A 70,826-nucleotide genomic window follows, 5' to 3' on the forward strand; every position below is an offset into this window, starting at 1 on the left:
GGAGATAGGAAAGATGAGAAGTTGATGATGTGGGTTTTAGAGCTGTGGGGACGGAGCAGGACTGAAGGAAAACTAGCACTCCTTCCTTAATTTCATCACCAGCAGCTTTTGTTCACTTTGATCTCTCTGGGGCCACAGGTGGATGCTAGAATAGGCTGTGAAGGTTATAGCATCGGGCCTCTGAGCCACTCCCTTGAGCTCCAACCTCTAAAAGTGGGTTTCCTCTCATTGTGTGATGCTTGGCTCATAACCAGGCTGGAAGCAGCTTGAGTGTATCAGATATTTCTACCTTTGCTTCTCTAAATAATGCATGCATGCAACAGACTCCACTAAGCTGAAAAGATCTGAACTTACATTTGAGCTATTGTTTATCTCAAGACAGTTTGTAGCTTAAGTAAATAGCCTACTGGAAGCACACACACGTAACAGAAGAATGGAGATGGCAGAAGGAAAAGTCAGTGATCTTTCCTCTGAACAACAGAGGAAAATATTCTTTAAAAGAGCAGAAGTTCCAGGAAACCGTTAGACAATATAAAAAAACAAAACAAAACACAAAATATATGTTTTCTTGGAATTTCAGGAGAGAGAGAGAAAGAGAATGATGCAGAAGAAATATTCAAAGAAACAGTGACTGAATTTTCTCTCATTTTGGTGAGAGATACATATTTTTAGACTCAAGAAGCTTAGTAACCCCAAAGCAGAGTTGAAAGTAAAAAATAAAAAAAGCACACATTGACATATCTTAGTCAAACTTCAAAAAAAAAAAAGCAAGATAAAGAAAATATCTTGAAAGTAGTCAGAGGGGCTGGGGATGTGGCTCAAGCGGTAGCGCGCTCGCCTGGCATGCGTGCGGCCCGGGTTCGATCCCCAGCACCACATACAAAACAAAGATGTTGTGTCTGCCGAAAAACTAAAAAATAAATATTAAAAATTGAAAGTAGTCAGAGAAAAAGGACACATAACATAACATAGAAGAATATTTTCAATGTCATTGTCTTGTCATCAACAGCTAGGCAGACTAGGAGATAGTGGAATAACATCATTAAAGGGCTGAAAGAAAAAAAGTCGGCCAAGTTTTTTTTCGAGTGAAGATATTTTTCTAATATGAAGATGAAATAAATCTACAGATTTTGTCAGCAGCAGACCTGCACTGTGAAGAGTGCTGAATAAAGTTCTTCAGGCTGAAGGGAAATGAGGCTAGATGGAAGAGCAGAGCCATAGGCTGGAATAAAGAAGTAAATTTGTAGGTGAATGTAAAATACATTTTCCTTATCAAGGTCTTTAAAATACATAAAAAGCCTTAAGGCAAAAATTATCACACTGTATTGTAAGGTTTATAAATGTATAGATGTGCCCGGAGTTGTGGCTCACACCTGTAATCCCCGCAGTTTGAGAGGCTGAGACAGGAGGATGGAAAATTCAAAGCCAGCCTCAGCAACTTAGCGAGGCCCTCAACAATTCAGTGAGACCCTGTCTCTAAATAAAATACAAAAGAGGGCTGAGGATGTAGCTCAGTGGTTTGGTGCCCCTAGGTTCAATCCCTGGTACCAAAATAAATAAATAAATAATAAAAAACAAAATATATCGTGCAGAGGGGAGTGAGAGGATGGTTGGAGCTCTGGGGATGGGAAGGACAGTAGAATGAGACAGACATCATTACCCTATATACATGTATGATTACACTACTGGTGTGACTTTACACCACATACAGCCAAAGGAATGAGAAGTTGTGCTCCATTTGTGTACAATGTGTCAAAAGGCATTCTACTGTCATGTATAACTAATTATAACAAATTAAAAACAAAACAAAAGAAAAAAATAGAAGGAAGACTAGTAGAATAGAGGAAAGGGATTAGGGGGAAGGAGGGCAGGGAAAGTGGGGGTACTGGGGAATGAAATTGATTAAACTATACTGTTTTATTCTGTGCACGTATGAATATATTATAACAAATCCTACTTTTATGTAATTATAATGCACCAATAAAAAAAAGAAAAATAAACTAAAAAATAAAAATTAAAGGGCTGGGAATATAGCTCAGTTGGCAGAGTGCTTGCCTTGCATGTACAAGGCCCTGGGTTCTAATCCCCAGCACCACACACACACACACAAATAACTTAAAAAATAAAAATAAAATATGTGTAGATGCGATCTACACGGAAACTATAGCATATAGGATGAGTGGTTGAACTCAGAAGGTTATAAATTTCCTTCATGTTACCTGAAGTGTAACAAATATGAACTTTAAGACTAGAAAGTTAAAGGTGTATTCTGAATTCCTGGTAGATGTTTCTCTGGAGAGCAGTTGCTCTCTGCATTGTCTGGGAAGCCCTCTGGGGCGAGAGTCTTAATATCCTTTCAGGGAGTCTATTAGGTCAAAATGATTTTATAAAAGCACTAAGATACTATTTGCTTTTTTTCCCTCTCATTCTCTCATGAGTATACAGTGGAGCGTACCAGAGGCTACATGATCTGTGATGATTTATCTATCGCCTGTTAACTATTGGAATGTGTGTTGTGTATATTTGTGTTTTAAATTTTTCTTTTTAATTTTTTTTCTGTTGATACTGGGGATTGAACCCAGGGGTGCTTTACCACTGAGCCACCATCCCCAGCCCTTTTTATTTTCTATATTGAGACAGGGCCTCCTTAAGTTGCTTAGGGACTCAGTAAGTTGCTGAGGCTGACCTTGAATTTGTGATCCTCCTGCTTCAGCTTTCTATAACTTTGGGATTATAAGCATGAGTCACAATATCTGGCTTTCTGTTTTAATTTCGAAAACAATGAATATTAATAGAAATAACTTACATAAGCAAATACTCTTCAGGGTTTGCAATATTTTTTTTAAATCTCTTTTTTTTTTAAGAAAGAGAGAGAATTTTAGAGAGAGAGAGAGAGAGAGAGAGACAGAATTTTTTAATATTTTATTTTTTTGTTTTTGGCGGACACATCTTTGTTTGTATGTGATGCTGAGGATCGAACCCGGGCCGCACGCATGCCAGGCGAGTGGCGCTACCGCTTGAGCCACATCCCCAGCCCCTGCAATAATTTTAAAGTCTATAAAATTTAAAAACAGCTACCCTAGGGCAAACAAAGGTGGGGAGAGGCAAAAATGGTATAGCTAAAAGGACAATATATAAATTAAAGTGGACTTCTGAACTCTGAACTGGTATAATTCAGGGGGACTTATTTCTAACAGGGTGATCAATTAGAAATCATCATGATTGAGCTGGGACTGAGGGGTTTCCTGAAACATGGACCTTTCAATCCTAGGCAAACCAGGACAGTAGGTCACCTTATTCTAATGCGTCAATCACTCACTTTGGCCCCTGTTCCCTTATCCCAATGTGAGCCCCTAGAGAGTACAAGCCATATCTGGTCTATTTTAAGGCCCCCAAATATAGGTAGGAGGATTGAGATTCCTGCAGGCTAGCTATGAAAAGAAGCAAGCTACAAATTGCAAGTACACTATATTCACAACTATAAAAAACTCCATGAGCAAATTCCCCCAACAACTGTGTCATATTAGAGCACAGGGTTATGGATAATTTAAAGGATGCTTAGTCAAATTTCTGTAATGTTATTAAGTCACTTTACTAGTTACAAAATAAATACATTTAAAATTATAAGCATGACTGGATCATCCCTTCTAAGCCAGAGAGGATTAGAAGGATGAAGTCACAGATCTTGAAAATAGTGTGAGACTCTGACTCTGGGGATTTTTTTTTTTTCTTCTTCAGTACCAGAGATTGAACCCAGGTGTACTTTACCGCTGAGCTGCATCCCTAGTTCTTTTTTAATTTATTTTTGAGACAGACAGTTGTTTAGAGCCTTGCTAAATTGCCAAGTTTGGCTTCTTCAAGCCTGCGATCCTCCTGCCTCAGGAGGCCAGTTGTAGATCCTTTTTTTCTTTTCCTTGCTCTACTAGGAATTGTCCATTTTTTCTTTTTCTTCCTTGGGGTACTGGGGATTGAACCCAGGACCTCATATATGCTAGGCAAACACTCAACCACTTAGCTACACACTTAGTCTTCCCCCCTTTATTTTATTTTGAAACAGGGTTCAAGGGCCCAGGCTGGCTTTGAACTTGAGATCCTCCTAATCGTCTCCTAAGTAGCTGGAATTACAGGCAGGCGTGTGCCACTACACCTGGCTCTTTGTGGATTCTTTTAATCCTGGGGAACTGGATAAGTGAGAACAAGGGTGCTCCAGGGACCAGGAATACACTTGGGCTTTGTCTAAAGACAAAGTGATATTCCTCCCCTGCCTCTAGTTCTCACACTTTGTAAACTTACATCTGGGTCCATTGGATTTTGTTTCTCATTAACTGAGGAGGAGCAGAGGGCGGGGGTGGGTGGGGAACAAAAGCAGAAATAATACATGCGTGTAAAGGCAGGAAGTGCATAAACACACTTGAAATTTGGGCTTTTACTTTTGGTTTTGACAATCTTGTTGGTGCTGCCATCTGCTGTCCTGCAAGGGGGAAGGGCCCAACAGAGGAGGGATGTGTTCTGGCCAGGGAGGTTTTTCTGCAGCCTTTGTTTAAAGAAGAATTTGCTCTCTCTCTTGAAATCCAAACAGCCATGGAAGACCCTGGCCCTGGAGGCAACAACAGCTATTCCTTTCCACGGTTTTCCTGTGTTTAGACACCTTGTCCAGGGTCAGGACATGGTGGGACTTCTACACCCAGCACCACATAGGAAAGAAGATAGAGGACAGCAGCAGGATAAACAGCCTGAGTGGGCTGAGTTGGGAGCCTGGGCTTCTGTCCTGAATGGCCAGTACTGATTTAGGCAGGGCAGGGATTTAGGGTACAGGATGACCCCAATTAGACTGGGGTTTGTTCTGCATTCTCTTCCACCACCCATGTCATCTCAGGTTTGCAAATTAGGACTCTGATTTCCATTGGTTATGGACACTCAGGGGCCAAATCAATCCAAAGGAGTGTTAAGCCCGCCCTTCTTACCTGGTCAAATCTGTCCATATTCATCAATCATGCCCCTTGCAAGCTGAAAAATTTTCAAGGACTCTATCTTCCAATCCAAAAGATGCAGCCTGAGCTATATGTGGACCATGCAGTTTATTCCTTTGTAACCAGGCTCTATTTGTGTTTTGGCATCTGCACAGTTCTGCCACACATGTGTGTTCCAGTCACATTGATGACATGGTTTCCTGAATGTGTCTCACATTTGCACACATGATTCCCTGGCCAATATCTTGTTCTATATTTTTGGAATGAATATTGAACCCACTGAGCCACCTCCTCTATCCCTTTTATTTTTTATTTTGAGATGGGTTCTTGCTAAGTTGTTGAAGCTGGCCTGGAATTTGTGATCCTCCCACCTCAGCCTCCTGAGTCACTGGGATTATAGGCATGCATTAAGGGTGCCTAGCTCAATAGAATGTTCTTCAGTCAACAGAGACCAAAAAACAGTATAGCATTGTTGTAAAATGGGTGGGTTCCTATGCTACATTCACCAAGCTCAAAGCCAGGCACCACATAGAAGATGTATGACCATAGCCAATTTACATAAGTTTTCTGCGAATATCCTCCTCTTTGGAACAGAGAATGATGGTGCCCATATCAGAAGATTATTGTGATGATTAAATGAGTTAATAACCGATATTGTTTAGGAGAGTGCCTGGCATTTGGCAAACAGTAATGTAAATTATCATCATCATCATCATCATCATCATCATCATCGTCATCATCATAATCATCATTACTTGCTTAGAGAGGCCAAAGAGGTTAGGTCAGTGGTTCTCAATCAATTTTTCTTCCCAGGGGATATTTGACAATATCTACAGATTTTTGTTTTGGATTTTACAAGCGGTAGATGCTACTGCCATCTAGTGGACAGAGGCCAGGGACTCTGCCAAGCATCCTACAATTTACAAGGCATTACCCCTGCAACAAAAAATGATTTAGCTCAAAATGTCAATAGTGCCAAGGATGAGAAACCCTGAGTTAGGTGGTCAGCTCCAATCTGCTTGGGTCCAAACCCCATAATACCCTTTTATTTGATATATAACCTTATTAAATTCCTGAAACTCACCATTCCTAGTGTCCTTATCTGTAAAATGGGATAATAATGTGTGATGGGGTTCTTGAGAGGAGTAAGTGCCTGGTATGTGGGAATCATGCCACAGGTGCCAGACATTATTATGATTCTCTCTGCATGTGTCTCCTCCTCGGGAAAGCCCTTCTTGACTCAGGATCCCATTACTTTCCCTGTGCATATCTTGATACATGATAACCACCTGTCCACTTGTCTGTCTTTCCCACAGGACCGTGAGTTACTTGAGGGAGGATTTGTCCTGCAGGTTGCAACATCCCCAGGACTGAGCACATTTCCTGGCACATTAGGTACCACTTGTGTCTCCGGTGGGGCAGAGCAGGAAGTATGTACTAAGTATGTACTGGAGTTCTTGTTGAAGGAGAAGCAGGTGGTAAACAGGTGTGTTTGGGAGCTAGGGTTGGCATTGGAGGCAGATGGTCTGAGCATAGCCCTGCTCCATTTGCTGTTCCCTAGTGAGAGTTCTGACCTTTACCACGTGACCTCGCTCTTCACCTTTTGTTGGAGAGAGCAACCCAGTGAAAGGAAGAAGGATTCTGTCCCTCTGAGGGCTCAGCTGGCCCTCACCTCATCTGGTGATACAGCTTTTTGGCAGCAATTATATCTGGGACTGGTGTGTGTTCTGCTCCTCCTGGATGTTCTCAGTTGGCAGGCTGGGGGCTGCCTGTAGTCTCTGTCTGGGAGAGCACAATGGGACAGTGTCTCCACACACTTTCCCTGGAATCCTTCTCCTTTCAAGAATTAGATTTGGCTACATCATTGTTTTTTGTTTGTTTTGTTTTGTTTTCTTTGGGGGGGACCAGGGATTGAACCCAGGGGTACTTAACTACTAAGTCACACCTCAGCCTTTTAAAAATATTTTATTTAGAGACAGTGTTTTACTGAGTTGCTTAGGGCCTTGCTAAATTGCTGAGGCTGGCTTTGAACTCACAATCTGCCTGCCTCAGCCTAATGAGCTGCTGGGATTACAGGTATGCACCACCACACCAGCTCAGATTTGGCTACATTTGATGGCCCCTGCACAAGCCTTCTTCCATCTGCATCTCCCCATCTTACTCATCTTATTTTCAGCAGAGAAACTTTGGTTCCAATATCACTGTGCTGGCCCTAGAGGAGTAGGGAGGACCCAGAACCTCCTTCTTCTGGGAGGTATATATGAATCTCTAGGTGTGGCCCTTTTTTGCCTTGTGTATTTGAAATGCTACCTCTTCCTCACTGCTGCTGGTCTTCAGGATCCTCTGCAGAACTGGTCACCTGCTTCCTCCCAGTAAAGACCAGGTGCCATGTGAGTATGCTCCCCATCTCCAGTTATGCCCTCTCTTTGATGACATGAAGCTTACTGAGTGGTGCTCTGATATACTTGCCTTATGAAGCCACAGAATAAGGCTGCACACCAGTGAAAGGGGTGGGTACCACCTGAGATGCCAGATCAATTACATAGGGAAGACATGGCTTCTCAGATAGTATTTAGGCAGGTGGAGCTTACAGAGGATTGAAAGAGAACAGCTGCCTGTCTCTGACCTTCCTTCTCTTTAGATGTGTGGAGGGGCTGATGCTGAAATGTGAGCCCCTGTACCGAGTGGTCAGGTGGTATCTGGGCTTCTAGCTAGGATGGGATGCCTGTGTATACTGAATAGAATCATATCTCTTTGTGACTGGACATGTTTTTATTGCTTCAAGTCATCCCCTAATTTTTTGCCAGCCTGACAAATACTGAAGCTATGGTTCTAGGAGAGATTTGCTTGTGATGAAATTCAAGATTGGGACTATGTATTAATTATCTGTTATTGTGTAACAAATCACCCCTACACTGAACAGTTTAAAACAGCAAATGTGCATTATTTCACACAGTTTCTGACCATCAGGAATCTCGAAGTGGCTTGAAGGGTCCTTTTGGCTCAGGGTCTCTCACAAGGTCTCAATCAAGGTGTGACCAGGGCTACAGTCATCTGATGGCTTGACTGGGGCCATCTTGGGTCTTCCTTCAAGATGGCGCACTCCCATGATTGTAGAAGGAGACCTCAGTTCCTTGCCACAAGGCCCTCTTCATAGGACACTTGAGTATTCTCAAGAGTGACCCAAGATAGAGCTGGGCATGGTGGCACAAACCTGTAACCCCAGCAACTTGAGAGCCTGAGGCTGGATAGGCAGGAAGATCACCAGTTTGGGACCAGCCTCAGGAACTTAGCAAGGCCCTATGCAATTTTGCAAGGCCCTGCCTCAAAATAAAATATGAAAAGGACTGGGGATATAGCTCAGTGATGAAGTGCCCCTGGGTTCAGTCCCTGGTACAAAAAAAAAAAAATGTGACTCAAGGTGGAAAAAAACAAGGCAGAGGCCAAGATGTCCTTTGTAATATAACCTTGAAAGTGACAAGTGACATAATATACCATTTCTGCCTATTCATTTAGTCACTTGGACTAACCCTGATGCAATGTGGGAGGAGACAACACAAGGACAGGAATTCCAGGAAGGGGATCATTGAAGGCTGGCTGTCACAGAAGCAGACCTCATTTTAGTACATTTATCAAGATGTTATTTTTTTGGGGGGGGTGCTGGGGCTGGGGCTCAGTGGTAGCGCACTTGCCTGGTATGTGTGAGGTACTGGGTTCGATTCTCAGCACCTCGTATAAATAAATAAATAAATAAATAAATAAATAAAGATCTATCAACAACTGAAATATATATATATATATATATATATATGATGTTATTTTTGCTAGCTCTCTTTGTATTTCAGATACATTAACCTGAATCCAGAGAGTTGGGAGGACTCTGATCTTTTCTTTGTACCTTTAGATCTGAAGGGCCCAATATCCATTCTCATCCAGTGGTAGGACTGGATAGATCCAAGTGTAACCTGCAGAAGGCTAACCTGAGAGATGGTGGAACTTTGGGAGGATAGCAAAGGGTTCAAAGGGAAGCCCCAGCCAGCCCAGTGAGTGCTGTAACCCTAGCAACTAGGCTGTGTGAGGTAGGAGGGCCTTGGCAATTCAGCAAAATCTTCCACAACTTAGTAAGAACCTGTCTCAAAATAAAAATAAATAAATAAATAAATAGATGTAACTCATGGTAAAGCACCCCTGGGCTCCATACCCAGTACAAAAAAAAAAAAGGAAAAAAAAAAAAAGCCATAGGTAAACGCCCTTTCCAGTTCAGGGAAATTAATAGCAATTCTGCATCCTGAGAATCCCAGGAGGTTCCACTCCGGCAGATTGCCCAAATAAACAAGTTCTGAGTCTATAGAATCTAGTTCTATACTTACCGGGCAGCACAAAATCCTGCCCAGGGAAGAAAGAGGCTGGGCCATTAGTGCTCACTATGCCAGAAATATGTGGAGTCAGGTTGGTAGGAAAGTAGGTATTTTTTAAAGCCAACTTTGAGGGAAGAGGGAAGAACTTAATCGTTTCAAAGTTGCCATCTCCACAATTCCTGAAAATCAGCAGAAGTTTAAAGGAGAAAAGGCCAGGGAGAAGAGGCAGCTGTAGGTCAGCCACATAGATGCTGGGAAAGTTACAGTCGCAGATTCATTAGCTGGAGTTAGTGGGGACAGGGGCCACCTTGGCTCCCATCTTCTTTGGCGCCTATCAGGGTTGGGGGGGGGGGCTGTTGCAGCCTCTCCAGCTTCCTTCTCTTTGGAGGAGAAGCTCCTTTTGAGAGTCTGGAGTGGGGTGAATTTGGCCTGTTTCAAAACCTCCCACACCCCACAGGCTTTGTGCAGACTTTTATGTTGCAGCAAAGTCTTTAAACACATGGCCCATGATCTTGGCGCACTAACAGCAGAGCAGTTCTGTTCTATCCTGCATACCCCTTCCTTGACAATGGATTCATGGATGAAGCTATGCTTGTATATTACTCTGTTCCATTTCCCTTTTGTTTTCTCCAAGATTTTAATAAACACTTATTCAAACCATGTACCTTGTCCCATCTGTGCTACTCAAAGATAAAGGGACTGCAGGGGGACAGAAAAGGGGTGGTGATTGCCACAGGGTGGGGACAGCCTCAAGGAGAGCGGCTTTGCCGTCTAGCTACCCCTTCCTGTGTGGGTTCTCTCTCTATTGGGGACCCAGCAGAAGCCCCAGTTACATTAAGGATGACAATAGTTTCCTTGCAGCTGGGTTAAGGATATGGAGCAAGACTCCTCTGAAAACATCTGGAAAGAGAAACTCAAGGGGAGAGGGTGGGTACAGAAGGCAGGAGACATCAGTTATAGAATATAGGAGCTGGACAGGACCAGTCCTGTGAGGAAACAAAGGCACACAGAAGTAAAATTATTTGCTCAGGATCACACAGGATTTGCTCAGGATCCCTCAATGATGCTTTCCGTTCTGCTCTGTGTCACCTGCCTAAGTCAAGGAAGAAGCCATAGCCATTGTTTCATGCACGAAGGAAAGAGCAGAGAGGATGCTGACTTTCAGCAGGCTTGCGGGACAAGGAAGGAAAAAGGCCACGCTATGATACACACACGTCCCCACAGACAGTATGTAGAAGAGGTGTGTACCAGAAAGGCTATGCACATATATGTGAAAGAATATCGTTCAGGGTCCACTTATGTAGACCCTGGGCCTGTCCACTCATTTGTGGGTTATGGCTGGGGGGCCCAAACCAGGCTTAACCAGAGGAGGGAAGGCTTGAGCTGGTGTAGACAGGAGTTAAGACATTCTGCAAATCAGGGTCAGTAGGAGGGTGGAAGCCTCCTAAGAGGAAAGGGTGAGAAACAACTCCAGGGCAGGGTAAGGGTGCTGGTTTGTTGTCAGTGTGTAGTGGTCCGCTTCATCTTTTGAATATAGCCCTGAGGCTTATTTTATTTATTTATTTTTAAATTTTTTGTAGTTGTAGATGAACAGAATGTCTTTATTTTATTTGTTTATTTTTATGTGGTGCGGAGGATCTAACCCAGTGCCTCACGCATGCTAGGCAAGCGCTCTGACACCGAGCTATAGCCCCAGCCCTGAGGCTTATTTTTAAAAGGGACATGTTTTCCTTTTCCTTTTTTCCCTCTCCCCTTCCTAACCTGGGGGCTGGGAACAGGATTACCTTGAGTTATCTGTGCTCCACAGGAAAGAGATATCAGCTAGAGGATCTAACAAGTAAATATCTCCCAAATTAACAAGTGAATACTAACACACCACCAGCCTGCCCTGGGACCCCCTGTCAGGACACATCTGGAATGTAGCCTTTGAATATCTCCTTTAAAATCCCCCTGTTCCTCCAGATGGGCAGAATCACAGCCTCTGGGACAGGAGTCCCTTGTGTTTCTCCTTTGGTAGCAGAGCCATAAAAATTCTTTTTCCTTTTTCTCAAAACCATGTTCCCGTTATTGAATTGACGTTGGGGAAAAGGACTGAGCTTTTGGTTACAGGTGGGGACAAAGATCTGGGAGCAAGAGGGTCAAGGAAAAAATGACTGAGTCTGCAGCTGGTGACTGGAGGAGCCTGCGGCCTGGACATAGCCTGGTCACCTGTGACCAGCACCAGGAATCAAGCACCTCCAGTGGAGGAGCTTTAGTGTGCACTGTGGGAGAACAGGGGTGGAGCAGAAGTAGCCTCCCTAATGCTAGCACAGGTGCTCTGTGAGCAACACTCTTGTCCTCTCCTGGGGATAAGGGGTTGGATCTAGTGGGAGAATCTGGTTCTGGAGGCTGAGGGGAAAGCAACAACTCCCCTTTGCCCCCATCACCCCCAGACAATCTCCCTGCCTGGGCCGCAGGGTAAGAGCTATATCATCCCCACTTGTCTGCTATGGTCACTTACACTTTGGTACAGATACATCACTGTGTAATCTCAGAGGTATTGGCAATTGACACCTTATCCTCAACTGTAGAATACAAGGCTTTGCTTCCAGTTAAGAAAATTTCAGTTACTAAGTGCAGAGGTAGGGAGCAATACTAGCAGTGATGTTGAACATTTATCAGTGCTTACTCTGTTCCTGGTGCTTTGCTGGGTGATGGTTTATGGCATCTTCACAAAACTTCTTGGAGGTTGGAAGTACTCTTAGTACTTCCTTGGATGACTGGCATATGCAGCTTATTAGCTGAAGGTTGGAGACTTGTATATGCTCACATAGCTAATAATAGTTTGATACCAAAGCCTTTTCACATGATCAATTTTGGATGCCATTTTAGAGGCTCTGAAGCAAGTACTTTATCTGTGAGCCTAATGGCCTGACTATTTTTGAGACCCAGAGGACTGTCCCCTCTCCCTAGTGGCCAGAGTAAAAATGAGGATAGCAGGAAGGAGGAGTCTCACCTCCAGCTAGATAGTGATCCTGGAAGCCCTTGAGAAAACCAGAGGTCCCCCTTGCTCTTGCTGGAAGAGTGATGTGAAAGGTCAGCTTCATTTCAGTCCCCTGGGACCTAAGTGGCTTCTGGTGGGGGTGGGTACTTAGTAAGGAGCATAGGTACCCAAAGTGCTGGTCCAAGTCTATCCTGGTGACTGAGATCTGAGGACAGGCGAGGACCTGAAAGCTGCCCATTCTGGGCCCTGCCTATTCTGTGAGCTAGGGTCTTGCAGCATTGGTTGTATCCTGGCCTCGGGGTCTGGTGGAGTGGAAGTGAGGTAGGGACCTGGCTTAGGAGAGTGCAGTTGTTCCATATCATATGGAAATAAATGTTGAACCATAATGCAAAAAAAGACAATTGACTCCAATTTAAACCAAATTTAAGCAAGCTTATATTGTGTACACAAAAGAGAGCTGGCCAGCGGCTACCTCACCCGAAAAAACAGGGCCAGAGGACAGCCACAGCTCTCTGGGAAAAGAAGGTTTTTATAGCACAAAAAGTTACAAAGGGGGGTATCTTGGGAACTTACAGCTAAAAGGGTTCTGGCAAGCATAATACAAGGGCAGATAGCAGGTTTATGATCTACATCTCAAGGTAGGGAACAAACTCAGATTCCAACATCAAAGTTAATGAGGAGCATCTGGGATTTCAGGGAGGGTTGTTATCTGGTCAAGGAGAGATGGGCACTGGTAAGTTCAAAGCCTGGGCAAAAATCCCAAGCAAGTTTTTAAAACATCAAATTATGGTCAGGCCAAATAGAAATCTTAGTATTTTATAGTAAAACAGAAATGAACTTTTCATGACTTTGTGACAAGATGGCTCCCAATTTTAAGATGGAATTAGTCTGGGTTCATCAATAAACATTTTGGATTCCTGATCATATCCCTAAGGTCTAAGACTGTGGTCAACAAAGTCAACTCTACAGTTTCATGTACTCTAGGAAGGCCTGGAGTGAGATCCAACCATCTAAGGCCCTTGCCCCCTCCCTTGCTGGATGGAGCTTGATTTGAATGAGGGATAAGGGCCTTGTGAGGGTGAGTCTGTGGGCTGGGAATTGGGGTGTGTGTGTGTGTGTGTGTGTGTGTGTGTAGAGGGGCGGGGCTAATATCCAAGAAGGTGGTGGAGGAGGGGGTTGGAGTTGAAGGATGTGACTTCTGCTGCAGTGCATAGTGCCCCCTGCTGTCCACAAGGGAAACAGCAGCTCTGGATTCCCCCAGTCTCAGCAGGCCAAGGCTCCTGTTGGCTTCTAAAGCTGCTCAGCATCCTAGGATGCTTGTGTTCCTTTGAGGGGACCTCTCATTGGATTCTGGCTCCTGGAGGGATGTGGTTGAGTGGAGGATGTGGACCTGCAGTGTGTATGTGGGGGGATTCTGGATGCCCATGTCACAGGAGTTTTGAGGGACTGAGCCCTTTTTAGCATGGGTCGGAGAGCCACCCTGGAGGCCTACAGTTCCTGAGTCAGGAACTCTGACAAGATTGCACTGAGGAACACTGAACTGACAAGAACACTAAGGACAGTCCTGTGGGGAGAGGCTTGGACATGCACTGTGAACTCAGAGAACCAGGATACTTAGAAGACCTCATGACCTGGGCAATGTGCAAGTACACACAAACATGTTCCTGTGCTTTGGGGAGGGATGCGCAGGATCCAGTGGCCTGCAGAGCCTCTGCTAGGTGGCTTTGAAAAGTAAAGACTTTTCATTCCCCACTCTGCTGGGGACATCTGTGGAGAGGCTGGGCAGGGAATATACTATTAGTCCAATTCTGAGTTATTTTCCAAATTCACTTCAGGGCATGTGGTAGGGTTAATAGCACAGGCTTCCATCCTTGCCAGAGCCCCAGTAATTCTTGTATGCGTAGGGGACTCAGCCATCGCAGGAAGAGGAGACAAGGATGTGCATCTGCTGAGGGCCAGGGACTTTCCACCCCTCCACCAGGCTCTGTTCCCACCCACATATTGAGAAATGTCAGAGAAGACTCTCTGACACTTGCTCTATAGGACTTTTATTCTGAAAGAACCAAGGCCCCTGGAGACAGGGAAGAGACCAGGCTGGAGCTGGCCCTGACCCTCTACCAGCTCCACCCTTCTGGGCAGTCTCCCAAGTCAGTGAGTCTGGGACCCTTGGGGAGGAGTCTTGCTGTCTTCAGCTCTCTCCCTTGTGCTCAGTCTCCAGGTTTGCTGGTCTTCAAGCAGAGGTTGCTCCAGCCACTTCTGCTACTGTTGCTTGCACACCTGCATGTTTTCTTCACCTCTTTATCCCCTGGCCTTGCATCCTCTATCTGCTTCCCTTTTCTTTTCTTTTTCTTTTTTTTTAATATTTATTTTTTAATCGTAGGTGGGCACAATATCTTTATTTTATTTTTATGTGGTGCTGAGGATCGAACCCAGGGCCTCACGCGTGCTAGGCTCTACCACTTGAGCCACAACCCTAGCCCCTGCTTCCCTTTTCAGTCCTTCTTGCTGCCTGTCTTTCCCAAAGTAGACACAGAGGCCAGGGCACTATTTGGAAGCTCCCAGACTCCCCATCACTGGCCAAAAGTCTCACCCAGTCCCATCCCTTTTCCCCAACACGTGGGGGAAACTGGCCAGGATGTCTTCAGATGTCAGTAAGCTGGATCCGTGGGACTGAGTGGTTAAGGCCATGCCTCTGACTGGGTTTTGTTGAGTACTTGAGGCTTTCTTGAGAATAAAGACAAAGAAACAAGCAAGAAGTCTCTAACAGCGGAGTACATTTAAACTCTTGAACCAGTCACGGTTTTCCAAAAGATCTACTGGGATAGAATTTTCAAGAAGAATGCCTAAAGTCTAGTTTTTTTTCTTAGATGGAAAATAAGAAGCCAAATTAACTACAGAATGGAGGTCAGTTACTCTCAAGGGTCCTTTCCCCTTTGCCTTCTTCTGCCATCCAGGAGGCCTGACCTTGAACTGGAAGCGGGGCCATTATTGAGCAGTGGAGTGTGTGAGAAAAAAGACTTTGACCTGGGGGCTGCAGGTTACCAATTAACATGGGGTGAGGGAGGATAGTGGCCGAGATGGGGACGCTGACCTGGCACAAGCTGGGCTTGAAAAGGGCACAAACAAGAGGGGCCTGGATTGGTGCTGTCGGGAGGGCCTTGGCTCCTCTCTGGCTATCTGACCTTCCTGAAGACCTGCTTGCACACCGCATCCCTCGCAGTCAGTTCCTGGGGGTAAAGGAGGACAGTGAAGAGGAGAGGGTTCTCACCAGCTGGGACTCAGACCTTCTCACAGTCCCTGACCTCACTTAATCCCTCAGGATACAGCAGCTAAAGCATTTGATGTATGGGGAATTGTATCATTGTTTCAAATCCTCAATTTTTCACCCCAGAGGAAGGAAGGTCGCTGGGTCAGGAGATGAAATGGTGGTTTCCATATCTCCAGTTATGATTTGTGGGTATTCATCTGATTTTTAGCCAGGACCCACCTTGGCCACTCTGTATCTTTTTCTCCCTACTCTTACAAGTGCCCCGCCCTACTTCCTTGGAGCAGACAGTGAGGGTGGGTTGGGGTGGAGGAATAGACTTTCTGGTTTTGGACAAGAGGTCCCTCTCCCAGCATCCCCCCCCCCCCCCCCCCCCCACCCCCCAACTTACCAGATGCAACTTCTCTCCCTCCAGCCAGTGTCTCCAGCCCCGGTTGGGGACCTCCCCTTTCTGCACACACACCAGCTGCTCCTCCTCCCAGGTTACTATGGTCTATAGGGGAAGGCAGGAATAAAGGAAAATTGGGAGGAAGGACACCCAAAGACTTCTCAACTTACTCTGTTTTCTCTGGTCCCTTCATTCTGAGACAGATGCTCTGATTCAGCAGGACTCCAGCCCCCTGATCCTAAAAGCCTTCAGAGAGGCCCACAGTTATCTATGGCAACCTTTGGTGGAGAGCAGGGGAGGAGGAGGATAACTAGGGTGAAACTGGGGAGGGCGTGATGAAGAATGGAAACTTTGGTATCTCTGGATACCACTGACTTATCTTTTCAGAAAGAAGAAAGATTGGTTGAGAGTTACTCCTAGGTATTCTCCTTTCTTCTCTTTCTCAGTTAACCTGTCCTTAGGACTGAAGGATCATCCCCTGTAGGCTTGGGCATTTCATCAACATTTATGGAGCCTTCCCAGAGGATATGTCTGCTAAACAAGGTATCTATTACCTGAGGATGGAAGAGGGAGGGAAAAGGCAAATCTTCAAGGAAGTTAGGAGTTAAGTAGATTGGAGATAATGGGAAATTTCTTGCAAGGAAACAAATAGCATAGAATTAAGAACGGAGAGCAGATAGTTCTCAAGGGCCCTAACTCGGTACATGGGAAAGCAATGAGGAGTTGGTCTACTCTGTGAAGCATGTGGGCTTTATCTGAAATGTAATAGATCTTCACCAAAGGGTTTAGTCAGGGAGAGACATGGTCACTTTTACATTTTAGAGGATCCTGTGGCTATAGTACACAGAATGGCTTCCAGGGGGTTTAAGATTGGGGACTAATTTGGGGCATCCAGTGAGAAAATTAAGGTGCTGATAATGAGAAAGACTAGGAGGGAATGGATAAGACCCATTTAGAAGAATGATGAACAACAGAAATAAAATGCCACATTTAATGCCAGGCACGGGTGGCATACACCGGTAATCCCAGCAGCTCAGGAGGCTGATGCAGGAGGATTGTGACTTCAAAGCCAGCCTCAGCAAAAGTGAGGCACTAAGCAACTAACTCAGTGAGGCCCTGTCTCTAATTAAAATATATAAAAAAGGGCTTGGGATGTTCTCAATGGTGTCTAGTGCCCCGGAGTTCAATCCCCAGTACCAAAAAAAAAAAAAAAAGCCACATTTACAAAACAATTATCAATTATATGAGACTTATTAGGAAAACTTAATTAATTATTTTCTGCAGAACTGGGGTAAACCCAGGGCCTCAGGCATGTAAGTCTAGTGATTTATCACTGAGCCACACCTCCAGGCCTTTTTGTTTTACTTTAAGACAGCATCTTGCTAAAGTGTCCAGGCTGGCTTTGAATTTGTGGTCCACCTGCCCCAGCCTCTTGAGTAGGCCTGCTCAGAATTGCAGGAGTACATGGCCATACCCAGCTTACTTAAATTTAATAACATTTTATTTAATCTAATATTCAAAATGTTATAATTTCAGCATGTTATCAATAGTAAAAATATTCTGAATCTGGGCATGGTGGTACATGCCTGTAATCTCAGCAATTCAGGAGGCTGAGGCAGGAGGATCAGAAGTTTGAAGCCAGCCTCAGCAACTTAGCAAGGCCCCATCTCTAAATAAAATACAAAAAAGGGCTGGGGATGTGGCTCAGTGGTTAAGCACTCCTATGTTCAATCCCTGGTATAAATATGTGTGTGTGTGTGTATTTTGAGATGTTTAATTTTTTTTAATATTATTGTTTTAAAATCCAGTGTATATTTTGCACACATGGCACAATTCCACTTGGTCTACTTCCATGTTAGTGTGCAGAAGTTATATGTAATTAGTAGCTACTATATTGGACAGTGCAAAAAAGTTATAAAGATTTCTTTTTATAAACAATTTTTTTGTAGTTGTAGATGGACAGAATTTTATTTGTTATTTTTTTATGTGGTTCTAAGGATTGAACCTAGTGCCTCACATGGGCTACAGCCCCAACCCTGTAAAGTCTTCTTGATGTGGAGGTTGTGGGTTTGGTGGGCATAAGAGTAAGGAAACAAGAGACATCAACTGCATCTCCTGGTTGACTGGTTATTGCCATTAACAGAGAAAGTAAATATAAAAGTGGAGTAGGTTTGGATAGGAAGATAATGAATTCAAGTTTGACCTTGAGGCACACAAATGGAAATATTTTTCAGGCAGTTAAAAACATCACCCTGGATCTCAGGAGATGGCTCTGGCTGGAAATGAATGTCAAGGACAGTTTATAGATGGTAGCAGAAAGCTTGGATGTAGGTGATTTAGCCCATGGATGGTGTACAGGTAAGAAGGTCAAGAATGAAACACTGTGAGGAAAACCCCAGTTTAAGGGATAAATAAGGAAACTAAGGGGACCAAGAAAGACCCTGGAAGAAGTAGGGAAAGACACAGAAGACTAGGGTTATAGAGAAGAGACTGTGGTAACCCACAGTGTCACAGGATAGAACAAATGTTTGCTTACCCTTGGGTGGCTTGCTCTTTTTTCCTCTGGGAGATGATAAGAGGGAGCAGGAGTGAAGGACGAAATGAGGGGAGGAGCAGAACCTTCTAGTCCCAGAGCCTGGTACCCTAGGACCCCATGGCCTGCTGTGGTGGTCATTTTCCCTGGCTCTGATGTCTGAGAGAGGATCCTTTGTTTTGGTCCACACTATTAGGAGGCACTGGCTTGTCCTTCCTCTCCCCCCCAAGCCTGAGAGAAAGTACCTGGCATTTTCGTCCATCCACGATCCTTAAGTCCTCTTCAAACTCAACTCCCACCTCAAATTCCATGACATAGTTGCGGAAGGTGCTGAGCGTCTTCACTATTATGCGGTCGCCCTGGTGGTCAATCTCCTTGTCTGGCTTCAACAGCAACACTATTTTCCGCAGGGCCACGTTGATGTCTGTGGGGGTTAAGTCTTAGCAAGGTACCTGCCACCCAGCCAGGTACTCCCCTGCCGTAGCAGCGCCCGGCCTGTGGCTTTGAGCACTCCCTTAGTAGAGTCTGGCACTGGGGATTTACCCACCCACTATTGGAAATGAATCTCAAGTCAGCTGCCACTTGACAGAGCCACAAAATCCAACCCCAGTGTGCCCCCTTCTTAGGGGGAACTAGAAGTATCAAGGGAGAGAGAAGGAAAGTGAAAGAGGTATGGGAGGGTGAGGTCATTACTTAGGGCCTGCAGGTAATCCTCCAAGTTCTTCTGGGAGACAAAGCGGTAGTAGCCAGTGAGGTTGGGAGGCATTGTTCCACTGGTCAGAATGGAGATCAAGATTTCAGGAGAATACAGGAGACACAGGCAGGCGGGCGAAGAGGCTAAAGAGTGCTGACAGACTTTGGCCAGTCCTCCACAAACACACAGGAGAGTGGAAAGGTCCCCTGGCCAGGGGTTTTATAGGGCTGAGCCCTGTTGCAATAAGAGTCGTTACCAGCCTTCCCTCCCCCATGACGAGTTGGGGGCTGGTGTCTACAGCTTGATGGAAAGTCTGGGACTTGGCAAAATTGAGCCTGATCTCAGCTTTTCCTGAGGAAGGAACTTGGGGCAGGATTTGGGACTGTCAATCATCTAAAACTTGAGCCTTTCCAAAAGTCAGTTTTGGCTTCCACCCCATTTCTAGCAGGCTTTGAAACCTTCCTGGAATCCTGAGGGGGCAGCCTTCCCCAGAGGATGCAGCCATGGCTGCCCTGACTCAGTCAGATGGGGATAAATGAGTTCTAGGAGTATCCTGAGATCCTGAGACTGAGTCAGGGATATTGAAAGGTATGTGGGGAGGAGGGAGGGAAACAGCCAGCTGGCCAGGAGCCACAGTGCAGAAAGCCCTGGAGCCCTAGTCTCACAGCTCCCTCAGACAGTTGGCTGAACTGGGACCCCAAACTGGTATTCTAGGATCTTGGTCCTGTTAGGTTGTAGAGAGGGTGGCAGAGAAACTGACTGTCAGCATCCTCATGGGTATTGAGTTCAAGGTCTGGAGCAGGTGTGGGAGGGATCTGTCTGATTATTCTGAAGAAATTTATCCTCTTTGGCTTAAGACCCAGAATTTCTGTCTTGAGTTGCCAATGATACCACACACACACCCCCACCCTTGAAAAGCTCATTTTTACCAAATGTGTTCGCATAATGGTGTAGAGGACCCCTAAATTATTGTATGTTCCACCCCCAACTGCACATTTCTCTCTCAAACCTGCCAAATTCCCTGGCTTCAGAATCTCCTGGGCTGTTCTATCATGGCTTAAGTTGGGAAATTTGGAGAGGGAGGTAGAGAGAGTAGGCAGTACGAAAAGCTGCTGGTGAACTGTCCCAACAGGGGTGTGAGTGTTGGGAGGCAGGCACAAACATCTCATTCTTGCTCCAGTCCCAGGGAGCTTTTCATGACCCTGATGACTCTCCTATGGTTTCTACAGAGACCTGGACTGGGACTTAAAATTTCTAGGATTTCTCATGTTCAGACTGAAGATTTTACTTAGCAGTTCCCAGAAGCACACAGCAGGGACTTGCTGATGGAAAGTGCTGTGAAAAGAGGTTAATGCAGAGTTGGGGGTGTGGTGATGTGGGTACCGCCCCTTCTGGCCACCTCGGGTCTCAGGTCTCGGTGGATGTCTCCCTTCCCCATCCCTGGCTTCTAGCTTTTCCTTTCTCTCAATGTCCCCCTTATCTCCCATCCCCTGTATGGCTTTCCTGCTTCCTCCCCAACCCCCGCAGTTCCTCTGCTCCCCCAAATTGCAGTCAGGGGAAAAAGCCCTAACACATTCTCCCGCCCCTGCTCCCCAGTCCTATTGGTTCCCTCCCTCCCTGCAGCACCTGGCACCCCCAGTCACGCGATTGGCCAGCGGCCTCATCAATCCTTGCCTGGCTGTGCTGACGTCATCCTGCAGTAGCTGGGATGGGGTGGGAGTGAGAGAGTGAGGACGCTGGGCTCAAGAGGGAAGAGAAGAAGCCACTGCAAGTCCCCCATCTCAGCCACTGAGACTGGGGTCTGCCAGCGTGTGCTTTATGGACTAGCGTGGGCAGCAGGCTCCTTTCTGTCACTGCCTGCTGCCCTCCCCTCTGTGGAGAGCCCCGACATCTCTCCTCTGAGGTGGAATTAGCAGACTTGAGTCTCCCAGGGGACAGCGATCGCCTGGCCTGGCCCTGCCCCACACCCACACCATGACCTTCCTGCTGCTGCCCCTCTTGCTGGCCTTTCTGCTCCCACCCAGCTCTGGGAACAAAGGTGAGTGAGGTGGGGGTGGGGGCTCTGAATGAAGGTATCAAGCAGAGCAATGTGGGGGTGGGGTGGGAAGAAGGTGTTGAGACTCTCTGGCACCTGACAGGTGGCCCTTCCTCTCTGACCATCCCTGTTCTTATCCATTTTCTCAGACCCGTTTCCTACCCCTCCTTCTCACTTCCCAGAGCCACATCTTCCTCTCTAACCCATCTCTACCCATGTGCTTCTCTTGCCAGTCATCCTGCTCCTATTTGGTTACCATTCCTGTCTTGGGGGTGGGGGGGTCTCTTGCTTCTCTCCTCTCTCCCCCAATTTCTCCATTCTAGTAGATATCTTAGGTCTTAGAAAGACTTGCCCCGAGAGGTGGTATACTTATCTCAATGATTTTCCTTTCTCACTGGGGTGTGCACACGCTAAGGGTGTGTGGCAGATCCATCTGGATCCTTTCCATCCCATCCTGGGGAAAAACTGTTGGTTGCAGCTCAGCAATTCCGAGCACGTATGTTTTTGCGTGTTGCTCTGCATCCATACCCTGTGCCTGCATCCGCTGGGCTGTGGGTTACCAGAGCTGCCCTCTCTGGCAGACAGCAGATAAATTCAGCTGGGTGAGGCTGTCAGAGGGATGGAGAGAGGGTGGGAGGGAGGGGTTGGAGCAGAGGGCTCAGGTAGGTGGAAGGAAGGGAGAAAGGCAGGGAAGGGCAGAAGTGGGTGTGTGGGGGTACCAAGTGAGTGGTGAGAAGGAAAGCTGCGGTGGAGGAGAGGGAGGTGAGATGTGGGAGGAGGAGAAGAAGGGGATGGAAAAGGGTAAAGGTAGAGGCAAAAGAAAGGGAGGAATGAAAGGAAAATCAGGAAGAAAAGTGAGAAGAGAGGAGGCACACAGCCAAAGAGTCAGGGAGCCTAAGAATGAGTGACAGGGAAGGAAGGAAGGAAGGAAGGGAGACGGAAGGCGACCAAGAAGAGAGCAACAGGGGAACAGAGGCTCAGGGACCAGGAGGAGATGCGGGATTGGAGGGGTGAGGTCTGGAGAGGGTGCCCAGCCCTGCCCTTGCCATGCCTCAGCCCTTCCATCTGCTCTTTTCTCTCTTCAGGACCTCAGCCTGGCTTCTGAGCCTCCTGCCACTTCCTGTGCGGCCTTCAGTGCACCATCTTGTGGCTTTCTCTTCAGCCATTAGGGAAGGGGGTTATGGTGGTTATCAGCAAGAAAGGGGCAGGCATTCAGGTACCAGGAAGTGTGTTGAGGTGTGGTTGGAGGGGAGAGTGGAAATCAGGATTTCTTGCTCACCCACATTGCTGGGGGTGAGATGCCCTTTGGTGACTCAGTTTCCCTCAGATGACACATCCTCCCACACACGTGTCCAGCCAATGTGCCAAAGTGAACGGGCCTTTAAATCCTGGGTGTTTGCTTGACAAGATTAGATAGAACAAGCTGTGGAGGTTGGGGATGGGGGTGAGGTAGAGGGGGAAGGGAACGCGTTGAGCTCAAGGAACATGCTTCGGTTTCCCCACAGCTCCTCGCCAGGCCAGTGGGAGATTGGTCCTGAGAAGCAGATGTGATTTAGCTGAGCCTGGTAGGAGATGGGGAGAAATGAGTCTGGCTGAATCCCACATTTATCCTGAATTGGTTGGTGGATGAAAGAAAGAGGGCTGAGGTAGACAAGAATTGGGATTAAATCATGGGTCTGTATAAAAAGTTGAGTCTGGGCTAGAGATGTAGCTAGGTGGTAAAGTGTTTGCCTAGCAAGAACAAGACCCTGGTTTGATTCCCACCACAGCAAGAAAAAGTGGGGTACAGGGAGTGTGGGGTTTGGAGGCCTTAAAGAGGACATAGAGATGTGCTGGTTGTAAATGTTCTCTTGGGTGTGGGGATGGGAAACAGGGAGGGGATTTGGCATTTTTCTAGGCCACCTCCATAATCCCTTAGGATGTCAGCTCTGCTGGTCCTGTCATTTGGCATTGATTCCTCTGCTCCATCCCTGCCCCTCTCTGTCCCCCTCCCTCTGTCCTATATATCTTCTCTTCTTTCCTTTCTCCTCTTCCTCTGCTCCGAGAGAGTGGCCTGAGGTTGGGGTCTGACTGGGAAAAGTGCAGAATGAAGGGATCAGGATAGAAATGGGGTTTGGAGTGTGTGTGGGAGGATAAACAATCAGGATGTTAGGAAACTTCTAGATTTTCTCTTTCTAGTCTTAACTCTGCCTGTAATTTATCCCTTCCCTTTCCAGGACCTTCTGAGGGCTCACTACTGCTTCCCGAGTCCCCAGTCTCCATCCTCTAAACATAGGAGGTCCCTAAAGAAGATTCTCCATCTCTAACTATGGTTCCCAGGGGAGATAGTGGCCCCCTTCCCCCAGGGCAGGCAGTTGCCATGGAAACAGTCCAACTTGCCATGGGAGAAGGCTCTGATCTCCCACAGACCTTCTGACTTCTATAGTTGATTTCTTATCTTTAGTCCTTCCTTTTGTAAGGTCCTCCAGCAGGGAAGGAAAGGGCGATGATGCTGTGGTGTGAGTTGCTGGGATGGGAAGGGTTCGGGTGGGAATGGTGGTCCTGCTCACAGGTGTTTCCTCTCCTCTCCCTGGGGTGGGACCAGCCAACAAGCACAAGCCATGGATCGAGGCGGAGTACCAGGGCATCGTCATGGAGAATGATAACACTGTCCTACTGAACCCACCGCTTTTTGCCTTGGATAAGGATGCCCCCCTGCGCTATGCAGGTAATTGGGGCTGGGGATGAGCAATGCAGGGGCAGGACAGAGAAAAGTGGGTGGGAGAGCAGAGCGCAAGGGAGGGAGGGAAGAAAGTGGGGAGAAGGCCTGGGGAAAGTGGAAGTGGGCTCAAGGAGGGGCATGGGCTGGCAGGGGTTAAGCACATTCCAATTTTGCCAGAACTCAGGCCTGGTGGTTCTGAGAGGTGGCTGCTTGGAGAAGCTGGGGTTGGAGTTGTATGTCTGATCACTGATGCTTTCCCAGGAGTTTGGGAGGACAGGTGGTACTGGATCCACCTGATGTGTCAGTGTGTCTCAGGTGGGGAGGCTGAGGGCAGCGAAGAAGTACCAGGTAGGGCAGGAGCCTCACCCCGTCTCTTCCCCACTTGGCCAGGTGAGATCTGTGGCTTCCGGCTCCATGGATCTGGGGTGCCGTTTGAGGCTGTGATCTTGGACAAGGCTACAGGAGAAGGGCTGATTCGGGCCAAAGAGCCGGTGGACTGTGAGGCCCAGAAGGAGCACACCTTCACCATCCAAGCCTATGACTGTGGCGAGGGTCCTGACGGCGCCAACACCAAGAAATCCCACAAGTGAGGAAGGCCTTGTCCCCTACCCCATGTGCTGTGGGGCCCCCCTTCCTGCTCCCAAGCCCCTCACCATCCTCTGTCCATGTCTCATTGAAAGTCTACTCCAACCCCCACTATTCAAAAAGTTTAAGGACCATCAGTATGGCAGAGTTTACTGGGATAAAATTCTTTTGCCTCTTATGAGTTTGGACAATTTAGCTTTTTTGGACATGCTTTTTCTTATCTGTAAAATGTAGAGGAGTTGCTGTGAGGATTAATGGAGGTGGTTTGTGAAGAGGAAGAGAACAAGGTGAAGAGAATGAACACATTCAGCAAACATTCAAGTCCCTTTCAACTGTCCCCTCCAGTTTTTTTGCAGTGTGTGCCATGCACACAATTCATAATACACAGACAGCCTTAGGTGAGAGGAAGGGGCAGGGGGTATTTAGAGTGGTAAAGAGGTTTGGGCAGATACCTACATCTGTTTCCAGTTCACTTCTCATTTGAGAATAGGAGAAAGATCAGCATTCAGGATTCCTGGGCCACTAAGAGGTATTAGAGATAAAATGCTCTTTGTGACTTAGTTTCCCATTTAGAGATAGGACCTTTTCCTCTGGGTCTGGATCCTGTGGAGGGCAGGGCCCAGCATGTAGGACCTAGACCCAGCTCTGCTTGCCCAGGTAAGTGCATGAGTGAAGAGAGACAACGGCTGACACACACATTTCATGCACATGCAGGAAGCCCATGGCTCACATGTACTATGTAGATATGTCAGGTGACTTACAACTTTTGTTTTTTGTTTTGGAACTGAGAGTTGAACCCAGGGGTGCTTTACCACTGAGTATTTTATTTTTTGAGACAGGGTCTCACTAAGTTGCTGAGGGTCTTGCTAACTTGCTGAGAGGATGGCCTTGAACTTGTAATCCTCCTGCCTCAGACTCCCTAGTCACTGGGATTATAGGCATTTGCCATTGCACCCAGCTGATTTATAACTTGTACAAATGCCACTTCCCTTCTTTTGGCTGGTTTTAATTTGGCTTTTACTGTGCTTTTTTTTTTTGGTACCAGGGATTGAACTCGGGCACTCAACCACTGTGCCACATCCCCAGCCCTATTTTGTATTTTATTTAGAGACAGGGTCTCACTGAATTGCTTAGTACCTCGCCGTTGCTGAGGCTGGCTTTTGAACTCGAAATCCTCCTGTCTCAGCCTCCAGAGCCGCTGGGATTACAGGCACGTGCCACCATGCCCAGCTTTTCACTGTGTCTTGATTATCCCATTGAATCTGACTGCTGTGAAGGAAGGACCTGCTGGGCTTGAGCCACCTCTTATGGTTATGGTTATGGCAACCTAACCCATAGCATTTTGAACAGAAGTCATCCAGCTTTGCTCCTGGTGTCCCTTATCCTTCACTTCAGCCACCTTTTCCTTGGGCCCTCTTCCTTCTGTTTCCCTATCTCTGGCATGATTTTGGCATAGCCCTGTGCTCTGTGGGGCAGGGGTGAGCAGTCTCAGGGATAGACTGGCTCCCTCGAGCTCCGACTCCCCATTTGGATTTCTGCTTGTACCTTGCTCAGTGTATAGAGACTGGCTAATACTTCCTTGTCTCTCCTCCCACTCTGGTGCATGCAGGGCAACAGTGCACGTGCGGGTCAACGACGTGAATGAGTTTGCCCCAGTGTTTGTGGAGCGTCTGTACCGTGCTGCAGTGACGGAGGGGAAGCTATATGATCGCATCTTGCGGGTGGAAGCCATTGATGGTGACTGCTCCCCCCAGTATAGCCAGATCTGCTACTATGAGATCCTCACGCCCAACACCCCCTTCCTCATTGACAATGATGGTGAGTCCACACTCCCCGTGCCCCAGCTGCCAGTCCTATGCACCCACGTCCCTCAGGACAACCCAGCACTGTGCTCTCTACTTCTGCCCCCTGAACCCTCACTGCACCCTTCTTCCAAAATGTGGAGCCATTTTTATGGGGCTCCTTTTTTCTACTCTCTGCTGATAAATGCAGCTGCTGCCTTAACTTCCCCTTGCCCCCCTGGGCTTTCTGTAGTGCTCCTAACCCTATTTGTCCTCCCCTACTCCTGTGCCCCAGGGAACATTGAGAACACAGAGAAGCTGCAATATAGTGGTGAGAAGCTCTACAAGTTTACCGTTACAGCTTATGACTGTGGGAAGAAGCGGGCAGCAGATGATGCTGAGGTGGAGATCCAGGTGAAGCCCACCTGTAAACCCAGCTGGCAAGGTGAGGTGCTCAGCTCTGTGACCTGTCTTGTGAATTTTCTTTCACCTTAGCTTCTCTTTTTGTCCCTCTTACATCTAAGGGGGCTAGGCTAGGGGTTGAGGGACATATTTGCAGCCAGACATGTACTCCAGCCAAGCCATTTTCCTAAAAGCCTGAGATTATTAGTAGATAAGGCGGGAGAGGAGTGGGTAGGAGCGGCTGCCTTACCTTCTCTCTCTCCACTGCTCTCTTTGTGTCTGTCATGCAGGCTGGAACAAAAGGATTGAATATGCACCAGGCGCTGGGAGCTTGGCTTTGTTCCCTGGTATCCGCCTGGAGACCTGTGATGAACCACTCTGGAACATTCAGGCCACCATAGAGCTGCAGACCAGCCATGTGGCCAAGGGCTGTGACCGAGACAATTATTCAGAGCGGGCACTGCGGAAACTGTGTGGTGCGTGTGCCCCTTCCCCCAGCAGTCCTCAGGCCTGTCCTTTCCCAACCATCTGCACCTCCTCTGTTGTTTTCCTAAAAATTCCCTTATGTCTCCTCTGGCCATTTGCATGTGGATATTCCCACGGGACTTGTGGTATGTGGTTAGCTCTTGTGGGCTAAGGGTAGTAGACATGTCTTTGGAAATAGGCAACAAAGATTATAATTGTTGCACTAGTCACCAGATATATTATAGAACGATGGTAGGGAGAGATCAAGAGGTGGAGGATGGATTGAATTAACTGGAGAGCTATCCCCAGAAGAAAGGTCCATCCCTCTCTTGTCTTTGAAAGTTCACAAGAGAGAGTGAGACTGGTTGTGGGAAATCTTTTCCCATCAGTCCCTCTTTTCCTGCTTCCTTGCAGTTTCCCTATCTGCTGTCCCTTATCTAACACTTGTACCTCCTGGGGCCCTTGCAGGTGCTGCCACTGGGGAGGTAGATCTCTTGCCTATGCCAGGCCCCAATGCCAACTGGACGGCGGGACTCTCGGTGCACTACAGCCAAGACAGCAGCCTTATCTACTGGTTCAACGGCACCCAAGCTGTGCAGGTGCCCCTGGGTAGCACAGCTGGCCTGGGCTCTGGGCCCCAGGATGGCCTCAGTGACCACTTTACCCTGTCCTTCTGGATGAAGCATGGTATAACTCCCAACAAGGGCAAGAAAGAAGAGGAAACCATTGTGTGTAACACAGTCCAGAATGGTGAGCCTTCCTCAGAGCATGGGATTGAGAGTGAGAGACTAGCTTCTTGTCCTCAATCTGTCACTGTCCAGTGTTTGACTGTGGATAGGTCACCTCCTCTCTCTTCCTTTATGACACGCTTTGATAAAAGTGCTAGCTTTTACATTTGCTGAAATTCTATGATTTATCCCCAACATGGCATGCTGAGATCTACTGCTCTGAGTGTCATGGGACTCCTCGTGACCACTGCCATTCTCATTTGTAGTTACTCGATCAATCCCTCTGCATCCCCGATAGTTGACTGCCCCCATCTCTACTCCCATGAGCCATTGCAAAGGAAAAGTTTGGGTAATGGTGTGCCCATTTCTTTCTCTTTTTCCTCATGCCATCCTTCTCCTCCTCTAAGGCTAAGTGACTCCAAGTACCCCTCTTCCTCATCTGCGGTGGCACAGCCCCCTAGGGATTCTCAGCCTTGATCCACTCTTTTTTTTTAAAAAATATATTTATTTGTTTATTTATTTATTTTTTAGTTTTCGGCGGACACAACATCTTTGTTTGTATGTGTTGCTGAGGATCGAACGCGGGCTGCACGCATGCCAGGCGAGCGGGCTACCGCTTGAGCCACATCCCCAGCTCCACTCTTTTTTTTCTAGCCACTTCTCTGGGCTCATTTTTCCTGATCTGAAAAGGGTTGTCACCCATGATGTGTGTATTAATCAAAGGACCAGTGAAGAGCTGGACCAGGGGTAGGAGCAGTTTGGCCAGTGTTCCCCAACCAGTGCTTGAGAAGCTCTAGTCATCACTTGGACTGGAGTATGGGTGGGGAGAGGGGGGATCGTGGAGAGGACACTAGAGAGGGGCGAAATGAGAGCATAGGAGAGGATCAACAGCATCCAGCATCTTCTTCCTACTGCTGTTCTTGCCTCTGGTCTGTGCTTGACTCCTCTCCTCATTCTGTACCTTCAGAGGATGGCTTCTCTCACTACTCACTGACCGTCCATGGCTGCAGAATTGCCTTCCTCTACTGGCCCCTGCTTGAGAGCGCGCGCCCAGTCAAGTTCCTGTGGAAGTTGGAGCAGGTGAGGCTGGTGCCCGGCTCCTGGGAGGGCCAGGTGGATGTAACTAATGTTCAGGGAGAGAGGGTCCCCTGGAGGGGTTGGCATGTTCTGGGTTGCCCTATGCCCCCTCTTTCACTCTTCAATCATTCTACTCCTAGGTTCTTCTCCAAGGCTTGTGCCTTAGGGAAAGAACTCCTGGATTCAAAAGAAATAGGCAACAAATTACTACTAACACCAAGGCTGCCCGATTGTTTTATTTCATCTCTCTTAGGTAGAACCTTAGCAGTACATGTCCCTGACTCTCAAGAGTTACAACCAAGAAAATAAATAATGCCAAAGTACACAGATTAGTTTTGAGCCCTGTTGGGGTACTTGCTGGCTATCAAATCTTGGTTAATATGTCTAAACTTTTGTAAGTCTATTACATAGAGATAAAAATAATTCTATAGAGCGTGCCTCGCATGTGTGAAGCACTGGGTTTGATTCTCAGCCCCACATACAAGTAAATAAAATAAAGGTCCATCAATGACAAAAAAAAAAAAAATTCTATATTCCAGGGTTGTTGTTGGGTTAGATGATATAACAGAATTTTATAGATTAAAAAGCACTCCATACATGGTAATTCTCACTTTTTTGTCCAAAATTATGAGGAATTAATAAAAGCGAACAAAAAATTTAAATCGTCTCTTGAGCCAACAGTTGTAGCTTTTTTTTTTTTTTCTCTCTTGTGGTGCTGGGGATTTAACCCAGAGCCTTAGTGCATGCAAGGCAGGCACTCTACCAACTCAGCTACATCCTCAGCCCCTTAGCTTTTTCTTTATTTAGTTTTTTTCTCCAAGTTGAACATAAGGACCAGTGAAAACTAATTTGAGTTGCCATCTTCTATTTTTCTTGCAAGCCACAATAGAGTAACTGAATAAGCACACAGCTTTTAAAAAAAAAGCAGAAAGTAAGAGAGAGAGAAGAGAAATAAGGGCTTAGAAAATTTACAAACTGGACAACTCAGGGCATGTGCAAAAGCTTCGCTGTTGGTGGCACTCTTTTAAAGACAGAGTCTGCCATTGCTATTTTTTGATCTTTCCCCCACATCGCTAATAGTCTACTTTGCCCTTCCAATTTTTCTTTAATTTACTCTCACTTATTGAAACATCAATTAAGGGGCTGGGGTTGTGGCTCAGTGGTAAAGCGCTTGCCTAGCACGCATGAGGCAGAGGGTTTGATCCTCAGCACCACATAAAAAAAAAATAAAAATAAAAAATAATGGTATGCCATTGTGGAAAATTCAGAAAATAAAAAGATTTTTAAAAAAGTAATTAGTATTCAGATATAATCATGTAATCATTAAAAAAAATCAATTAAGCTAGGCGTGGTGGCACACGCCTGTAATCCTAAGGCTTGGGAGGCTGAGGCAGAAGGATCTCGAATTCAAAGCCAGCCTCAGCAACAGTGAGGCACTAAAGCAACTCAGTGAGACCCTATCTCTAAATAAAATACAAAATAGGACTGGGGATGTGGCTCAATGGTCAAGTGTCCCTCTGTTCAATCCCTGGTACTCAATTAAAAAAAAATATCAATTATGGGGCTGGGGATGTGGCTCAAACGGTAGCCAGTAGCGCGCTCGCCTGCCCTGTGCGGGGCGCTGGGTTCGATCCTCAGCACCACATAAAAATAAAATAAAGATATTGTGTCCACCGAAAAAACTAAAAATTAAAATATTAAAAAAAAAATCAATTAGGGCTGGGGATATAGCAGGGTTGGTAGAGTGGCTTGCCTCACAAGCACAAGACCCTGATTCAATCCCCAGCACCACAAACAAAAACAAACAAACAAACAAAAACAAACAAAAACAATCAATTAAATGTCATTTAAGTTCTTGTTATTCTGTTGGGTTCTGGGGATATAATGGAATAGAAAATGGAACAAAATCTTTGACTTCACTGAGTTTACACTTGGTTGGGAAGATAAATTTGTTTGTTCTTATTTTGCAGTGCTGGGGATGGAACCCAGGGCCTTGTGCATACTGAGCAAGTGATCTACCACTGAGTCATACCCCTAGACCCTTAAGAAGATAGGTTTTTAAAAACTAAATGGGGCTGTGTTAGCTCAGAGATAGGGTATGTATGTATGTACTTAGTACGCCGAAGGCACTGGATTTAATCCTCAGCACCAAACAAACAAAACCCACAAATCTAAAGCCATAAAAACCCATCAATTATGATAGGTGCTGTAAAATTAACAGACAAGGACCTGGGATAAAATGTAGGGGAAGATAAGTGTGAGGAACTTAGATCAGATGTCTAGAGAAGGCCTGACTGAGGGGAAATTTTAGTTTAATGCTAGAGGAGAACTAGCTGACTTGAGAAGATAATAGGAAGTATTCCAGGTAGTGGAGGAAGCAGATACAAAGGTCTTGAGGCAGAAAAGAGGTGAGCATTTTCCAAGCTTGGAAGCAAGACCAGTGAGACTGGGGCACAGTGAACAAGAGAGAGACGGGCAATAATCAGGTTGTACAATAGACTTCATCCACTGGGGTTAGTGTAGATTTTGTCCTGTGAGAGATAGGAAGACTTTTTTGAAGGATTTAAAGGAGGAATGTCACCTGATCAGATTTACATTTTAACAAGATCCCTTTGGCAATAGTGGGAGGATTATACTGGAGAGTGAGAGTAAACAAACAGTCCCCACAAAGGGGCTGGGGAGTTGACTGGCACATGATAATGGAGATATAGAGACCAGCACAGGAATCCACAGCTGTCCATTCTGTTTGGACCTGAGATCCACAGTAGCTGCTGATGGACTGGATGGGAGGGTGAGGGAAAAGAAAGTTGAAGCTGTCTCCTAGGCTACCACTTGGGCAACCATGTGGAGGGCAGAGTTTATACCACCTGGGGAAAACTGAGGGAATGGGGAAGGGGCATGGACTTCCATCCTCCACTTTACATTCACGAGAACTGCGAGACATCCAAATGGAGATCCTAGGATGGGGATGAAGACTGGGGAATTATCAGCATAAACATGGTACTGAACCCATGGGGAATAGACAAGGTAAATCCTGGGAAGAGGGAGAGAGCCTAGGTCTGAGCCTTGAGGGAACCTGAACTTTGGAAGTTGATAAGGCAGAGAACTCTCTGCTCTTCCTCTGCCATCCTCATTCGCAGCTGACCGACACTAGGAGAAAATGCAAAGGAGAGCAGTATTGGTCTTGGCAGTTCCTGTTGGGTTAGAAACTACCCTAGAGATTCTAGCGCCATACGTACACACATACATATTTTCTGGAAAAATTTATTCACAGCGTAGTTTTATATTTATAGTATTTTGAGATGAGATTTCCCTGTGTTGTCAGGCTGGCCTTGACTCCTGGGCTCAGGAGAGCTCCTCCTGCCTCAGCCTCTGGGACTCTGGCTCTATGTATATACATTTAACTGCACTTCATTGAAATTTTATCGTACTTGTTGCTGTTGTAACAAATTACTACAAACTTAATAGTTTAAGAAAACACAAATTGAGCCAGGTGTGGTGGCACAGGATTTAATCCCATTGGCTCCGGAGGCTGAGGCAGGAGGATCACAAGTTCAAAGCCAGCCTCAGCAATAGCGAGGCACTAAGCAACTCAATGAGACCTTGTCTCTAAATAAAATACAAGATGGGATGGGGATGTAGATCAGGGGTTGAGTGCCCCTGAGTTCAATCCCCAGTACCCCCCCCAAAACACAAATTGATTATCTTACTGTTCCATGAGTCAGAAATCTGACAGAGTCTCCCTAGGCAAAGAATCAAGTGTCAGCAGAGCCTTCTTTCTAGAGGATGTAGGGAAAAAGTCATTTTCCTGACTTTTCCAGTTCCTATAGGCTTCCTACATTCCCTGGTGTGACCTCTTCCTGCATCTTCAAAGCTAACAAAGGCCAGCTTAGTCCTCACGGTATTTGACTCGTTATAGTTTTAAAGATTTACTTGACTTAGTGGAATTTTCCAAACTATGTTGGCTACCTGATAAGATTTTGGTCAATATTATTCCTTGACGGAAGGGAAGGCTGGGAAGGCAGCCCTGTTGGTAAAACTAAGAACATACTGGACTGTCCTCCTCAGAAGATGAGGTGGTACTTGAGGTTAGTTCCCTGAAAAGGAAGTAACTGAGAGGTTCCTGCCCTCACCCTGCTCCACCAGGTCTGTGACGATGAGTGGCACCACTACGCTCTGAACCTGGAATTCCCCACAGTCACTCTCTATGCTGATGGCATCTCCTTCGACCCTGCTCTCATTCATGACAATGGCCTCATCCACCCACCGCGAAGGGAGCCTGCACTCATGATTGGTGCCTGCTGGACTGGTAGGTCCCTCTGATCATCTCAGTGGTTTACGGTTAGTGAGGGAATATAGGCTGATGAGGAGCAAGAGAGCAGCCTGACACTGCAGCTACGGCCATTTCCTGCATCTCCCTGCAATTGGGCAGGATGACTCTTAATGGTCTCTGCTGGAGGAGATCTTGACCTCCACATCTCCTCTAGTTCCATGGGTCATTATCTCTGACTTGGTGGAATTTACTTCTGAGTGTCTCCAGAATTTCTCTTTTTGTGACTTCAGCCAGTTCCCACTTTGTTCCATTGAACTGACAGTGATTTCCACGCCCCTGCTGGAGGGCATTACCCCTCGGAGCCTCATCAAGCTTCTAACTTCTAAGTCATTTCTTCCTTTTCTTTTTTTCTTCTGGGGGCACACATGTGTGTCTGACCAAGACCCTTGTGTTTCCCCAGCAATGTATGTGGGGGATGGTCTATAACAGAGGCCTGAAATTGAGACATGACAAAAGAAGAGGAAGACTCTCATTCTTCTCATCAATCTCTTCACAACCTAAGCTCACTGTCACCTCTTTTTTTTTTTTTTTGTCCTCAGAGGAGAAGAACAAAGAGAAGGAAAAGGGAGGAGACAACAGCACAGACACCACCCAAGGTACCCGGTGTCTATGAACAGGAGGCCAGCGAGTTCTCAGCTTTCGGATCTCTGTTCCCTTTTCCACCCAAGTCCTGTCCAGCCTGTCTAGTTGCTGCTTGACGGCCACCAGGGGGCAGAGCCGCAGAGAAATTCAGCAAGGCAGGGTCTCCCTGGAGCAATGAAGCTGGATGTAGCCTCCCTGGATTCTGTTTTTTTCCTGCCCACAGAATGTAGGAAAGGGTTTCTCTTGCTGGTTTTTCACATGGCAGAAAGGAGGTGGCAGGAGTCAGACATGCAGAAGGGGAAGAGCTGGGCATCTGTGAAGTTCACACACATCCCTCCTGGTCTCCTTGCATGCCACTGTAAACACACCCTCTCTTGCAGTCTCCCTCTATCCTTTCCGTTTTTCCACCGGCCACCCCCTCCTCCTAGTTTCCTTCTCTCTCTCTCTCCTTCTCAGAAGCTTTTCTCATTTCCAATTGCTTCTATTTTTTACCCTTCTTTCCTCCAGCTTCCTCCTGCCTTCATACTTGTGGTGCTGGGGATGGAACCCAGGGCCAGGCACATGCTAGGCAAGCTCTACCACAGAGTCGCACCCCCCTCCTGTCTTTTCTCTCATCTCTCTCCCTTCTCCATCCTGCCCCTTATCTGCACTCCTCTCTCCTCATCTCTTTTCTTTCCTTCTTTTCCATTTCCATGTTTCTCCTTTTCATCTTCTTCCTCAAGTCTTCTGCTCACTCTCTTTCCCCTTTCTCTCAGCCCCTGTCCTGATTCCCTCTTCTTCTTTCCTCCTCTCACTGCCCGGCCTGCTCCTGTGTTCCTGCCCTAGGAGACCCCTTGCCGATCCACCACTACTTCCATGGCTACCTGGCTGGTTTCAGCGTGCGCTCAGGTCGCCTGGAGAGCCGCGAGGTCATCGAGTGCCTCTATGCATGTCGGGAGGGGCTGGACTATAGGGATTTCGAGAGCCTGGGCAAAGGCATGAAGGTATAGCCCCTTCCCCGATCCTTTCCTTCTCGGCATGCCCCTCCCCTTGCCCACCTCTCTACCTTTGCTCCCTACCTCTCCTGCCTCCTGGTCCCGCTCTCAGCTGTGTCTGTGTCTGGGGCCCAGGTCCACGTGAACCCCTCGCAGTCCCTGCTCACCCTGGAGGGGGATGATGTGGAGACCTTCAACCATGCCCTGCAGCATGTGGCTTACATGAACACTCTGCGCTTTGCCACGCCCGGCGTCAGGCCCCTGCGCCTCACCACTGCTGTCAAGTGAGTGTTGGGTGGGCGGGGCAAATCATGGAGCATAGTCAGATAGTTCTCAGCTCCTGGGCCTAAGATGTCACCTAGAGTTAGTACTTCCCTCTCTGCCCCCACCTCCCCAGAGGACATTTGGTCTGCAGAAGGTCATATAGTAGTGTTGGTAAAAGAGTCTGGTCTAGATTCACAACCTATTCATTATTCTTTCCACTAAGCCACACTCTCGGGATTTTGAGGTTTTGTTCTTCTCCATACCTTTATGCAGATGCATTAACTAGGAGCAAGAAGACTGAGAGCTGGGGACCTGACATTAATCATGACTCAACACTAATTGACTGGATGACCTTGGGCAAATAGTGAGCTCTAGTTGCTTCACTGAGCTCTTGAAAGTCAAACAGGATGATCCAAGCTAGGGGTTGGCACCCTGTGGACCCAGGTCAAATCTGGTCTATTGTCTGTTTTGTAGTAAAATTTTATTGGAACACAGCCATGCCCATTTATTGACATATTTTCCATGGCTGATTTCACAATAGGATGGTACTGCTGTGTAGTTGGAATTGAGACTATATGATTAAAAACTAAGAGAATATTTGGCATTTGGTACTTTATTGAAAAATTTTGCTGACCTCTGAATTATAAGTAAATTATTTTGAATTTCTTAAATGAATAAGATTATTTAAAGATTTAAATACTTATTAGGAATTTGAAAATGAAGATTGAGAGGCAATGAAAACATAATAGTTAAGGACACAGGGTTTGTTACTAGCTTTTTAGCATTTGACAGATGTTATAAAGTGGGGATATTAATAGAATCTAATTCATGGAATTGTTATGAGAATGAAATGATATATCCCAGATCAAATGCCTAGTAGAGCCTAGCAGAGTGCCTTCTGTATTATATGAAGGCGTTTTTACCCCTTATGGTCTATGGGGCAGTTTTGGGGAGATACTGCCATTTAGTGTGTGGATTTAGGAGTCAGGACTCCTGTGTTCTCACAGCTGCCCCTCAACTTCTCCATAAGCTGTCTGAAGATCAACATCTCTGAGGTATCCTTATGTTGGTAGGGGCTGGAGGGGAGAGGGCTCTGTATTCTGCAGTGACTGGGCAAGATTATAACAGGCTTCACAATTAGAGCTGTAGAGAGAAGGCAGAGTCAATGGCTTTGGGGAATTGGGCTGCTGGTCCATGGTGTGGTCATGGAAGGAGAAGGTTACAGGTCACGTGGCACAGATGAGAGAGCTGAGTGTGCACCCCACCATGCCCTAGTCAGCACTCTAGTTGTTAAGAGCTGCCATCTGATTATGAAGGGCTTAATCCATCAGAGACCAAGGAATTGTCCCATTTCCTTCACTGTGCTCAGGAGCCACATCAGAAGGGAGGGCTGTCTTTTTGATCCAGGGTGGAGCTCTGCAAGCACAGGGGGAAGAATTGACATCCTTCTTGTTGACTGTCTTATTTGAATTCCTTCCAACTCTTTCATGTCTAGGATAGAGGCTTACCCAAGGGCTTCGATCTCGACTTTGGTTCTTCAGGAGAGGGAAGGGGCCTTGACATTTTCTTTATGAGGTTAAGAATGAGAGCTCTTTTCTCTCCATTTCTAAGGCTACCACATGGTTGGTGCTACCCTTATACTTCCCTTGTGGGAGAAAAATTTGTGAATGTGTGTGTGTAACAGGGAGAGACAGAGCATAGCAGTGCCTCCCTTTCTCAGTTGCATATGCTTATCCTTGCCCATGTGATTTCCCTAACTTCTAGTATTCAGTTCTTGGATCTCTGTCCATTTAAAACCAGATTTGTATGACTGGTTAATACTTAAATGCAACTTTCCTCTAAGATTAATTTTTTTTTTTTTAATTTTGTTGCTTAAGGAGGCCTGTGGATTCATGGCCTGAACCCTGGAACAGATGGAAACCAGATCTTTTTCTCCAACTTTGTCTTCTTTCCATATCTTTAGAATTTACACCTGCTTTCTGTAACTTCTATCCAGATGACTTGCCAGCACCTCTACCCAAATGAGTTAGTGCTGAAAAAATTAACTTTAATTAATCATTGCCCAAAGTAGCTACTCCCCCTAACTTCTCTTTCTAAAGATGCCTGTCCTTGACATAACCCAGGCTTGAAACCCCTTAGTCATCTTTGGTTCCTCCCTGTCTTTATCCTCCACATGCCAGGTGGAGTTTCCAGAGTCATCCAGCGTGCTGGTGTTTGCAATCTGTTTTATCTTTTTCCCATTCTGTTGTTACCCCTCCCACTGAAACTCTCCTTACCTCTCACCTGGCCTGTTGCCTCCTAACTGACTAGCTCCAGTACACCCTACACCCTGAAGCTAGATAAGTGATCTTAAATCCGATTTTTGATCAGCATGCTCTCCTGATGAAAAAGATATTAATGACATTTTGTCCATGACATGAAGCTATAAACCGAATTCTTATCATGGCATTTAAGGCTCCGAGCCATCTGGCTCTGGTTTGCCTTCCTTGCCTCATGTCCCTCTGCTCCGGTGGTGTGCTCATCACCATCCTCTCTACCTTTTGCATTGGCAAAGTCCAACCTTCTTTCAAAGCTAGCTCAACTACTAATTTTCCTGACTTATTCCTACTTTTCTTTTTCAAGTGCCCTACTCCATTCCCTTTCCTCTGTTGGTTTTCCCCCCTTTGGTCCATTTGGTTTAAGGTTTGTGTGCCATATCTAATCTCTTTATCAGATTGTGAGTACCTTTGGGTCAGAGACAGCCTCTTATTCTTATTTGGGTGCCCCAGAGCAGTAATGTACTACAGGATTGCTCACTGCATTGGAGATGCCTGCTGGAGTTATTTTTCAGGTATAGGAACTCAGTAAGTTCTAGGCATTGGTAACTTCAGGGACTCTGGGCTAATCATACCTGTTGAGAGTATGCTTTTTTCATTTTGGCTCCAACAGCCAACCTGGGCATGCTCAGTAATACTGATAATTACAACCTCTCTGCAAAATCATTTCAATTAGTACAAGCATATGGAGTCCCTACACTGCCTTGTGAAGATTGCTTGTTCAAAGGGGAATGTCTTAATTTTGTGCTGCTATAACAAAATACCTGAGACTGGATAATTTATAAAGAATCAAGTTTCTTTCTTTCTTTCTTTTTTTTTTTTTTTTTTTTATAGTTTTAGAGGCTTGGAAGTCCAAGATTGAAGGGCCATCGTCTGGCTAGGGCTCCTTGCTGCATCATTCCATGTTGGAAGGACAGTTGTGTGTGTGTGGGAGGGCAAGCAAGCGAGCAAGAGATAAAACTCACAGACTCAAACCCTTTTATAATCAGCATTAATCCATTCATGAGAATGGAGCTCTCATGACCTAAAGACCTCCCATTAGGCCCCACCTCTGGACACTGCTTCTTTGGGGAGTAAGTTTCCAACACATATGTTTTGGAGGACATGTTCAAACTATAGCATTCTGTCTTTGGCCCCCCATATTTGTTTTCCTCACATGCAGAATATATTCATGCCTTCCCAACAGTCCCAAAGTCTTATCTCATTCCAGTACCAATTCTAAAGTCTAAAGTCCAGAGTTTCATCTAAATCAGAGATGGGTGAGATTCAAGGCATGATTCATCTGCAGCAAATTCCCTTCCATCTGTGAACCTGTGAAATTAAACAAGTTATCTATTTCCAAAATACACCGATGGGACAAGCATAATATACACATTCCCATTCCAAAAGGGAGAAACAAGAAGGAAAAAGGGTAACTGGTTCAAACAAGTTCAAAAGCAAACAGGACAAACAACATTAAACCTTTAAGAATCCAGAATAGTTTCTTGACTCCATGTGCTGCCTCCTGAACACACTAGGGTGGGGATTCAGTTCCCAAGGCCTTGAGTAGTCCCACTCCCAGGGCTTTGCTGGGTCCAGCCCATGTGGAGCTCTTACAGCTTGGAGTTTCATGCCTGTGTTCTCCCAGGTTGTGTTGGAGGCAGGTAGCTCTGTAATTCTGGGGTCTCCATGGTGATTTCATTTCCATGGCTTTACTAGATATGACCTTAGTAGGGACTCCTTGTAGGGGTGTTGAGCTGAAATCCACTTAGCTCTTTGTAGTGGCTCTATAGCTTCCTGAGTTCCCTGCCATCTGGGACATGCTTTGACCTATAGGCGAAGGAAGCCATGCCCCCGAAGCTCTTGCATTTTGAACCCCTGCAAAGTCAGCACCATGTGGATGCCACCAAGACTTATTGCTTGTGCCCTTTAGAGAAGTGGTCTGAGCTGTGTCTGGGATGGCTGAGCCACGGCCAAGGTGCTGCACCAACATGTGGGGAGCAAAGACATGTGGTGGCACAGAGCTGAGGGTGATGATTTCTCTTGAGTACCCTGGGTTGCTCACTTGGGGGCTGCCTCAAGATCTCTGAAATGCCTTTGGGGACATTCTCTCATTGTCTTGATGCCTAGCACCTTCTTTCTTTGTTTTATTTATTTATTTTTGGTACTAAGGATGGAACCCAGGGACACTTTTGTCCCCCCCCCCCCCGCCAGGGACACTTAATCACTGAGCCACATCCCCAGCCCTTTTAAAAAAAATATTTTATTTAGAGACAGGGTCTTGCTGAGTTGCTTAAGGCCTTGCTAAGTTGCTGAAACTGGCTTTGAACTTGAAATTCTCCTGCCTTAGCCTCCTGAGCTGCTGGGATTACAGGTTTATGCCATAGCACCTGGTTACCTTATTTCTTTCTATTCATGCTAATTCCTTTTTCAGAGGGTTACTTGGTCATACTTTTGCATGCTTTTTCATTTACTTGGCCAGGCTGTGTATTCTTCAAATCCCTTAGTTGTTTTTCCCTTTTGATTATAAATTCCATCTTTATTTATTTGTTTTCTGGTACTAGGGATCAAACCCAGGGACACTTTACTACTGAGCTACATCTCCAGCCATTTAAAATTTTTATTTTGATGGGGGCTGGGGATGTGGCTCAAGCGGTAGCATGCTCGCCTGACATGCGTGCGGCCCGGGTTCTATCCTCAGCACCACCTACAAACAAAGATGTTGTGTCTGCCGAAAACTAAAAAATAAATATTAAAAAAAAGAAGAATCCTATAAAAAAAATAAATAAAATTTTTATTTTGAGACAGAGCCCTGCTAAGTTGAGGAGGCTGACCCTGAACTTGCGATCTTCCTGCCTCCTCCTCCAGAGTTGCTGGGATTATAGATGTGCACCACTGCAACTGATTATAAATTCATCTCTAAACAATTTCTTTCTTTTCTCATTTTACTCTGTGTGGTTAAAAATAGTTATGCAACTCTTTCAATATTTAACTTAGGTATTTCTCCTGCCAGATATTCCAGTTCACTGCTTAAATTCTTCTTTCCACAAAACCTCAGGCATGAATACAGCTCAGTCAAATTCTTTGCCAATTTATAAGGATTACCTTTACTCCAGTTTCTAGTAAGATAGTCCTCATTTCGGTCTGAAATCTCATCCAAAAGGCTTTACTCTCCATATTCCTACAAGCATTCTGATCAGGTCCTCTTAAATAATCTCTAAAAGTTCTGTACTTTCCCTGTAGTCCTTCTTTCTGAACCCCCACTAGAATCACCCTTAATGTTCCATTCATAGCAATAAAGACCTTTTTTCAGGATTGACTTCAAAACTGTCTCAGCCTCCACCCATTAGCTAGTTCCAAAAGCTGCTTCCATATTTTTAGGAATTGGTTAAGCAGTACCCCACTTTTCTGTTACTAAGTTCCTTAGCTGGTTCTGTGCTGCTGTAATGGAACAACTGAGACCAGGGAATTTATAAGTAGTAGAGATTTGTTTCTTCAGTCCAGGAGGCTGGGAAGTCCTAGATTGAGGGACTGGCATTTGGTGAGGGCTGTCTTGCTTCATCATCTTATGGCAGAAGGGAAGAAAGAGTGAGAGACAGAGGAAGAGATCAAATTTATAGTATGAAACCTTTTATAGTCAGCATCAATTTGCTCATAAGGATGAAGCCCCCCCAATTTAAACCCCTTCTGTTAGACCCCACCTCCTAGCACTGTTGTACTGGAGATTAAGTTTCCAACACATACTCTTTTGGAAATATATGAAAACTATATTATGGAACTTCTTTATAAATAAATTTTGTTGGTGAAAACTTGATCCCTAAATGGTGGCTTCGGTTTAGTGGAAAGATCAGTGGACCTCAGTTTAAAATCTTGACTCTTAAACTGTCAAGTTTGTGTGGCCAGATGCATGATCTAAGAGCTTAGGTGCCTTCTCCCTATTTTATGGCATTGAAGCAAGTTTGTTATGAAAGACTGTGGGCAAAACGCTTAGAAACTGGCCAATGCTATGTGATTGTGAGGTGTCATTAATATTGGCAAAAGGAGGGGTTGGAGGTGCTCTGGGAACAGCTACTGAGCAGCTGTCCTGTAGTTTGATTTGGCTTGGCAGAGTCCTACAGGACTGAAGCCCAGGCTGCAGGGGGTGTATCTAGGTCCAAGGTCAGATTATTTCACCTCCCTGTCAGTTTCTCTCATATCAGGGAATGGAAGACACACCAAGGAAGAGGACATCCCTTGACAGATTTTTCCACCTTTCCTCATGTTTTATATTTCAGGGCACATATCTGCCAGATATTATACTGAACCCATGTACATTTTACCTCCCTGGTAAAGAACTGGGTGTGTATACACATTTTTATCAGTTCACTTTATTTTTCATTAAAATATAATTTGACAGACATTCCATAGTTTTGGGGCATGGCAAATTGATGATGTGATCACGCCCACAAGTTGGGGCCATCTCCCCTTCTGTCCCTGACCTTTTCCTTCAGTGACATTCTATTAGGGAAGGAGACCTTCCCTCCAGCTTTGATGTGGGGGTTGGGGTACAGAGACACAATCCCTCCCCAACCCCTCTCTAACTTGGGTGCTCCACTGTAGAAGAGGAGGCCCAGAGGGGCGAAACAGAATATAGATTTTTAAAGGAGGGGGCATTGGGGTCACCAGCTGCCTCTTTCCCTTTTCTCACATAGATGCTTCAGCGAAGAATCCTGTGTCTCCATCCCTGAAGTGGAGGGCTACGTGGTGGTTCTTCAGCCCGATGCACCCCAGATCCTGCTGAGTGGCACCACTCATTTTGCCCGCCCAGCTGTGGACTTTGAGGGACCTGAGGGGGTCCCTTTGTTCCCTGATCTTCAAATCACTTGCTCCATTTCTCACCAGGTGGAAGCCAAGAAGGACGAGAGTTGGCAGGGCACAGGTGAGGATGATCCAGGGAGTGACATCATCCAGAAAAAAAGCCAATGTCTGGAACCAGAATAAGGGAACAAGTCTGGGGCTAGAAATGGAGAGTGACTTCCTTCTGTGTTTCTGTGACTAGAACAACTTACCCTTAAGAAATAGAGCGATGAGGGGCCGAGGCTATAGCTCAGCAGTAGAGTGCTTACCTCACACATGCAAGGCACTGGGTTGGATCCTCAGCACCACATAAAAATAAACAAAGATATTGTGTCCATCTACAACTAAAAAATAAATTAAAAAAAAAAAGAAAGAAATGGAGTGGTGGGAGGCCCATGAATATGAAGAAACTATTGTGGAATGATCATGAAAGGTTGACTACCCTTAAGGATGTCCCTTGGGGTAGGGGCAGTGGCCATAAGGTGATGACCCAGCTCTGACCCAGACTCTGACTCTCTTTACCCAGTGACAGACACGCGCATGTCAGATGAGATCGTGCACAACCTGGATGGCTGTGAAATTTCCCTGGTGGGGGATGACCTGGACCCTGAGCGGGAAAGCCTGCTCTTGGACATGGCATCTTTGCAGCAGCGAGGGCTGGAGCTCACCAACACGTCAGCCTACCTCACCATTGCTGGTCAGTGGGGCCTGAGAGCCTCTCCCTGTGATTAAGCACTTAGGAAACCCAAAGGGTCCTTTTTCCAGGCCCAGGGATGTGACCAAGTGTCAGCTTGTACCTTCCCAGCTAGAAGATCTCTTGGCTTCCATATTGCCCATAGGGAAAGTGAGCTGGGGTGTGAGCTCTAGCAATTTCTCTCCCCTTCTCCTCTCCATAGTCTGGGTCAGCTCTACTTCTGCTTCTACTTCAGCTCTACTTCTGTTCTCCTTCAGATCTCTTTCATCCCTCTCCTCCTCTGTCTCAGTCTTCCCAGACTAGCTTGCTCATCTAGCTGTTTCGTATTACTGGACATCTTCTCTATCTCTTGCACACACTTAAGTTAAGTGCACATCTCATATTGAATAGTGGGGAGTGATGATTTGGTCATTTGCAAAAGAAACCTCCCATTCTCTGAAGGGCCCTCCTCAGGGAGAACGGGAGAAAGTAGCTATCAAGCATTTATTAAGCACCTATAAGGTACTAGCACTGTCTTAAGATGCTATTTGGGATATAAAATATTATAGGACAGATACAATACCAATTCCCTCCTATTTTCATTCTCTCCCAGGGCCTCACGGAGGCTGTGTGTTCCCCATTTATTTTCTGTTGGCCTCCTCCCTTCTGTTTTTCAGGATGTCCTTATTGTCTCCTTTCCATTCTTATCCAGAAACCACTGAGTTAGTTGAGAAGGGAAAAGCAGAAAACAGCTTTGGTTGCTTTACCCAAGTCCATCCAAGTGGGGTTGAAAGTGGGGGAGAATTTCTTCCCTGTTGAGGGATGGGGAGAACCCCTTCTATGGCTTTGTCAGCTGGTGGGAGTCCAAGAGAGGGGCCATGTCCCCAGGCCCTGCACTGAGCCTCTTCCTTGTCCCCAGGGGTGGAGAGTATCACTGTGTATGAAGAGATCTTGAGGCAGGCTCGTTATCGGCTACGACATGGAGCTGCCCTTTACTCCAGGAAATTCCGTCTCTCCTGCTCAGAAATGAATGGCCGCTACTCCAGCAATGAATTCATCGTGGAGGTACCCAGAAAGTCTCTTTCCTTCCACAGCTACTATCTCCTGGCAAGGAGCCAGGGTGGGATGGACTCAACTCAATAGTGGTGAAGGGCCCTGAAGGGCAGGACATGGCAGCATGAGGACTTCTAGACCTGGCAGTGGGTAGAGAAGGAGATGTGGGACAGCAGTTCAGAGATGGAGCTGGGCTCTAAAGGGGTGAGAAGGGGTCTGGGGAGAAGCATGGTGCCCATCGAGCCTTCCCTCTGCCTAGGTCAATGTCCTGCACAGCATGAACCGGGTTGCCCACCCAAGCCATGTGCTCAGCTCACAGCAGTTCCTGCACCGTGGTCACCAGCCTCCTCCTGAGATGGCTGGACACAGCTTGGCCAGCTCCCACCGGAACTCCAGTAAGTAAAGCTAAGTGGGTTCAGGCAAGAGTGGTGGGTGGTAAGTGAGGGTTGGGTACTAGCGTCTCTTCCACCCTTGGGAGGAAAGGAGAAGGAAGAACAGTTGATTCTGTTTCCTGTGGTACCTGTTTTAGTTGACAGCTGTGGACTAATCCCTTTATCCCACTGAATCATTAACTCCCTTGTGACAAGGTGTGCCCTGAGTCACTGAAGGGACATTGTGCCTGGAATCATAAGTCAGTGTGTGGTATAGGTGTCTGTTATTCCTGCTGACCAACCTTCTCCCAAATTAGCTCTGGGCTTAGAGATCCTCTGCAGTGGAGCTATCAAGCATTTATTAAGTGCCTACAAGGTATTCACACTGTCCTAAGATGCTATTTGGGATATAAAATATTATAGGACAGATACAATTCCTGTCTTCAAGGAATAAGTTGGTACTTTTACATGTGGCATTATGTGCTTTCTGTAAAGAAGTAAGAATATTTCTAGAACAAAATATGGAAAGTATCACCTCCAGATGGGGTGTTGCCTTTAAAGCAATCTCAGTTCCTGACCATGGTTCTTTCCAGTGGTATAATTTTTACTTTCCAGTACAAATTGCTCAGCTGAAGAAAAACTAGAAAATACCAATATACAGAAGAAAAATCTGCCTTACTTTCATCCCAGAGAGAGGAGAACACTGTTAATATGGTGTATTATGTTCTAGTCCTTTTTTCTATGCCTATTTTTCTCTTTTTATAAAATTGAGATTGATCTATTTTGTAATCTGATGTTTATACTGGGATTACAGGTGTTTGCCTCTGCACCTGGCTATACTTAATACCATAAAACAAGTCTTCATTACTGAAAAATGAAAAATGATGCCGACATTGCTGAAAGTAATGTTTGGAATCCCTCTTTAGAATTTTTTTCAAAGCTCACTCAGGTGGTGCATTTATTTTTGTCACTTTTGGGGCACACTTTGCTTTTGGCCTGGTTCAGTATCATCTAACTTCATCATCTACTTTTGCCAGAGTTGGCTCTGGAGATCATTCTACTCTTTTTAAGCATTAAAACCACTACCAAAGGCTACAGACTTGTCACTTTTGGAAAAATGTCAAAGGGTTGTATCCCAGGCTCTGAAACCAACTCCCTAAGGAGTTCCACGAATGCCTTCTGGGGGGAAATTCAGGGTCACTGAACAGTACCATGAAGGTAAGCACTCATCTCAGTATTCGTAATGGTAATACCACAAACAGGGCTCTCACTGTGTTACTGGGTTTACATATATCAACTCATTTAGCCATTACAAACAAAAAACGAAATAGATGCTCTGTTCCCTTTAAATGTAAGGAAACAGAGGCACAAAGAGGTCAGGTACCTTACCCAAGGGCACACAGCTAGAAAAAAGGTGGAGCTAGGTTCAAATCCAAGCAGCATGATTGCAGAGCCTGTGCACTAACCATGGCCCTTAACATCCTCCTCAGGCTTCCCAGAATTTCTACCAAAGGCTAGCTACCCTGCTGCTCCCAGGGATTCATTCTGGTTTCCTCTCCTTGTGCAATGGCCACCACCTACACAGTTTCTGTGTCTCTGGTTGTCTCCACAAACAACTGCAGAGTCCTTCCTGTCAGTTCTACTATGATTTGTTACAGCAAAGTAGATAGGAATAGAAGGGAGGAGGGGATATAAGGCATAATCAAGTTGCAAAGGTTCAAAGACACTTCACATAGTATTTTAGATTTATTAGCAAATGAAACCTGTTTTTTTTTTTTTTGTGAGTGTGTGTGTTTAGGATTTTTTTTTTTTTAAACACTTGGGGCTAACCATATATATCTCCCTGTGACTCCTTAGTTCTTTCTCTAGTTCTTTTCTTGGAATCATCCCACTCAATCTTTTCCCGGTTGCATATTGGATCCTGCTATTTCAATTAGGCTCAAGATAGATCTGGGTATGCTTCTGGGCCTACCAAGGTTCTTGATCTTTTTTTTTCTTTGGTAGGAAGGCCCAGATGAGGGAGTGAGTCCTTGTTTTTTTTATTAGTTGTAGTTGGACACAGTACCTTTATTTTATCTATTTATTTTTATGTGGTGCTGAGGATCAAAACCAGGGCCTTGCATGCATGGTGAGCGTTCTAGCACTGAGTCACAACCCTGCACTATCCCAATCCTTGTTCTTAATGTTGCAGAGCTTCCTCCCCAGGGTGTCCAGGTGCCCTGCAGTAACTGGTCCCATAAGCAGCTTTTCTCACCCACCATACCCCAGACCTGCCAGGGGTGGGGCTGATGTTTGTAGATGTTAACTCTTTCTCCTCATGACAAAGCTTAGGCTCCCTTTCTTTTGTTTTGAGCCAGTGTCTAGGTCTGCTGAGCTTTCTGCCGGAGATTTGGGGTGCGGAGATACTGGGGATTGAACCTAGAGGCATTTTATCTCTTGGCCACATATCCAGCTCATTTTATTTATTTAATTAATTCTTCTATTTTATTTTTTGGTACCAGGGATTGAACCCAGGGGTGCTCGACCACTGAACCACATCCCCAGTCCTTTTTTATTTTAGACAGGTTCTCACTAAGTTGCTTGGGGTCTTACTAAATTGCTGAGGCTGGCTTTGAACTTTCAATCCTTCTGCCTCAGCCTTGTGAGTGAGTAGCTGGGATTATAGGTATGCGCCACCACACCTGGCTCCTCTAAGATTTTAAATAGCGTAGCAGCCTGCCTTTCCTTCTTCCCTTATTTCCACCTGAATGGGCACAGGGTTCATAGTTTCCCTGAGGACATTGCCTGTGCTCCTCAGGTGACCTTTTCACATGCCTTTTCTGACTCCCCAAGGTGTTCCCTCCCTTTTACCTCCCAAGTCCAAAAGTGTGTTGCAGAACTGTGATTTCACAATATCAAACTATAAACACGCAGAAGCAGTTAGACATGTGATCTTAAGGCTCATTTCTCTGCAGCTCCTAAGATTGGTGTGTATTGAGATAGTCAGGGAAAGTTTTATGGCATATGTAAAGTTTGAACTTGGACCACAGGAAGAAGAAGGTCTCCGAACTAGAGAAGCATGAGAGAGAATGCAAATTTGAGAATTTGGGAGGGTGATTAAGAGAGTTTATGGTTAGGAAGAGCAAGGTTGTCTGAGACAAGATGATGAAGACATTATTTATGTAGTTGATCCAAACTTTGATGTACATCAGAGTCAACTGGGGAGCTTTAAAAACTTCTGGTGTTTAAGTGGCATCCAACTGATGAGATCAGAGTGTCTAGGACTAAGAGCACCAGGTAACAGTGGATTTAAAGATCCCCACTTGAGTCCAGTGTGCAGCAAAGTCTGGAATTATTCTACTTTGTTTCCTCAAGTATCTGAAAGTTTGCTGAAAGACCCATGAAGAAATAGGATGAAAAAGAAAATGAGCCAGCACAGTGGCATTGGCTATAGTTCTAGCTCCTCAGGCAGCTGAGGCAGAAGGATCACTTAAATCCAGGAGTTCAAGGCCAGCCTGGCAGCAAAGTAAGACCATATTTCAAAAAACAAATAATGTCAACTAACCAAACCAACCAACCAACAAACAAACAACAACAACGGGTGTGGTGACATGCCTGTAATACCAGCTCCTAGGGAGGTAGAGGCAGGAGGATTTCAATTTTGAGATCAACCTAGGCAACTTAGTGAGACCCTGTATAAAAATAAAATAAAAAGGGTTCGGGCTGTAGCTCAGTGGTATAGCATTTGCCTAATATACATGAGGTCCTAGGTTTGATTACCAGTACTGCAAAACAAAAACAAACAAAAAACCAACATGTAATAAAAAGGATATGAATTAGGCAATAAACAGGAAAGGATAATGATGAAAGAAGAATAAGATGAAATAAGAATAAAGTCAGTTCATAAAATACATACTATGAGAAACAGCACAGTTGTAAGGGTAGGGCCCAGAATTTTTATTCTGAACTTCCTTGGGGCTAAAGCAAAAGGAAACCTGAGGAGTTTTGGAAGTCATAGAACAGGGACCAATTGGTATTGCAAGAGAAATCCTGGGACTGAGATCAGAAGATTTCTCTACTGAGGCTTTTTCTTCATAGAAGGCACCATGTGGGGCTGAGGTCAGGGCTTTCAACAGTGCCATTCTGATGACATGGGCCGTTTGTTAAAATACCCCTTAAGGTCAGCCACAGAGGCCATTCAAGGGCAGAATCTGTTAGGATCTAATGCAGCAAGAAAGGTTGATTGGACTTCTTAAATGCTAATTTTTGTCTGTAGCTAAAAATCCTCCCATCTTCCTGGTCTCCGATTTATCTTAACCTAATTAGTCAGACTTGTCTGCCTACAGAGAAAAGTATCTACATTTTCTTTCATTTCTTATTTCTAGTAATTAACTTGTCATTTCCTTTACTAGGCCAGGAGCTCAGAGGGACAAATTTTATCTATCAATCTATTTATTTATTTTTATTTTTTGGAACTGGGGATTGAGCCCAGGGGCACTTAACCACTGAGCCACATCCCCAGCCCTTTTAATTTTTATTTAGAGACAGGATCTTACTATGTTGCTTAGGTTTTCACTAAATTGCTGAAGCTGGCTTTGAATTCGTGATTTTCCTGCCTCAGCCTCCTGAGCCTCTGGGATTACAGGACAAAAGCTTTTGATTAAGGTGTTCACCAGAAACTGTGGCTTGTTCTTGTTGTGGCCATAGTGCTAGTTGACCTGCTGTGGCCCCACTTTGAGGATGGGGTTGCCATTCCTTCTAGAGCCTGGGCTTAGCCACAATGGGCATCTGCTGGTGGGGTCACCCGCCAATAGGTCTTTTCCTTTGACGTGGAGACCTGCGAGGGACTATTTGGGGCAGCTCTATCCCCTTTCCCCTCCTCCTGATCCCCAGCCAGGTGGAATGCTGATCCAGCCAGGCTGATCTTTGCCTTGGAGCCAGCGCCCAGGGAGCCTACCAGCTCTGCCCCTGCAGAGATAGCTGTATTTTGCAAGTGGCCCCAAGTAGGCTATGGGTCGGGTCAGGATGGGGATCAACTTGGTAGAGAGCCATCAGGGTGGCCTCAGGGAGGTCTGTGGGTGGCAGGCCTGCCTAGGCAGTGTGTTTCCACTCACCTGGTTGGCCCTAAAGCGGATGGCAGCAGGAGAGTTTGACTGCTGGTGAGGAGGGGTCTGCAGCAGGATGTGGTAGTGGTGGGGGGCTCTGGTGCCACATGCTTTTCTATGCTCTGCTCCTTCTCTTGACATGTTATGTGGGTAAATTTGAAACTGTGCTGGGATATAATTGTGTGTGTATGTGTGAGTCCATGCACCTCTAGGGGCTTGCTTATGTGACCGCTAATTGTGTGTGTGTGTGTGTGTGTGTGTGCAGCTGTGGGAATCCATGTGGCGTGTAGTGACCCAGATGCCCGCAAGGGCCCTGGGCCTGGTGTTGTGTCTCTGGGGTCTCTACCTCCACTTGCTGTCCCTGGGACTGTGGGCTCTCCCTCTTTTCTTCCGAGTGCTTCTCCGAGTGCTGTGTGTGTGTGTACAGAAAGGAGGCAGAGTTTTGTACAGGGCTGTTTGCTCCGCAGTCCTTCTGGTCCAAGTCTGTACTGTTTACATCTTTCTTCAGGGTCTTGCTTGGTCTGCTCAGCTGGCAGGGAGCTGGGTGACACTGCACATATGGCTCTTATATGCCTTGCTGGAGACTCTGAGACGCATTCCATTAATCCTGCTGTGTGACCAGGCTGCCAGGTGGCTGGTGAGGGCAAGTGTGCAGGCCTGCAGAAGCCTGGCTCAGTTGAGGGGTATGGCAACACTTGTCCCACTGTGTGCCCACACACTCTTCCTGGGCATGTACCTATGCATGCACATCTTCCTTGCTGCCATCAGCTCAAGGGTCCACGTGAAAGTGCTTGCGCCCTTCTGTTTCTCGCTGCCTGTTAGGCTCCGTGTCCCTCTGGACCTGGGCATTAAACTGAGGCTGCAGGGCCAGAGGCATGGGAGGGCCAAGGAGGAGGCAGTGAAGCCTCAGGGGGAGATGGTTGGGGAGAAGAAGAAGCCCCATACCTCCAGGAGCCTCCAGACCTCAAGAAGACGGGAGCTGTCACCTGGCAGAAGTGAGCCCAGTCCAGGTGGGTAAGAGAAGGGGCCACTTCTTGTCCCAGGGACCTGTCCCCAGTCTTGGGGCTTGCACCTCCTTTCAAGCAGCTAGGCTAAGCTTCCCCTCTGCCCATCAAGCTCCTCTCTGTCCCCTGTGGGTACTGGGCCATCTCTTTCTAGATTGAGTGGTCTCTCTGTAAGGCACAGGCAGAAATACCAGGCAGATTCCGGTCCTTGTCCCTTGTCTGTGCTGATGGTAGGGTTGTTCATGGCAGTTCAGGGTCAGGAGCCTTCTTTTCCCCTGCCCTTCCCTCCCTTTTCCCACCAGTCCACTGTCCATGGCTCCCTTTGGCTCTTGCAGTAGCCATTCAGCTTCCCGCCCTCTCCTGTTTCTTGCCCTACCTAGTGGGCTCTGTTTCTCTTCCAGTTTCTCAGTTTCTTCTTCTGGGCCACCATGGATGCTGTCTTGTCCTAACTCAGGAACTTCCTCTGCTGGGGAGCCTCTTCCCCCAGGCCTCCCCCCACTCCTCCCTCGTGTGTCAGTTCTGCTAACCTCCCCACTCTCCCTACTCTCCCCACAGTGGTCCCCAGTGCCGCGACCCTCATCATTGTGGTGTGTGTGGGCTTCCTGGTGCTCATGGTCATCCTGGGCCTCGTGCGTATCCACTCCCTTCACCGCCGCGTCTCAGGGACTGGCGGGCCCCCAGGGGCCTCCAGTGACCCCAAGGACCCGGATCTCTTCTGGGATGACTCTGCTCTCACCATTATTGTGAATCCTATGGAGGTGAGTGGCTCTGAGGAATTGGGGAAGTCTATGGAGTCAAGACACTCCTGGAACATGCCCAGTAAAGACCCCTGGGTCCCATGTGAAAGCTCTTGGCAGAGCTATAATGAGCAGGGAGGAAGAAAGTTCTGACTGGGATGAGGTGGGGAGGGGGTAAAGGGACTGAGGGAGGCGTGGCTCCTAAAGGAGAGACTCTGGGGTGGGATCCTTGTCCTCTGTGTTCCCACCCTCTCCAGTCCTATCAGAATCGGCAGGCCTGTGTGGCAGGGGCTGCTGGTGGCCAGCAGGAAGATGAGGACAGCAGTGACTCAGAGGCAGCTGACTCTCCTAGCAGTGACGAGAGACGCATCATCGAGAGCCCACCACACCGCTACTAAGGCCTACATCCCGGACCAGAGAAAGAGAAAGAATTCTGCCCTGGTGGAACAGAGATGCCCAGGAAAGAAAGGAAGAAGGACATTCTGAGAGAAGAGAGACCAAGAGGGAGAGAGCTCTCTCTAAAAGAGCTGTCCTTTAGTCTCAAAACCCCAGTGGACCCCACTGGAGTCACCCCAACCCTTTCTCCTCCCTCCTGCTCCTCCTGCCTCTGGGCGGTCACTCCCTGTGGCATCTGGGCTGGATGACTCTGCCTGTCCTTTCTGCCTCCCATGGCAGCTGCCCCCTTAGCTCACCATGTCTTTGTCTCTCCCAACCAGTCATGCACTGAACTGGGGAGAGGGTGGCATTAGCCATGGCTGGGACAGGGCGGGATTGAGGGAAATCCTCTACTCTGTCCTTCTCTACTCTATCCTGTCCAAGGGATGCCCTCCTCCCCTGGGCTCTGTGGGGGAGGAAGGCCAGGCCTTCTCTGGCTCTCTTCTGATCCCCTCTTCTATTTCCATTTCACTCTGGGGATCCCTGCTCCTCCCCCTCTCCTGATTTCCTCCCTTCATTGTCCTCTTTCCTCCTGCCTTTGCAGTCCTGAGGTCCTGCAGCTCCTGCCCCTTCCTTCATGACCTGCTTGTGGCTAGGTTGTGGGGATGGGAGAGAGAGTGAGGGCCCCGGGTGTATTATATATAATGTATATTTTTTCAATGTTGTCGTGAGCGCAGCCCCTGTGTTCCTGTGTGCAGCTCACAGCCTTGTGTGTGTGTGGCATCGTCATGTCCTGGGGTGAGGGTAGGGGATGGGTGTGGTGAGGGAGGGGACACACCCTAGGGTTTTCAAATAAAATAAGAAAAAAGCTCCAGAAGCTGCCTTCTTCCTGTCTGATCCTGTGTGGGCCTGGGTAGCAGGCTTTTGGTCCTTCAGGGCCATTCAGGTCTCTGAGCAAGGCTGAGTGAGGGGGCAGAACTGATTATCTCTAATACCCTGACAGATAAATCCCCAGGGTTCCAGGCTAGTGGGAAGGTAAGATGGGGGCAGGTGGCTTTCACTGTCTCTTTCCCTTAGCATCCCCATAAAAGAACAGACAACTCAAGGAATGCCACGGGCACCTTGAGAGATGCTGAGTGCTTTGTAGGGGACACTGTCAGCCCCTCCTCATCACTTGGAACATCCTGCCTGACCACATGGGCTCCAAGCCCTGGAGTTGAAGGGAGAAGGCAAGCAACCCTGCTGTTTGGAACTAAAAGGGATCTGCAGCTCTCTTTGCTGACCAGTTTGTGACCCTCAGCCCAGGGAACTTCTGCTTTGCCTATGTTTACATGGCTCTCCTGACATGGCTGCTGAGTGGCCTCTCTTCATGCTGACCTGGCAGCCCAGCCTGAGGTCAGGCAGATTCTGGTCCTTCCTCAGCGTTTTGGGACACTGGTTTTCTGGTCCAGGTGGTAAAGGAACAAACCAGAGGGATTTACCTAGAAGAATGAGCCACTGGTGGGAGCATCACTCCTGTGCTCTCCTTGTCCTGGGAAATACCAGGGGCCCCAAGCCTCGGTTCCTTTCTATAGAAAGAAGGGAGTGAGAGTACCATTAAGATTTCTCCTAGTTTTCTCTAATACAGTGGGGTGGAGGTGGAGCTCTCTGGTCCTATTCTCATTCCACCAGGTGACTGTGTCCTAACCCATGGCTTCAATTACCAGCTATTAATGCTGCCACATTTTTATCTCCCCCTCCAGCCTCTTTCCTAACTGCTATTTCCACCTACCTATGGTCCCTCCACCTGGGCATCCTGTGCCTTGAACTCACCTTTATATTCACCTAGTTACCTAAGCTAGAAACCTGGGGGCCAGTCTAGATTCCTCCCTCTCCTTCAACCTTATGTCCAAATGATGACTAACCAGTCATTGCTACACCTTAAAATCTCTCCAATATGACTTTTCATCTTCCTCTGCTGTTGCCTTGACTCATACCCTCTTCTTCATTTTTTGCTTAGTCTATTCCAAGAGCCTCCTACCTGCCCTGGCCCTGTGTCTTACTCCATTCGATCCCATCTTTAATTCTGGGGCTTGTGACTCTCTGATTATGTCACTCCTGCTTGGAACCTTCCCAAAATACCTTCCTGTCACTGCTTGGGTCAAGCCCCTTGGCAGGACCCTTAGCCCAGGTGGATCAGGTCCTGCTTCCCTGATCTCTTTGCTGTCACCATCCCTTCCTGCCTTGCATGCCCTTTCACCATCGCCCAGCAATCTTATCACTGAAGACCCAGTTCAAATGTCACATCTTCCAGAAAGTTGTTCACATCTCCATGACAGCACTCTCCATGAAGCTGCAGTACATGTTTATGACAGATTCTCTGTATCCTCAGCAACTCACATGGGGCCTGACACACAGTAGGGGCTCAGGAAATGATGAATGAAGTTGTGCATGGTTCTCAGACTAAGATAATATTTACCAGTAGGCAGAGAGAGAGAGAGAGAGAGAGAGAGAGAGAGAGAGAGAGAGAGAGAGAGAGAGAGTTGCATAGGTGATATGCTGGCCTGGGGAGTTAGGGGACAGGGGGTGACCAAGGAGATAATCTACAGCAGCCTCTCCCATAGTGGTCTGCCTTCACATCAAGCTATTCTGTCAGTGCCTGCATGTAACACCATGTGAGAAGCAGCTCTACCTGTTCACCTTGGAATCCCTCTGGAGCTCCAGGTAGAGGTCAGAAGCTCGAGACAACAGAGAACTCTAGTTCTCAAAGGCATATGAATTGCAGGTTTTAGTTTGTGGCCTTGAATTGCAGTGTGTTCAATCCCCTTTCCACTCTCTTCTCATTCTCCTAATCATTCACCCTGGCACTGGAGGCCACAGCTTCCCACTGCAGAGAAGTGAAACCAGGTGGGATCTATTATTTCCATTGGTACTTGGAGTACCCTACACCATAGCTAAGACTTGTAACTTGGAGTTTTTATTCACCTCCAGTTCAAGCTTCAGGGGCAGAAAGGCTGCAGATGAGAGGGCAAGCTGGCTCTTGATGTGCGCATACCTGCAGACTGCCACATGGCAGCATATAGTAGCATATCAGTTCTTGGCCCTCCTAGATCATCTGTCCCTGGGACTGATGATTTTTTTTTTTAATGTAACCATTCTACATTAGTTTCCTTGGAAACAGCCTCCAGATTCAGAATCATCGGCCACTGATTATTTCTTGTAGATGTAACCTCCCCTATTACTCTTCTTTATCCTTAGCATCGGATACACAGGGCCCAGTCCACTCGTTCCCTCTATGACAGATGGGCAGGTCACACGGGGTGTGTATGTCAGTGGGGTCCTGGAGGCCTGCAAAGACCTTGAACTCTTTATACCAACACATGCCCTGGACTGTTCTCAATTCGCTGTCTTCCCTCTCTCAACTTGTCTCTCTCATGCGCATGCGCGCGCAAACACACACATGCAGGAATAGGATCAAGTATGAGGCAAGATGCTAATTCCAATGATGCAGGCAAAGAGCAGCAGGCAGGAATCCAAACTGGTTTTTATTTATTTATTTATTTTTTGAGATCTGTTGGAAAGATGTTCCCTAACCTCCCTCACAGAAGCTGGCAAAGCCTCAGGATGTCGAACTTGGCAGGGTTTCCAATTCACCTATTTCCAATTTAATTAGAAACAGCATACGCATTTCCCTTGGCTCCACTCAAAATTTTCCTCCTGAGATGGGGGGTTGTTTTCCTCTCAAGTCCACTCTTTGCAGTGAAAATTAATTAGCTTCTCAAAAGGTGCATTAAAAAGAGCTATGCCTTTGGGAAAAAAGCCATTCTGTAAAAGCAGATATGTTAGCTACCAGTTCAGGAACAATGTGTGTCCTTCCTGTTACCCAACCAGAGATGTGAAAACTCACCTTTGTGCCATTGGGGTAAATGGGCGCAAAGATGTGGGTCTGCCCACTTTGAGATTTCACCCTATAGCCTTTGGGCTGATGCACTGATCAGCAATACTTATAAGATCACCCATCAACCCCCACCTTGGGAGTTCTACAGGTCTGCTCCCAATCTTCTAGAAGCCATGGAAGATCTCATTTCCTTCAGATTTTACCTCCATTTCAGGGTTTCACTGAAGCAGATCCAATAGGATCCCTAAAGCTAACATAACTCAGTGCTTCTCTGGACTGTTTGATCCACTGGATCCTTGAGACCCTGGAGATGAGCTGATTGATGACCATTAGATTCCTCTGTGCCCTGTGGGTCCTGGTTTCCTCAATGCCACCTCCCAGGGAACCCTTTCCTCACTCAGGGTCCCGTGGAGTGCCTGCTCCTTCATGCTGCCTCCCTGGTGAGCCCTTGGCAGGCTGCTGTCTGAGAGAGGAGGAGCTGCCATGTTTACCTGCATGAGGCTGAAGTACTGGCTCTCCTGTGGCACCATGCCGCTGAGAGCTTAAAATACCAACGTCCTACAGGAAAAGGACAGATGAGGGTCTAAATTTAGTGACAGTTGGTAGGAGGGGGCGGGGGATGGAGCCTCTGGGATGTGGTTGAGCTTTGTTGGGAAAGGAGTAGGAACCCTGTATATCCTGAGTGGGGATTCTAGTCCACAAGGATAAGGGAACCTCTGTACCCAGTATTCAGTCTCAAGACCTGACCCCAATTTTTGCAATACCTCTTCCACCTTCCCATCAGTTGGGCATTTTTCCCATAAATCCTTGTGTAACACTTTCTTCATGTTCACAGTGTGGCTGGTACTGGGGGGCTGTTAATAGGTACAAAACACCTTTGAAAAGATCCCTGATTTGTAGTGTTATGTTACTAAAAGGAGAGTTTTTGTCCACCCCCCCCCCTTCCACAATACTACAGAGAAGAAAAATAAGTCCAGCGAAGAGAGGGAAGCACAATTTACAGATGGTGGGATGGTTTTCTTGTGATGGGGGTTGTTTTCCTCTCAAGTCCACTCTCTTTAGTGAAAATTAATTAGCTTCTCAAATGGTGCATTATAAAGAGCTATGCCACTGGGAAAAAGCCATGCTGTAAAGGCAGATATGTGAACTACTAGTTCAGGAACAGAGTGTGTCCTTCTTCTTGTTACCAAATCAGAGAAGCCACTGGGAAGGTGGACAAAAACACAGTGGGTGGCTGGGTGCAATGGCGCACGCCTGTAATCCCATTGGCTCAAGAGGCTGAGGCAGGGAGGAGGATCATGAGTTCAAAGTCAGACTCAGCAAGGGCAAGGTGCTAAGCAACTCTGTGAGACACTGTCTCTGAATAAAATACAAAATAGGGCTGGGAATGTGGCTCAGGGGCTGAGTGCCCCTGAGTTCAATCCCTGGCACCCACCTCCCCCCAACCCCCCCCCAAAAAAAAAAAAAAAAACACAGTGGGCAAAGCCCCAGAGTATCAGGCCCAACCCAGCCTTGTGCTGCTCATGCAACCTGTCCCCTTAAAGTTGAACAGTCCCACACAGACCTCTGGGCTAATGACCTTTTACTTCAGGAACCTACCCTATATACTATCTTATTGCTCCAAGGAAAGCCCAAAGCACCAAGGTGGTGGGGAGGAGGTTCAAGACTAAAGCAGTCATTATATAAAATGACGCCCATGTCCATATCCCAGCAACTTAGTGTTGTCTTGGCCTTAAACTTCTCTAAGTTTCAGTTCTTCACCTAAAAGAAGTGTCTTGATCTATTTTCTGCTGCTATAACAGAATATCTATCACTGGGTAACTTAAAATCAACAGAAATTTGTTTTACGGTTTTGGACCTAGAAAGTCCAAGATATATGGTGCTGGCATTATGTGGGGTCTTTCTGCTGTGTCCCATCCCATGGCAGAAGGCAGAAGGGCAAGAGATGGTGAGATGAGAGGGAAGGGGGTCCGAACTCATTCCTTTTCTTGAGAACATACTGCCATGATGACTAACCCATTCCTACAATGACAGCAATGGTGAGATGCTAAGAGTGGAGCCCTCATAGTCCCACTTTTCTTTGGAATTGGGGGTACTTGTAACGTTAAAACATTACGTATGTGTGCAGCTGCTGAATTTGGCAGGTCATATCCAATAGACAATAAAGACACTCTCTTTATATAAAATAGCATTTATTTTAGTAATAATATGGAAGCAAGAGCAAAAGCAAAAGTCACAGGCAAAAGAGAAAGAAGAAAATACATCACCAGATCAGGGGAAACACCACTACCTGAAGGGATGCAGCTGGGGTGTTCTGGGGCAGATTTTCACGGTCCTGACTGGGATGTCCTGGGCAGAGAGTCCTCTCCACAGGTAAGACTCCAAAGTCTTATTATAAGTGGGTCTCCTTAAATACAAATTAGAACAAAGAAAGCTCCATTCTAACAACCTGTGTGACCTAATGATCTCCTCTAGGACACTTTGTTCCTCCAAGGATTGGCAAGATCCCCAAAGGGAGGGACTGTTAGCCTTGAGATAAGTGAATAATTCTGAGTTCTCATGAGTGAGCCAAACTCATCAGTAAGTCAGCATTCTTTAGATGTTCCATCCAAGGGCATGTGAAGGTCACAGCAGACACATGGATGGAGAATTTAATATTTTCCTTACCCCTTTAATACTGGAAATTGAGCCACTGAGCTACATCCCCATCCTTTGTTATTTTGAGACAAGGTATCTCGAAGTTTCCCAGGCTAGTCTTGAACTTGTGATCCTCCTACTTCAGCCTCCCAAGTCACTGGTATTACAGGTAAATGCCTCCATGCCTGTCTTGGTCCAACTTCTTCTTTTTTAAATTTTTTTATTTTTAAAATATCTTTATTTTATTTTGCTTATTTATTTATTTACTTACTTGTTTTTATTTTTTATTTATTTTTTAGTTGTAACTGGACACAGTATCTTCATTTTATTTATTTTTATGTGGTGCTGAGGCTCAAACCCAGGGCCCCGCACATGCTAGGTGAGTGCTCTACCGCTGAGCCACAATCCCAGCCCTTATTTTGCTTATTTATATGTGGTGCTGGGAATCAAACACAGTGCCTCATGTGTACAAGGCAAGCGCTCTACCGCTGAGCTACAACTCCAGCCTGCCAACTTCTTAATACCATCAAAATGGCAATTAAATTTCAACCTTCAACACACGGACCTTGGGGGGACACTTATCCAAACCATAGAACTTCCTTGATTCCTTGAGCAAATCTGATTCCTAGATTTAAAATGTTTTGAATACAGGTCCTTAATTGTTTTCTTGAAACTCTGAGTTTGTAGTAACTTTGATTATCTATTTTAAGAAATTGGTAAAGAAAATGATTCCTAATTACATACTATTTTCTTCAGATAGAGAGATAATCAAACTTACTGCAAACCCAAAGGCTCAGGGAATCAACGAGAAACTAGTTAAAAACAACAACAATGACAAAACAACACAGGATTTTTGTTTTGCTCCTGAAATGGGAGCAGTAGAAAATTGAAAGAAATTAAAAGGCTGATTAAGATGAAGAAAGACAGAGAGGAATTTCATTGGAAGAAAAGCTTATGTTCTTTTTTTTTTTTTTTTTCCGTGCTGGGGATTGAACCCAGGAGTACTCTACCACTGAGCCACATTCCAAACCTTTTTAATTTTTCAATTTGAGACAGGGTCTTGCTATGTTTCTGAGGCTGGCCTTGAACTTGTGATACTCCTGCCTGAGCTTCCCTGGTCATGTTTATGGTCTTTGAAGTTAGGTATATGAAAGAGTGTGAGGCCAGGCCAGGCAAGAGAAAAGGAAAGGGAAAAGGAAAAGGAGATGTTTATGTTGACCCTAATTAAAAGATTGAAAAAGAGAGGATGTTCTGGTTTGGATAAGTGAAGGACTGGTCCCCAGACTGTGGTGCTATAGGGAGGCAGTGGAGTCTTTCAGAGGTGGTACATATTGAAGGACATTAGATCACTGGGGGTGTGCCTTTGGAGGGAACTGTGGTGCCGCGGTCCGGCTGGCTGGGCAAAATAACCGGGGGTAAGTTGATACAGCAGGAGTGGAAGCCGTTTATTGTAGGACAACAGAGGTATTTATACATTCCACACAGCTTATCTAATTAACATAAACTCGATACAGCAGTTAACCAATAAGGAATCTCCACACTTAATGGCTCGCTGGCATTACTTCATAAACCACTCCCTCTGGCAAAATGCCAGGCACCATCCAGACTTGTTTACAGACTCTAACATTTTCCAGGCGCCATCCTGACTTGTTTACAGACCTTAACACTGTGGGACTCTGGTCTCTCTCTCTTTCACTTTTTTTTTTTTTTTTTGGTACCAGGAATTGAACCCAGGGGCGCTTAACCACTGACCCACATCCCCAGCCCTTTTTGTGTTTTATTTAGAGACAGGGTCTCACTGAGTTGCTTAGTACCTCACTTTTTGCTGAGGCTGGCTTTGAACACCTGATCCTTCTGTCTCAGCCTCCTGAGCTGCTGGGATCACAGGTGTGCGCCAGTGCCCTGGCTTTCTTTCACTTCTGATTGCTGTGAGTTAAGCAGCTTCCTCTGCCATGTGCTCCTGCTGTCACATGCTGCCTTGCCACAAGCTCAAAAGCAATGGGCCCAGTTGATCATGGACTGAAACTTCCAAAACCGTGAGCCAAAATAAACCTTACCTTTTTAAAGTAGTTTTTCTCAGTTATTTGTTAAAGTAATAGAAATTGACTAACACAGAGGCCATTGGCAGGCCTATAGAATCTGGTAGGACAAGAAAAATACAAAGGGCATGCAGAAATTGTCAAGTGAGAAAAGTTTGCTGAGATCTATGTAGAGTTCAGTAGTATCTATCTACCCAAGATGGGATAAGCCATCATGCAAAAGATGCCTTGATGGTGTGAACTGTGAAACAGTGCATCTGAAAGCCGGAGCATGAGGCCAGCAGAAGTAAATCTACCAGGTGAATGCTCTTTGCAGTCACCAGTGAGAATGACCTTGGTAGCATATGGCCCTGAACTTTCCTGTCCTGCTCTTCAGTCTGATAAGTAACTGCTTTATGACACTGTGCTATATTGAATGTCAATATTGAGTGTTGAATTTAAGGTAGCTGAAATAACATTTATTTATCACAGTTCTGGAGGCTGGAAGTCCTTGATCTGTGTGCCAACTGATCCAATGTGTAGTGAGGGCTTTCTTCCTGATTCGTAAATGATTTTTATTTCTGTGTTTTCATGTGGCAACGAACAGAAAGAGTGAGAGACTGTGATTTACGATTTTGATATAAGAATCTGAGAGGGTGGGGACACAAATATTCAATTTATAACAGATACTATTATTTTGTTTTTCAGTACTGGTGACCAAACCTAGGGCCTTGTGTATACTAGGCAAGTGCTCTACCACTGAACTGTACCCCCAGTCACACTAATTGTTAAACTTAATAACCTCAAAGCTGGGTGTGTGGCGCACACCTGTAATCCCAGCAGCTTGGGAGTGGAGGCAGGAGGATCTCAAGTTCAAAGCTAGCCTCAACAATTTAGGGAGGCACTAAGCAACTCAGTGAGACCCTGTCTCTAATAAAATACAAAATAGGGATAGGGATGTAAGTTCCTAAATTCAATCCCTGGTATCAAAAAAAAAAAAAAGTATGAGTTTAAATTAAGCCTAAATTTAAATTAATCTTCTGTTTTCAACTGGAAATACGTGTTGATTGTAGAATCATGATGTTTAGTTACGATGCTACTCAAGCTTGTAAACAGTATTACAACATTTAAGAGAAATCAAACACCTGAACATGGCAAATCAAGTAATTAGATTTATAAGAGTTGCTTAAGCTATGAGAAAAATTTTGCATAATAAAGAGGATTCTAAGTCTACCTTGTCAGGCAATTGAAGTACATGAGAAAAAGAATCAGATATATTAAACATGTGAATATGGTCTAAAACAGTTACAGAAATTTAACCAAGTTTTTAAGTGGAACTAATTGGTAAGGGAATTTAAATCTGTTCAAGTTGAGTTAAATGTCAATCAAAGAACAAGTGAAAGTGATTTTTAAAAACCACATTTTGTACATTTATACACAGAATTTCAAGATTTATAAGTTGAATTTAGTAGGTTAAGCAAAATCAGGTTTTCTACTTATAATTTCAATAAAATATTAAATTAAAACCTAGGTAACTGGAAAATCATCTTTTCCCCACACATTACACACTAAAAATCTTCACAGTGATGGGTGTGTGTGTGTAGGGCTTATATTGGATGTTGGATCAGAATGAGTAACACAATCAAAAGAAACATAAGTGGGCTGGGGGTGTGGCTCACGCGGTAGCGCGCTTGCCTGGCATGCGTGCGGCCCAGGTTCGATCCTCAGCACCACATACAAACAAAGATGTTGTGTCTGCCAAGAACTAAAAAATAAATATTAAAAAATTCTCCCTCTCTCTCTCTCTCTCTCTCTCTCTCTCTCCCACTCTCTCTTGAAAGAAAAAAAAAAGAAACATAAGAGATGAAAAAGTGGCCCAGAAAGATACCCTAAGGATGCCCAGGTTCACAGCACAGCTGAGATATAGCTTGTCAAAGCTGCTGTCAAGTCCATTGTTGAATGGGAAGACTGAAACAGACACACCAGCCTTTGAATTTGATTTTTTTTTTTTTTTTAAGTACAGAGGGTTAAACCCAGGGCCTCACACATTGCTAGGCACGTTGTCTACATACCATCCTTTAATTGTGAGAAACCAGCCTCTACCTCAGAGCAAAGCCTGTCCAAGGAAGGGACATCACCTTTGTCCTTGGAAAGACCCACAGAGCATTCCTAGGCACATTCCCACCCTGCTAAGTTGTTTATCTACAAATAACAGGAGAGATCTGCTGTGCCAGGTGTCCCTGACTCAGTCAGGCTAGGTGGATCCATAGCAACCTCCTAGCAGCCACCAATCAGCATGAGACAGGGAAATACCTGGGATGCCAGATGACCCTCCCAGTAGTTTATGGTGGTTGATAACATGTTGGGAAACCATGCAGTTCAGCATGAACACCCCTTTGGGCTTAAACCAATCAGTTCAAATAAATCCCCCTCTTGTAGTAACCAATCACCCCTACCCAACTTTTCCCACCAGTGAATGTGCTAATCATGTTTTAGAGTTGTTATTTGATATTCCTGCGGTGTGTGATGATTTGCTAAGAGATGCTATGATGTATGTGGGGATCCCTGCCTTCTCCAAAGAATGTATAAAACTGCTGCAAACCCTGGGCTTGGGGCCTCTCAGTGTCACCAGTTGCTGTGTGTGTGCGCAATAAACACCTCTTTGCTGTTTACATGGATCTTGGTCTCTGGTGGTCTTTTGAGGGTCCCAAATTCGAGCATAACAATTGGAGAATCCCTAGAGCCCTAATTTTCAGAGTATACAAAGAACTCAAAAAATTAAACAATAAGATAACAAATAACCCAATCAACAAATGGGCCAAGGACCTGAACAGACACTTCTCAGAGGAGGACATACAATCAATCAACAAGTACATGAAAAAATGCTCACCATCTCTAGATGTCAGAGAAATGTAAATCAAAACCACCCTAAGATACCATCTCACTCCAGTAAGATTGGCAGCCATTATGAAGTCAAACAACAAGTGCTGGCGAGGATGTGGGGAAAAGGGTACACTTTTACATTGCTGGTGGGACTGCAAATTGGTGCGGCCAATTTGGAAAGCAGTATGGAGATTCCTGGGAAAGCTGGGAATGGAACCACCATTTGACCCAGCTATTGCCCTTCTCGGACTATTCCCTGAAGACCTTAAAAGAGCGTACTATAGGGATACTGCTACATCGATGTTCATAGCAGCACAATTCACAATAGATAGACTGTGGAACCAACCTAGATGCCCTTCAATAGATTAATGGATAAAAATAATGTGGCATTTATACACAATTAAGTATTACGCAGCACTAAAAAATGACAAAATCATGGCATTTGCAGGGAAATGAATGGCATTAGAGCAGATTATTCTAAGTGAAGCTAGCCAATCCCTAAAAAACAAATGCCAAATGTCTTCTTTGACATAAGGAGAGCAACTAAGAACAGAGCAGGGAGGAAGAGCATGAGGAAAAGATTAACATTAAACAGGGACGAGAGGTGGGAGGGAAAGGGAGAGAGAAGGGAAATTGCATGGAAATGGAAGGAGACCCTCATTTTTATACAAAATTACATATAAGAGGAAATGAGGGGAAAGGAAAAAAAAACAAGGGAGAGAATTGAATTACAGCAGATGGGGTAGAGAGAGAAGATGGGAGGGGAGGGGAGGGGGGATAGTAGAGGATAGGAAAGGTGGCAGAATACCACAGTCACTAGTATGGCAATATGTAAAACAGTGGATGTGTAACCGATGTGATTCTGCAATCTGTATACGGGGTAAAAATGGGAGTTCATAACTCACTTGAATCAAAATGTAAGGGTAAAAGAAATTGAAGTTAAAGCGTAAAAATTAAAGGGTAGAAGACCGGGTGTTGTAAAAGTTTCTAAGCTGCAAGGTCTGAGTTAAATTTCTATAGCTGTTAAGACAATGCTTAGAACCACCCAGTAAACATTTCCCCTGATTGTCTGGTTGTTTAATAACTGAAGGGGTCTGTGTGGTTGCACGCAGGCATTGCAGGGCCTGGACCAATCAGTTTAAATGTAACCCCCTCCTTAGGAATGACCTATCACTCCAGCCTGACCTGTTCCCGCCAATGAATGAACCAATCATGTTTAGGAGTTGTTGTTCAATTTTCCCGCCCCTCATGATGATTTGTTCTGATGTATACACAGCCCTCCGCCCTCCCCAAAAAGTGTACTTAAGCAGTGCTCAGCCCCTGCTCGGGGCTCTGGGCTGCTTTCCCTTCTTGAGTGGGCACAGAGCCCCAGCATGCTGGTTCAATAAATCCCCTTTTGCCAACGATTTTTTGTTCCGTTTTGCTTCGGTTTTGTTTTGTGTTATCTTGTTGGGTTGCGTTATTTTTATAGCAGAAATATGGAATTAAAAATTAGTAAAAAACAAACCGAAAGAGTGTTAAGTAAATTGTTAGAGGAAGGAGGCACCCCAGTAAAATCAAGATCAATTAGGGCATACGTTGATACAATACAAAAATGTAGCCCATGGTTCATTAAAGAGGGATTATTAAATATATCACAATGGAACCATCATGGTGAAGATTTAAAAAGGATAGAAAAGGAAAGCCCAGGAACTCTGCCAGTTGGCACATTACCGTTATGGAAGTTGGTACAATCTTGTTTGCTTAGTCAAGGAGAAGACATTTTAGATCAAGTAAAAGAGAAGGTCTCTCGAGCTAGTCAGACAGAGGAAGAAAATTTAAAGGAGGAAAGGCTATCAGGGGAAAAGTTACAACAGGAGGCTGCTACTAACACCAGAGGGCGTAAGTGTCCAACCAACAGCTCCACCTATGGAGACAACATATGCTGGGGGCCCCCAACCCCCATAGTTGATAGATGGGATCCTGAGACAGGACCTCAAAGATTAGCATGCCCTGTATTTGAGCAGGCAGGAGGGCAGTGAATTCACTGTGCTTTAGATTTCAAAACATTGAAGCAGCTGAAAGAGGCTCTAACAACCTATGGTCCCCAAGCACCCTTCACTGTAAGTATGGTCGAATCCATTACCAACTTGGACATGACGCCAGCAGATTGGACTAGTATGTGCAAAGCTGTGCTAAATGGAGGACAATATCTGTTATGGAAGGTTGCCAATGAGGAATTTTGCACGGAGATGGCTAGGCGAAATGCAGCACCGGTTATCCTCAGAGAAATCTAGATATGTTGTTGGGAAAGGGACTTTATGAGGGTCAGCAGCAACAAATTGGATATGATCCTGCCATATACTCACAAATTGCTGCAGATGCGGTTAGGGCGTGGAAGACTTTACAAGGACATGGAGATTTATAAGGTCAATTATCTAAGGTAATACAAGGAGCTAATGAAACGTATGCTGAATTTGTAGGTAGGCTTATTCAAAAAGCTACCAGAGTTTTGGGAGATACAGAACAAGCAATGCCATTAATTAAACAGCTAGCCTTATGAACAAGCAAATCGATGGTGCGAGGAGGCCATTAGACCATGGAAACATGAAGATTTAAACACATATATTAAATTATGTAGAGACATTAATGAACGAGGGCAAGTCTTGGCAGCTGCAGTACAACAGGCTTTAGGTGCCAGGCCAAAAACATGCTACAATTGTGGACAAACAGGACATTTTAGAAGGAGTTGCCCCATAGGAGGAGGGTTTAACAAAACTGAATATGATCAAAGGGGTAGAATACTGGGTATTTGCACATGATGCCATAGAGGGAGACATTGGGCTAATGAATGCCATTCTCAAACCACCATAGAGGGTACTCCTTTATCAGAAAATGGACAAGGACCAGTGTTTACCCACGATATCGTGGAGAAAAGCATTGGGCTCCATTGCCAAAAAACGGACAGGGGGGCCCAATGCTCCGGGGCCCATGACCACAAATACATGGGGCACTAGAGGAACCCAGCAACACCATCAGGGTAATGCCCAGGACACATTATCCATTAGATCCCTCATTAGACAAACCAGAGGGAGTGCAGGATTGGACATCTGTGCCTCCGCCAGAGCAGTACTAACTCCAGAGATGGGAGTTCAAATCATTCCCACAAGGGTAAAAGGACCTCTTCCCCAAGGAACAGTAGGCTTATTATTGGGACACAGTTCTTCTACTCTAAAAGGACTTATGATAATTCCTGGTGTAATTGATCCCGATTATGAAGGTGAAATAAAAATTATAGCCAGTTCTCCAAGGGGTATATCAGTAATTTCATCAGGAGATAGAATAGCACAGTTATTAATAATACCCAGCCTACATGATAAATTTTCCAGTTGTACTATAGAAAGAAGTTCCAGGGGATTAGGCTTCACAGGTATAGATTGGGCTATGCTTTCTTTAAATTTAGATTCTCGCCCCATGCTAAAACTAAATATTCAAGGACATGAATTTAATGGGCTACTGGATACAGGTGCAGACCTTAGCATCATCTCTCGTCAAGAATGGCCAAAACATTGGCCGTTACAACAAGCCACTCAAACACTTCGAGGCCTAGGAGTGGCAACTAATCCCCATAGAAGTGCAATGGTATTATATTGGAAGGATCCTGAAGGATGTGAAGGAACTATACAGCCATATGTATTGGATCATCTTCCTACAAATTTATGGGGACGCGATGTCCTAGATCAATTAGGACTAACATTAACAGATAACATCAATCCAAATGCGCCCACTATTATGGCTAGACAAGGTTTTAGGAAAGTAGAAAGATTAGGAGAACAAGAACAAGGTATAGCAGCACCAATACAAATAGATCAAAGAACAGACAGACATGGATTGGGTTTTCAGGAGGGGTCACTGAGACAATAAAAATTATTCCACTTTTCACTGAAGATGCCCCAAAATACTTTTTGTTAAAAAATGGACTGAGAGAAGTTTTAGGTTCCCCGAAAACATTAGCAGAGAGCACAGAGCACCAATAGACCTCTCCCAACTCTGGCCTCATCCAATCTCAACATCGATCAATCACCAGAGCGGTACATTTGTCATAACGATGAACTGACTTTGAACCATCATTATTACACAAAGCCCATAGTTTTTATTAGGCTTCACTGTTGGTGTTATACATTCTCTGGGTTTTGGCAAATATACAATGATGAATATCCACACAGTTTCATCACCCTGAAAGTCCTCTCTTCTCTTTCTATTCATCCCTCCTCCCTGACCTCCACACGTTGGCAACAGCCGATCTTTTAACTATCACTATAGCTTTGCTTTTTCCAGAATGTCTTATAGTTGTAATCATATAGTATATAGCCTTTTTGGATTGGCTTATTTCACTTAGTAAATGCATTTATGCTTTTTCCATGTCTTTTCATAACTTGATAGTTTATTTCTTTTAAAATGTTGAGTACTATTCCATTCTATAGATGAATGAAGCAGAGTTTGTTTGCTTATCTACTGAAGGACATCTTGGTTGCTTTCAAGTTTTGGCAATTATGAATAAAGATATACAGGCATTTGTGTAGATGTGAGTTTTCAGATTATTTGGTTAGATGCCAAGGAACATGATTGCTGGATTGTAGAGCAAGATTGATTTGTTTTGTAAGGAACTTCCAATATGTCTTCCAAAGTGGATGTACAAACGTAGTCCCACTGGTAATGAGAATGTCTGTAGATCCACATCCTTGCCAGTATTTGGTGCTGACAGTGTTTTGGATGTTGACCTTCTGATAGGTATGTAGTAGTATCATATTGTTGTTTTAACTTGTATTCCCCAATGACATATGATGTTGAGCAACTTTTTGAGGTATGATATGAGACATAAGCTTAGGTAGAAAGAAGACATGGAACAAAACAGGAGTGACCACTATTAAAAGTCCACATTTAAAGGTTACTCACATATTTTGATCATAAATAGCACTATTAAATCAGTCATTAGACCTTACCTGCAGGTCCATAAGTAACTTGTTTCCTGACCTGGACCTAAAAAACCAACCCAAACAAACAGGTTCTAGAATGCCTTTGCTCAACAAGTAGGTATTTTTCTAGTTTTACTTTTAGGATCTGGTTACTTACTCTGTATGTCATACTCTTGATCAAATCCTCAATGTCACACCAACATAGTACTGTCTAAGTTCACAAAGCTGAATAATAAAACACCCTCGTGGGGAAAATCATTAGGGATTTTTCATCAAAAACAAAGAAGAAAATAACCCTAAATAGGTAATAGTTAACATGTACAATTACCAACATGAAGGAAGGCTAAAAATACCTTCTTACAATGTATCTCTGTACTATGGATTTTATATATATAAATATGCCTAGCTAAGATGTATCTGGCGTGTTCCTTTCTAACACCTGCATTCTATCCTGTCTTTCAGAGTATGTACCTTTTTATTTCTCACTGGTTCCTCATTTTGACCTGTCCTTAAATTCTCTTCTGTGATGATGTCAAGGGCTCTGATGGCTTGTGTTGAGGTATACCTCCCTTTTGGGGGACCTCCTCAGGATCCCTGTCCTGGTGACATTTTCATATTTCTATTTGACATATGTGTATTTCTTTGGTGAGGCTGGCCATCTCTGTAGCTTTTTTGGTCTTTTCAGGTATTTTGTTTATTTTTACTTTGGATTGTTTTCTTCTTGTTACATTTTAAGAGATCTTTTTATATTTTGTACAGCAGTACTTAATCATGTATGAATTTTGCAAATATTTTCTCCAAGTCTTTGGCTTTCTTCTCATTGTCTTGAAGTAATGCTTTTTAGTATCAATAAATGTATAAGTCCCACAGGAAGCTAGGTAAGGAAGCTGGGTAAGGGCAGCCTGTTTTACAAGAATCTCACAGGTAGTGGTACTGTGGTAACGGCACTGGTAAGATTAAGCCCTGGCAGGGGATTTAAAGAGAATGAAAATATCAAGGTAAATGCCTAGTACCCATGTAATAAGGAATTAGGAAATTAGCCTAAGGATTTGTGCTTAAGAGGTGGTAAATACATGCTGAATTATTGAATTGAAATGAACAATGAGACTGGCTTTTATGCAAGGTGTCTGATGCTGCAGACAACATATCATTCACAATTTAATATTGTAGATTTTAGAGACAAGGACTTTTAGAAATTTTAGATTTCTAAAAGTCTGTCCTTCCTTCCTTCCTTCCTTCCTTCCTTCCTTCCTTCCTTCCTACCAGAGATTGAACTCAGGGGCACTCGACCACTTTGTAGTTTATTTAGAGACAGTGTCTCACTGAGTTGCTTAGTGCCTTGAAGTTGCTGAGGTTGGCTTTGAACATGCAATTCTCCTGTCTCAGCCTCCCAAGCCACTAGCAGTGCCTGGCTGTGGTAATTTCTTTATAGCTGCAATAGAAAAGTAATACATGCAATAATATAGGATTCTGGGTTTAGTTTTTTTTTTTTTTTTTTTAGGTGTAGATGGACACAACACAATGCCTTTATTTTTATGTGGTGCTGAGGATCGAAACCGGGTCCCACCCGTGCTAGGTGAGTGTTCTACCGCTGAGTCATAATCCCAGCCCTAGTTCTTTTTTTTGAGATAGTGTCTTGCTAAATTGCTGAGACTGGCTTTGAAATTGTGATCCTCCTGACTCAGCCTCCCGAATTGCTGGCATTACAGGCATGGGCTAGTGTGTCTGGTGATTTTTTTTTTCTTGAACACTTCAGAAAAATTGTCTCGTTTCTTTCTGGCTTCCATAGTTTCTGAAGAGAAGTATAAAATATGATGTTATGTGTACTTTTCCCCCACCCCAAAGATGTAATTTTTCTTTGGTTGTTTTCAAAAGGTTTTTTTTTTTTTTTTTTAAGTTTTCAGAAGTTTAATTATGTATCTTGGTATGGATTTGAGTTAACTCTGTTTGGGATTTGCTAATCTTCTTTAATCTATAGGTTTATATTTCTTGCCAAATTTGAGAAACTTTTAGCTGTTATTTCTTTGAGTAACTTTCAGCCCTACTCTTTTTCCTCTCTGTCTAGCATTCTGATGATATAAAGGTTAGCTCTTTTGTTTATAGTTCCAAAGGCCCTGAGGTTCTATTTTTTTTTTCCTGTAATGTGTGACTAGATAATTTCTATGGTTCCATTTTCTAGTTCACTGATTTTTTTCCTCTGTCCCATCCATTCGATTGTTGAGCCTATCCACTGAACTTTTTATTTTGGTTATTGTATTTTTCAGTTTTAAAAATTCCATTTTTGGGGCTGGGGATATAGCCCAGTTGGTAGAATGCTTGCCTTGCATGCACAAGGCCCTGGATTCAATCCCCAGAACTTTCTTTGCTGAGGCCATATATATGACTTTTGTGTGTTTTAAGTGTGTTTGTAATTGCTTAATGTACCATTTTTAAATGATAGTTACCTTCAAAGAATGCTAATATGCCAGGTATGGTGGCCTATACCTGTAAACCCAATGGCTTGGGAGGCTGAGGCAGGAGGATTGTGAGTTCAAAGCCAGCCTCAGCAATAATTTAATGAGGACCTAAAGCAAATTAGGAAGACCCTGTCTCTAAATAAAATATAAAAAGGGGGCTGAGGCTCTGGCTCAGTGGTTAAGTGCCCCAGTACAAAAAAAAAAATTACATTCTCTTTAAATCCCCTGCCAGGGCTTAATTTTACCAATCCCTTTGCCATTGCCGCCATTACCACAGTACCATTACCTATAGTTATGTCATCTTGGAGCTGGCATATACTGGTTGACATTTTTCCACCTGAGAGTGTTAGGTAGTAGTTAGTAGTGAGCAGTGAAATATGAACCAATAACACAACAGGGTTGTGAGACTTTTTTGAATTGCCTTTAATGAACAATCTAGTAGCTTGTAGAAAAAT

The 70,826-nt window shown here is 45.4% G+C and overlaps 2 protein-coding genes across 2 annotated transcripts; one reads left to right on the plus strand and one right to left on the minus strand.

The window, feature by feature from the left end:
• Positions 1-15,065: 15,065 nt before the first annotated feature.
• Positions 15,066-19,406, minus strand: Rbp5 (retinol binding protein 5). Its single transcript, XM_046424137.2, has 4 exons — positions 19,191-19,406; positions 18,743-18,921; positions 15,968-16,069; positions 15,066-15,538 (listed from the first exon to the last, which is right to left on the minus strand). The coding sequence occupies exons 1-4, from the start codon at positions 19,261-19,263 to the stop codon at positions 15,485-15,487; spliced, it is 408 nt and encodes a 135-aa protein (XP_046280093.1). The 5' UTR covers positions 19,264-19,406; the 3' UTR covers positions 15,066-15,484.
• Positions 19,407-20,500: 1,094 nt separating this feature from the next.
• On the plus strand, positions 20,501-52,370 carry Clstn3 (calsyntenin 3). The gene is made up of 18 exons (XM_046424132.2): positions 20,501-21,229; positions 23,811-23,933; positions 24,318-24,513; positions 26,122-26,330; positions 26,589-26,738; positions 26,986-27,171; positions 27,629-27,910; positions 28,856-28,968; positions 33,112-33,274; positions 33,838-33,894; positions 34,706-34,863; positions 34,990-35,138; positions 42,104-42,330; positions 42,775-42,945; positions 43,841-43,986; positions 44,234-44,369; positions 50,989-51,191; positions 51,428-52,370. The coding sequence occupies exons 1-18, from the start codon at positions 21,166-21,168 to the stop codon at positions 51,566-51,568; spliced, it is 2,874 nt and encodes a 957-aa protein (XP_046280088.1). The 5' UTR covers positions 20,501-21,165; the 3' UTR covers positions 51,569-52,370.
• Positions 52,371-70,826: the final 18,456 nt, after the last annotated feature.

This window comes from Marmota monax, unplaced genomic scaffold (genome assembly GCF_021218885.2).
Source record: "Marmota monax isolate L192 unplaced genomic scaffold, Marmota_monax_Labrador192_F-V1.1 WCK01_AAM20220418_F8-fsc00186, whole genome shotgun sequence".
Lineage (NCBI taxonomy): Eukaryota > Metazoa > Chordata > Mammalia > Rodentia > Sciuridae > Marmota > Marmota monax.

Excerpts from the sequence above, each read along its gene's own strand:
- Rbp5 (XM_046424137.2), bottom strand. The coding sequence starts at position 19,263 with ATGCCTCCCAACCTCACTGGCTACTACCGCTTTGTCTCCCAGAAGAAC. Across the intron at positions 18,922-19,190 it reads GGATTACCTGCAGGCCCTAA|ACATCAACGTGGCCCTGCGG; the intron begins GTAATGACCTCA and ends TAACCCCCACAG. Across the intron at positions 15,539-15,967 it reads AGGGAGAGAAGTTGCATCTG|GAACTGACTGCGAGGGATGC; the intron begins GTAAGTTGGGGG and ends CTTTACCCCCAG.
- Clstn3 (XM_046424132.2), top strand. The coding sequence starts at position 21,166 with ATGACCTTCCTGCTGCTGCCCCTCTTGCTGGCCTTTCTGCTCCCACCC. Across the intron at positions 23,934-24,317 it reads TGCCCCCCTGCGCTATGCAG|GTGAGATCTGTGGCTTCCGG; the intron begins GTAATTGGGGCT and ends CCACTTGGCCAG. Across the intron at positions 35,139-42,103 it reads CGCCTCACCACTGCTGTCAA|ATGCTTCAGCGAAGAATCCT; the intron begins GTGAGTGTTGGG and ends TTTCTCACATAG.